Source organism: Talpa occidentalis, unplaced genomic scaffold (genome assembly GCF_014898055.3).
Source record: "Talpa occidentalis isolate TD23 unplaced genomic scaffold, MPIMG_talOcc4v2.1 talOcc4.12, whole genome shotgun sequence".
Taxonomy (NCBI): domain Eukaryota; kingdom Metazoa; phylum Chordata; class Mammalia; order Eulipotyphla; family Talpidae; genus Talpa; species Talpa occidentalis.
Genome location: NW_023601212.1, coordinates 92,890,128 through 92,962,216, shown reverse-complemented (window position 1 = coordinate 92,962,216; position 72,089 = coordinate 92,890,128).

Here is a 72,089-nt window from a genome sequence, read left to right as displayed (position 1 = left end):
TTTTCTTTCCACTGACAGTTATTATCTCTACCTTTATTGAACAAAGGCATCGGAACACAGCTGCCGAGAATCAGTAAAGAAAATCATTCTTTTATTAATAAGACTGTTATTAGCAGGGAAAAAGATCCATGTTTGGGGGTTTGCACTGAAGTTACAGGCCATTTGGAAGAAATATGACTGACTAGTGCCAACATTATTTCTGGCAATTTCATGATCAAATGTCCTATTAGGTTGTTTAAAATTTTTATAGAGATTGTAAATCAGAACTATTTTCTATTTGCCCTAAATATTTAGGTGCTACTGGGAAAGCAGATCAAATTAAAGGGTATTGTGCACATTTTTTACTGGGATCTCCCAGGGATATAAATCCTTCCACTTGTAGCATGGAGTTCTGTAAACACGGAACAGCGACAATTGATGTTCCTCCGATGTTCTCATTAGAGGGATGATTTGGGTCACAGAGCATTGCCAGGTTCTTTCCCTCTTCCCAGGATCCTGTGGGGATCATGTGCCAAGATTCAAAGGATACTACTCAAAAATTTCCTCGGAGGTCCTATAGGATAAGTTTTGAGCTACTTCATTGTTTCAGCCCTCTATAATAGAACAAGATTCAGAAGACAAGAGGAACAGACAAAGATGTGCAGCCATGCTGGAAGGAATCTTCCTTTCTTTTTAAAAATAGAAGGTCAATATCCATCAAACAGTAAGATGCATATCCCTTGAGCTTGCAATTTCTGTTTAGAGATATAACCCACTGACCTCACACATGTGCATAAAGACAGATGTTCTAGGATATTTAGTGCAGCCTTGGTTACAGCACCAAAAGATTGGAAACAATCCAACAGTCTTTCAATATGACTCTGATTAAATAAATCGTGGCATAATGCAGCATTAAACAGAACAAAATGGGTCTAGTTGAACTGAAATGGAACTACCTCTAACATGTTAAAACTGGAGGAAAGTGCAGAGGAAAAAGTGGAATAGGATACCATTTGGAGTTTGAAAAATGTGTGCAAATATTTGGTTGTGCACTCACAGAAAACCCCTGAAAAGAAATCCAATATTTTCCCTGTGGAAGGAAATAGAGGCCCGCCTAATTTTCACCATGAAGTCTTTCAGTACCACTTTCAGACATTTTTAACACATATGAAATTTTTAAGTAAAACTTTAAACCCAAAAAAATATATATATATATGATGCCTTGTAATAAATTGAACAAGAAATATGAAATACTTCTAGAAGAGTAAAGATATTTAGACACCCACCTGAAAGTTCTGGGAGGGGTCGGGGGAGAATAAAGAAAAACCCAATTTCCTTGGATAATGTCACAGACTGAATTATTGTTACAACTCTTCACCCCCTCCCTTAACGGAATTAAATATCCTTGTGCCTTTGTAATCTCCCTGCTCTGGGTGGAATGCTCTTCTTGGTTCACAGATGTCAGTCTTGGCCATGTGACTGGCTATGATCAGCAGTATGGCTGGAAGTTATGTAAGTAAAGGATTTAAATGTGCCTTTAGATTTAGTCTTGTACTTCTGTCATCCACTGTGAAAACATCAGCCCATTAGTCCCAACAGGAGAGGGTGTATACAGCAAACCTGGATCAATCCACACCCTAGAGTCAAGTCACAAATCCATAGCCTAAACACTGGTCTATGAGTGAGAAATATAGCTTTTGTTGTAAGCAAAAAATATTAAGGGATGTATGTTAGGCAGCATTGTTGCACCTCTCTGACTGATAACAGATGGGATGACACAATGATTTACTTTGACTCTCTCCCTCCTCCAGTGGGAGATTGTTCAGTTCAACTAGACTATGATCTCTTCAATGGCAGGAGCTGTGTGGTCTTCATCTCTGTGTCCCTATTCTTCTGCACAATGTCTGCCACAGAATTCAAAACTCCTTTCCTGACCACCCCACCTAAAGTAGCCAACGCTGCCCACAGTTCATTTCTACCATATCTCATGATTTAGCCCCTCAGATTGTAAAGTACAATCTATAATTATCTTACTTTGTTTTCTTGTCTCCCTCACTAGAATATAAACTCCCCAAAGGAAATTAATCAGTGAATGGGAGACAATGAATAAATAAATTTCTTGCTCTGATTTGCATAAATACTGAGAGAGCTGTTTTTCCACACTCTCCAAATTTCTTAGCACATCCTTCAAGGTCTTCCAAAAACTAGCCCCCACCTGTTGCCAGTTCAATTACCCCTGGCTCCCCTTAGGTGCTGCCATGGGGTTTTCCCTGTGTCCCACCACTACCCACACATCTGCTTCACCTGCAACCCTACCCACAATGACCCCTCTGACAGATTCCTGATAACATGGATTTCCTTCTCTACCCTGACCATCCGTATTGGTTTGCACTAGGTTTATCCATCAAATAGCTCAAAACAACAGTAGATTAAATAAGATAAAAGTTTGCTTATCTCTTGTGTTTAATAAATTTAGAGCTAATTGTAGTAAGATTAGAAAGGTAACCCATGGTTTCAGAGGAAATTTATGGTTCCACCATAGGTTCCTTCCATTGCTAAATTCACTTCATGGACCAAGATGGCAGCTGAAGCTCCAGCTATTACATTCTCATTCCAGTCATGACAGAGGGAGGGAGGGACGGAGGAGGGAAGTTGGAAGAAGCATTCTTCTCCCCTGAAAGGAAACCCCCCAAGAATTACATATACCATTTCACTGACATGTTGTCCTTTAACAAAACTTCACCACATGGATACACCTAGCTAAATGGGAAACTGTATTAGTTAGTTTTGCTATATCACAAGCTGCCACCTCACAACATAGTCCCTTAAAACAATTAGCATTTATGTAGCACATGATTCTGTGGGGTGGCAATTTGGCTGGGCTCAGCAGGGCAGTTTTTGTGGTCTTGGCTAAGCCTGCTCACCTGTCTGCAGTTTTGCTGCCTCCTCGGGTGCTGGTCTGTCTAGGGTGATCCGAGCTAGGGCAGTTTGTCTCTGCTCCACGTGGATTCCTGTCCTCCAAAAACTTGGCTCTGACTTGTTCACACAGTGGTCCAAAATTATGGTTGGGCATGATTCCAAGAGGCTGAGTGGAAGCGTGCAAGGCTTGAAATGGCACATTGTCACCACTGCATTGGCCAAAGCAAATCACAAGTCTGGCCTGGAGTCAAGGGTCAGAGAACCCAACTCCACAACTAAATATGAGGGGCTACGAAGTCACATTGCAAAGAGATCTGGGTACAGTGAGGGGAATAATCGCAGCATTGCTATATGCAATATTCCATAAAGCTCTCATCTTTACTCTGGAGGTAGGGGGTGCAAGAATGAAGGACCCAGGCCCAAAATAGGGATTCTATTATTACTATGGAAGCAGAGTAAAATGGATATTGGAGGACAGTTTGCATTCTCTACAATACCAACTTTCAAAACCCAGTTCAAAATGTACTTCTTCCTCCTAGAAGCCTTCTTGAGTCATAAGATGTATGTTTACCTGTACATTTCATTATGGCCATTGCATACTTGTCCATGGAGGGTTACTGGCTCATCAATGATTGTGCAGGTGCTAGCAGGGGGCTCTGAGCCATTCTCTGTAGTCAGTAGGAACTTGGATCCCACCTTTACTGAGATACTAACATTTGTGTTGAAACAAGTGCTTTTATCATTTGAAAGTAATAAAACTCTTGTTTAAGGGGGAGGAGTATGGAATTGTTATTCTTGTTTTCGGCAAACCCACAAGAGGTACAAAGAATCCACGTGATCCAAAGACAATAGGTCAACTGCTAATATCAGGAAGAAGTCCCTTAGCATCCTGGGCATGAATAGAGAGACACACTCCTCATCAGAGAGGATGTTGGAACTAGTCCATGGATACGTAGGCATTTTCTTTCTCCCTTTGTCATTTTTTCCCCTCTCGGTATGACTGGAATATAAATAAGTAGCCTAGAGTCCTTCTGGTTAACAAGGTTCTTATTGGGGAGGTTACAGACTAGAAGACTGTTAAAGAGAGAAAGAAAAGCTTCTTCTATAAACATTTCCTGCCAGCTGCTGAGAGCTGGAGAGGAGGGAGGGCACGGAGCGATCGCACAGAACAGGACCATTAAGGGAAGAAAATGTAGAAAGAGTAAGAATTCTTGGTCCATGTCATTGGCAGATGATCCATGAATAGAAGGCCTGTATGCAAAAAGAAAACCTTCAAGGAGGAAGGACGAGGGGAAGAGAGACTTCCGGGCAGCCAAATGGGCCTCCACTGTCCAACACGTGGCAGGAGGGTGAAGTCCCTGCAGGTGCCTCTCAAATGTTTAAGACTAAACACCTGACCTGTAAGAGCTGGGGGGAGGCTGGAGCGGCCTCATGTCCCAGCACCCTTACGAGAGTAATGCTAAGAGCGTGCATTTATTGGGTTCTCACTGTGCCCTAACAACTTGTTAAACCTCTTATGTGTGTTGATTATCCCAACTAACCACCATAATGCCCTGCTGCAGCTATATTATCCCCGTTTTACCAATGGGCCTGGTGATGCCCAAGCTTATTTGGCTAATAAGTGGAAGACTTTCTTGGCCTGCATTGGCCATCCACTTGACCTCTGTACCATCCTGACCTTTAACATATGACAGAGCAAGACAGGAGGGGTGCCAGACCCTATCATGGAATTATCTAGTTCCAAGGTTGCCTATATTGATGAACACAGTGTTTTTCCTTGAAGAACTCCTAAACTCTGTGGGGGGCGGGGGGAGGTTGAATCATTTAAGAATGTACAAATAAGTTAAACAATAGTAAGAGCTATTATGCCAGGCCCTGTGCCATCATATAGATGATTTCGCCCAATCCTCTTGCATAAGGATTATTGTTCCCAACTTAGAGATAATAAAACAGGCACAGAGAAGTTACATCACACAGCCAGGATCTCACAGTCAAGGAGCAGCGGGGCTGGAATTCAACCCCAGGTCTAAGGCCAAGCAAGCTCCTTCCAACCCTGGATGCCTCGCTAAGATGTGGGTGAGGGAGTCATTCACTGCTTCAAATGCAAATGGTGATTCACTGTGTTTGGAAAACATTTTAGTTTCTGAGATTGGTGCAAGGGAGGGCAAGAAAGAGAACCCTGGTGTTGCTATTTGACTAGAGGAGAATAATTGCTGAGATGAAATGAAGAGGGAGTAAGGAAGGGGAGAGGAAAGGAGAGAGAATATGAGATAGAGATATAGATATGTACCTGGGCCCCACGCAGGAAATCTGCCTGGAGGGTAGGATAGGGTTGGCTGGGGAGAACACAGAGAAGTGTGGAGTCAGCATGATTTGTGAGTGGTTTGGGGGTGCAGGTCTCCAAGGCAGCAGGATGGAGTAATAGTTGAAACCTGGGACAGTGGAGCCAGGCTGCCTGGATTCCATCCCCAGCTCCCTTCCCTGTTGACTTATTTTAAATTCCTTTGCCCTCTAACCTTTGCTTTCCTGGTCAGTGAAAGAGGGACAATTTTTATTCCCTTTCATAGGGTTGCTGTGAGGATTAAATGAGAAAATTAAAGCAAGTTTTGGCGAGGTGCCTGACTCCACGCTCAGCACATGGTGATTATTACCATAATGCATCCCCTGGGATTGAAAACAGAAAGGGGTGAAGTCCATGGTAATGATCGGAATAACAATAACAGCCACTTACTCTTGTACATATTAGTTATCTATCATACATAATAAATGACCCCAAAATGTAGCAACTTAAAACAATAAACAATTATTATCTCCAAGCTCCTGTGCATCAGGGCTTAAGGGGTGGGCTGGACTTAATTCTAATAAACTGAATATGGCAGAATGAGGGACTATCACTTTGGAGAGCAGATTATAAACAATTGTTATTTCTGTTTTGCTCTTTCTCACTCTTTCTTGACTCACTTGTCGATGGGAAGCCAACCACCACATCGTGAATCAGTCCCGTGGAGAGCTCTGTGTGGTGAAGTATCGGGCTGGCCAACAGCCATATAAGTGAGCCTGGTGGGGATCCTTCCAGGTGAAACTTCAGCTAAGATGGCACCATTCCATATCATGAGATTTTGAGCCAGAGGTGCCCAGATAAGCTAATTCCAATAAATATGTGAGATCCCATAGCTGCCCCCTACAGCCCATCAGCTCTACATCCCAGTGGTCACCTCTAATCATTTCCTTGCACCCAGCTCCTCCATAAGGGACCGCGAAGCAAGGCTGGGAAACTCCAGAAATAAAACTGTCTCCTATGTGAGGCTTACTAGGAACCAAAGCAAGAACTGGTATAATAATTATTAGTTCCCACCACCAAGTTCAAGGACTTGCCAAAGACACATAGCTGGTCCCTAGTTCTGTGTGTGTGCTCAGCCTCCTCTCTTAGCAGGGTGGGATGAAAGGATCTCCAGGTGAGACAGAGAACACATTCTGGCACAGCCTTGCTCAGAGAGGCTGGACAAGGACCCCTCTCAAAGACTCCATTGGATCAGATCAGGATTTCTCAGCTGCCTTCCTCCTGGCGTCCAGGGAATGAGTTTTGGAGTCTCCCACCCTTTCCTTTTGATGAAAGAGGCTCCTCCTTATTGATTTACCTACTGGGACTCAGTTCAAACTTTGGCTGAGTTTTTTAAGACAGTGCACTGTGGACCGAATTGTGTCCCCTAAACTGATAATTGGGAAGTTAGATTTTGGTGTCGTTAGTGCCACTACAGGGGCTCTTCCCCCCACTATCTTGCAGCTCCTATTTCTAGGTCATTGACAATCTCCTGTTTTCATTAAATCCTTCATTTGCTTAACCTTGCCACAGCATCCAAGACTGCGTGAAATCTCTTCTTGATTAAAACTCCTTAAATTTCACTGAAAAATCTATTACTATTATTATACTAAAACGTCTTATATAAAATAAAATGAACAAGTACAGAAGCTATAAAGTAAAAAGGAAAACTCTCCTGGAATTCTAAACCTATTCACATAGGTTTGTCTGAATCTTGCGTATCCTTCCAGAAATGGTCCATGTTTTTATGGCAGATGCTATTAGTTTTCCCCTCTTTCTGTTCATGGACAGAAATCCAATTTGTTTATATATTGATAAGCCTCCCCATGTGATGAATCATGATTGATCTGAGCCTATCAAGACAATCCTATTCTCCTTTGCCAGAAATTTGATTTCTCAGACTCCCTTGCAGCTAAGGATGACCATGTGACCAATTCTAGCCAAGAGAAATTGCAGGGTAATTGGTCTGAATGCTTCTGGTGACATTTTGATTTCATGATAAAGGAATAGATCTATTAACATCACAATTACCCAGTCTTCCTGCTTGGCCATGGATGATACTTGGAGATTCTGCAGTCACCTTGAAACCATCAAGCCGGAAGCAATATGAAACACTGCATGCAAAAGATAACTAAGCAGATTGCTACCTACCTACCTAGGCTTCGTGTTACCAGAGGAATTTTTTATCCCTCATTTGTTTAAGTCATTCACTGTTAACATGTTCTATTACTCACAACCCAAATCATTCCTGCATTAAGTGGAATTTACAGGCACACACACAGCAGCTGTGTGATGCAAAAAAATAAAAGCCCTGATTTAAATTGGATTAAACAATAAGGACATTTATTATCTCATCATTTTGATGAGATAAATATAAGTGGAAATCCAAAGGGAAGGCGAGCTTCCAGCAGAACATGATCAGCCATTCCATAATGTCATTAAAAATCTGGTACTTCAAAGAGGAAAAGAAACACAGGGGACTTCAGTGGTGGACACTGGGTGATGTGGGGGCAGATACCCTACAGCAGCCACACTTGATGGGGAGAATTCTAATGTTACCACAAATAAAATAAATTTTCTTTAAAAAGTAGAAATATAAAAAATTCTAGAAAAAAAATTCCAGAGAAGCAAAAATGTAACCCCAAAAATTGAAATTAAAAAATGTTTAAATAATTAAGAAAATAAGTTTGGTTCTTCTCCTCACCCTGCTCTGCTTTCCTTGGTTGTTTTCATCCTAAAGTGAGTTCCTCTTTTGGCTACAAGTCAGCTATAAAAGCCATTGGCCACCTGTTTCCTTACTCATGTTCAACAAGACAGAGCCCTTTCCTGGAATGAAGGACTTTACTGTGTCCCCATGGTCTAATTAGCCTTTGCCCCACCAGGACCCATTGCATCATCAAGGGATTCCAGATACTGATTAGTTTAACGCATCAGGATTCATTCATAAAGCTGGGAGAAGAGTGGCTGGATGAGGCGAATCTAAGCTGGAGGAAGGCGGAAGGAGGACATGGCTCTGAGCATGGTCTGTGCACATGTGAAACCACCAGAACTCAGAGGAACTGCTCCTCTCAATAAAACCAAGTGGCAAAGAGCTCCAAGGGCTGGGGACGGTACCCCAGGATGTGGAGGAGAGAGTGATGGTGTGTGGAGAGAAGAAAGAACGGACTGAGCAGCAGAAAAATGGAGGAATACTACAACAGTGGATGTTAGTAATCGCCATGTATGTAAACCTGGTAGTGAGATAATGACGCAGAGATGTCCCAAGTACAAGAAAACCCAGTGTGTCTGGGAGAATACATGTACAGGTGACAAAACCTCAACATAAAACAAGGGAATGAGGAAACCTAAGATTCAGGATAAAGTTTTACTTCCGGCAGATGACATCGGTACATGTCAATTACTCGTGGTTTCAGTTGGTGGATTTGGTGGTAGGTTCAAAGACGCCCATCCATAATCAGTAAGCAAGGCAGGCTGTGGCCAGATCAGTGAAGTATGTGGGGCCACGGAGTAAGTGTCACCCAATTCAGGGCAACTGCTCTCCAAATAGGGTGGGGGGTTGACAGGCGTCCCTTCACGTGTGCTGTGTGGAGTCCTGGACACACGCCTGGGTCACTGCAGTAAGCGTCTGCCTTATGCCTCAGTTTTAGAGTAAACTGAGACTCTGCAAAGGAGAGCCTGGTTTCCTAGCAAGGCTTGCTTGCTTGCCCTTTCTTTCCTTCTTCTTCTTTCTTCCTTTTTCTCTTCCTTTTTGCTCTCACTCTCTCCCTCCTCTTTTTTTTTAAGATTTATTTATTTATACAAGAGCTGGGGTACAGGCCAGAAGCGTGGGAGGGTGAGAAGATTCATTAGAGACAGAGCGGGGAGCAGAACAGGCAGAAGGACCGAAAGCACTGCTGAGGGGAGCAGCAGGCACGACAGGAGAGGGCTGCTGCGCCATGTGGGAATCTCCCTGGCCGTCCGGGAATCAAACCCGCACTGCAGAGGCTGCGGACAGCTTCACAGCGCAGTGCTCAACCCGCTGCACCACTGGGGAGGCCCTCTCTCTCCTCTTTCTGTCCTTCCCTCCTCTCCACTCTCCCTCCCTCCGTCTCTCTCTCCAAACATCAAATCAGACCCTAGTTACTGCTCTACAACATTTCTCACACTTCTCATCTCTTGACCACCTTCTATATAGACCATCTATTCCTTTCACCGCTGCCTGGCAATCTGTCCTAGAGACATCCTCAAGAGCCATTAATCCACACAGCATCAGAAGGGGCCCCAGTTTTCTTCATGTGACAAAATTTTATTGAGCACTTACTGTGTGCTAATTGATAGAAACTGACATTGCTTCCAGTTCGGGTTTGTTTTTTTTTTTTCCTTCTGAATGGTTTTATTGAGAGGATTATTTGAGACAAGAAGAAATGTCTCCCACTGGCAAAGAGATGCCACTTCCCATTAGAGAAGCCAGCATCTGTCCCAACCCAAGCATCCTCACAATAGCTGGCATCCTGGTCTTGGCCATGCCGTCACCATTAACGCTTCTTCCCCAGGATCCACGAAGAGGGAAGCATCCTCCCTGGCCCTCCCCAAATACCTTCTAACACTCACATAAAACCCCAAGAAGTGAGAAGCAGCAAACATTTGGACATACTCCGATGACTGTAAAAAGATATATTGCACTTGAGCTGTTATTAACACCTGATAACTCATTAAAACCAGACTAATTATCAACAAGCAGCAGGCTACTTTCACACTCTAAATGCACCAGTTCCGTTTGGAAATGATGGTTAAATTAACCCAAAGAGGCAGCCAATAGTCTCCTCCTCTGAACCAACTCATTCTTTGGGCTAATTAGTTCTTTCTTCATCAGTTGCTTTGGATAAAAAATGACTGGGCCACGCATTTCCCTCTACTTGATGTATAAGCCTTCCTGTAGACTATGACGATAATGAGGTTGTAATAATGATGAATATTAAATATTGAACCATTACTATATGCTATGTATTTTACACAGATGATCCCACCAGATGTTAGTAATTTAATATGAAGATAGACACACTGAGCGCGAACTAGCTGCCTGGGGTCGAGCAGCCAGCACAAGTGTCTCGAGAACCTCGTAGCTCAAGACAGGACTAGTGTGAGATGACTAGACCTGACCAGCAGGAGAAGAAGAGAAAGGAGTTCACTCCCAACATGCCCCAGATTATTGATAAAAGTTTCCACTGTGAAGCACAAGGCTTAGCACATAGTAAGTGCTCAATAAAATTTTGTCACATGAAGAAAACTGGGACCCCTTATGATGCTGTGTGGATTACAGAAAATGATCTGTGGACAGAGCACCGTGACTGGGTTTTCCACTGCACGGGCCGTCAGGCGCATGGGTGAACCTTGAGAAGAGCACGTGGGCATAAGTTGACCTAGTTTTCTTCACAGGCCAGTTCTTTCAGGGAGTGACTGAATGGCAGCTCAGGTGCACAGCGAGGACCTAAGGAAAGAGTCTATTCCTTCCCCAGTGTCCCAGAGGAGGGTCTTAGCAAAACATCCTCCCATCAGAAAGGACAAAAATATTGTGTAACTATACAAAATGAAACAGAGACTAGGATAATTCATGACAAAGTCATCATTTTGCCACTGCACAGAGCCATGGCGTTGGAGCTGCACAGGTCAAGGAAAGGTCACTCAGAGCCCAAGTGGGTGGGAGCAATGAGAAGCTGAGAGGGGCTGCACCGGGCAGCAACATGCAGCCCCATCCAAAGGCAGCCTCGTGTTTACTAAAATCAAGAACAAAGGTGGGGAACAAATGTGGGGTAAGCACGTAGGGAGAGTACTTGGGTGTGGGGATTCGAGCTGGGGTGCAGTGACCAGGGGCTATCACCTGGGGGCCTCCATTGTTCCCGCTAGTCAAAGCATATTATCTCTATTCTCTATTCTCACCTAACTTTGTGCTCACCTTTTTTAAAGGATTTATTTATTTATGCATACAAGAGCTGGGGTACAGGCCAGAGGTGTTGGGGTGAGAGGATTCACCAGAGACAGAGTGGGGAACAGAACAGGTAGAGCTACTGAAAGTCACTGCTGAGGGGAGCAGGGGGCAAGACAGGAGAGGTCTGCTGCACCATGTGGGTTGCTCCCTGGCCAGCTGGGGATTGAACTTGTGCTGCAGAGGCTGCAGACGGCTTCATAGGTTGTATCTTAACTCCTGCACCACCAGGGAGGCCCTCTGCTCACCTTTTCAAGTAAGGTATTTTAGCTGATCTGGCTAATCTGGCCATAAATCTGCCTGCTGTTTTCAGCAGATACTGGTTTCCCAGTACTTTCCTTATACCAGGACTTTTGTCCTTGGTGAGAGGCCCCTTGCCTGTGTGCCCAGCTGACCAGCAAGAACTCTGGGCACCGAGACCATAGCCAGGAGAACAAGGAGGGCTGCTGGGGATCCCACATCATGTGATTTATTCTGCAGTCACGTAACCATCACAAACTTTTCAAACTTTTTGGAAACAAAAAGGTTCCCTTGATAATGGAGAAGTTAAACCAATCATGGCAGAACCAGGACATGGAATACTTTTAAAGTTATTCAAAAGAGCAATCAGCATATCTTTAAGGTCACTGAAGGATATTTTAATAGTTAAATGAAAAAGTCAGTAATAAAACAGAAGATGTAGTATAATCCCATTTTTCCATGAAAGTTTAAAATTATAAGAAAAAGAATCTGGAAGGACATAAAATCAAGCAAGATGTGAAGTTTTTATGGATGGTGAGGCTCTAGGTGAATTTTTAATTTTCCTTGGCATGTCTGTTTTTTCATTTTTATATAATAAAAATGTATTGAGTGTTGAATTCAAACCAAATGAAACATGTGCTGGTGGTGTTTGACTAGACCTCATTGCAGACACAGAAGAGGACATCAGAAAGTTAAAACTCAACCAGCCTGTAGCAATTGCTACAGGTTCAGAGAAATTGGCAGTGTTGGGGGCTGGTCAAACTGTTGAAAATGATGCAGGAGCTTTTAAAATTCCACCATACTGTGATTCATAATAATTTCCCCAAAAAACTCGATCATAACATTTTAAATGTGTCAGTGAAACCCATAACCCAGGACATGGACTCATTTCCTCTTGACATTGTGCAGCTGCTTGTGGGATCTCCCTAACACGGTGGGCCTCAACTAGGTGTAATTTCGCTCCACATTTGGCAATGACTTCTGCGGCCCTTTCTGGTTGTCACAGCTTGGGGCGGGGATTACTGGCGCCTGGTGGGTAGATGCCAAAAGTACCCACTTCCTGTGGCTGCTGTAACAAACCACTGCAAACCGAGTGGTCTAGAACAACACAAATGCATTGGTTTGAGGTTCCACTAGCGTGACTCTGCAGGGCTGCTTCCTGGAGTCTCTGGGGCAGAATCTGCGTCCTGTGTGCCCCAGTTTCTCCCTGTGGCCTGCGTTCCCGGGTTCGTGGTCCCTTCCTCCCTCTCTAAGCAGCAGCTACAGTATCTTCTCTTCCCTCTCTGCTTCCACCAGCGTATCACCTTCTCTCTTAGAAGGAAACTGCTGGTTTCATCAGGCCCAGGACACTCTCCCCAGCTCCAGATACTTCATTTAAATCACATCTGCAAAGGTTCAGTTTGATTTGTTGCCTGCCACATAAGGCACCTTATACACAGATTCCTGGAAGTAAGACGTGGACACTTTGGGATGGCTGGGAGACAGCATCCCCACTTCAGGGATGCTGTGAGACATCCTGCAGCTGCCACGAAGAGTCACCTAGTTAAATGTCAACAGTGCCAGGTTGCAAAGCCCACGTGCTGTGAAGCCACTGCGGGTGGGTCTCCACCTGCCTTCACTTAACCCCACTTCAGAACATGACACGGCTAGGCACCCACTCATCCTCAGTCCTGGCAATGCAAGATTCTCCCTATTTTAAAATAGTTACAAAGACTGTCCAGCCCAAGTAAGAAACAGAGACTCTGTTTCCCTAAGCCTCTTAAAAGCAGCAGAGGGAGACAGTCATTTCTTAGCCTTGTCATGTTAATATGATTCAGAGGGGTCTGGCTTTGGACCCCTCTGTTTGGAATGTTTGGAAGTTACAATGTTTGGAAGTTACAGGGTGAAAAGACCAAACACCCCAATCTTTGCAACAGAAAATGAGAAGAAGCAACCAATCAGCTATGACCAGCCCAACCCCCTTCCCTGCCAAATTCCTGTCTGTGCTTACTAGAAGCAAAAGCCTTTGGGGAGGGAAAGCGAACTGGCTGGTTTGACATGCACCAGAAGCTCCCAGCTGCGGCCTTGCACAGGTCAGCCCGCGAGATTATAAAGCAGGGGTCAGCAAGTGTTTTCTGAAAAGGGTCAGTTGGTAAGTATCTTGGCTTGACAGGACACAGTGTCTTTCAGCCTCCACAACTGTGCATCAATTCCTATAACAAATCTCTACTATGTCCTATTGGTTCTTGGCGCTATTTCTCTGGTGAGGCCTAAAGTGATACACCTAAAAAAATCTTTAATGATAAAGACCAAAGGTTTACTGTAATTATTTTTGGGTGGTAGGATTTTAGCAGTTTTTGTTGCCTTCTTTATTAACTTAGGTAGCACCCCTGCCCCCAATTCTACAGTGGCACATACTAGTTACTCAAGAAATGTTTGCTAATGCAAAGAAAAAATATTCCCAGAGTATGCCCAAGCTACAGCATTAGAGGCTTTGTGTGGATATAAAAAAGCATTTCTATCATGATGGGTGGTAAACCAAGGAAATATAATTAAAAAACAGCATCTGGAATCACCTTTTCTGAAGATACTTTTTTAAGAATGGAGTTTTCAGGATTTTCTTCAGAATGTCACAAATCCAGGAGCCATCAAAATGTACACATTTGATTACATAAAACTAAAAAAAAAAAAGTCTACAAAGCCCAAGCCACCAAAATACAAAGTCAAAATAGAAATGATAAACCAAGAAATGATGTTTGTGAAGTCTAGCATAGAAAAGGACTAAATTCCCTCTTGTATAAAATCAATAAGAGAAACAGCAGACCGAAAGAAAAATGGGCAAAAGAAATAGGTAGTTTGTAAGAAAGGAAATAAGTGATTCTCAAACATATGAAAAAATGCTCTGTTACTTGTAAAAAAGAGAAATGCAAATTAGAACTCTACTGAGATATCAATTCTCACCTATCAGATTGGCAAAATTTAAAAGAATGTGATAATCCAATGTGGGTGATGGAACTGTAGGGAAATACACACTCTCAAACAGAGCTAGGGAGGGAGTGTGAATTGATACCGCCTCTCTGGAGAATATTCTGACAATATCTATTACAAAGTACATCATTTGGCCTGACTATTGCAATTTTAGGAATTTATCCCACAGGTACCTTCATGCACGAGCAAATCACACAGGTATCAGGTTATCGGTTAGAGCTTATTTGTAATAGCAGAGGAGTGGCGGACATCTGATCACCCAAAGTAGGAGACTATTTGAATAAACTAGAGTCTACCATGCCGTGCTCTCTGCAGTGCAGAAAATAGAGTAAGAAAGTTCTCTATGTAATGGCCTGGGAGGATCTCTAAGATGTCGACCGAAGAGAAAGAAAAAAAGCAAGTAACAGAAAAATGGGTTTCTCCAGTTAAAAAAAATAATATATATGTATGTGCACACACATTTTGTGTATGTAAACATATTTCTAGAATGGTTTGCCTGTTGCAAGGAGGGAGGGGAGAGTGGAAGAATGATAGCAAGAGACCTTTCACTATTTATCCTTTTTCACGTTTTGACATTGGAACCATGTGAAAGTATCACCTATTCAAAAAATTAATGGAGGCGTCTTCCTACTTCAGAGTTTTGTAAACACTATCCCACAGTCAGAGGGGCTCTGTCCTTAACATACACACATACACACACACAAACACACACACACACACACATGCAGAGTCCTCCTCCTGGAAACAACTTGTTTTTCTTTCAGAACTCTATTCAAATACCACTTCCTCCAGGAAGTCTTCCCTGACCAATCCCACATTCTCCAGAGAAAGTGAACTATCTGTTATATCCATTCAGTGCCCATTGGCATTTGCCACAACTGATGTTGGTTAGTAATTATTGAATATCTGTCTTGCTCCCTGGAGGAGCTACAGGGTCTAGCTCAGGTAGGTCCCAGCAGTGCGCTAAGCAGCTGCCACATAACATGTGCTTATAAGAGGCTTTCTTCCTTTGGAAGGGAGGTTTTGGGGCCTGAATGTGCATGTTCCCCCCAAATTCACATGTTGAATTCTTAACCCATAGGTGATGGTTTTAGGAGGTAGAGTCTTGGGAGATGATTGGATCCTGAGGTTAGAGCCCTCAAGAATGGCATCAGTGGTCTTACAAAAGAGCCCCCACATAGCTACCTAGCCTCCTTTCCAACATGTGGGTTCACCAGGAGAAATTGGCCATTTACAGCCCAAGAGTGGGCTCTCCCCAAACTTGCCTGTGCAGGTGCCCCGATTTTGTGCCTCCAATTTCCAGAACCACCATGAGAAATAAATGGTTGTGGTTTAAGCAAGCTAGGCTGTGGCATTTTTTATAGCAGCCCAAAATGACTAAGACAGGAGAGAAGAAAACAGAAAGGATTATCAATAACACTTACTGAGCACCCACTGTGAGCCAGGAGGGGCCTAAGAGTTCCTTGCATGTTAACACATTCAGTCCTTGAGCCAAGTGGGGGCTGGCATTACCAGTACTTGACAGATGAGGTACCTGAGGCTCAGGGAGACCAAGCAACACCCCCCAAGGCCCAGGAAGAGCAGGTTTCAGACACAGTCTGGCGCCAGAACCCATGTTCTCAGTCCCCAGAGGGAAGGATATAGTGGGGGAAAGAGGGAGAAAGGGAGCAGGAGAAGTTTCCCCAGCAGGTGGAGCATTTCACAGCCACACCAGGCCATCTGGTCCCTGGGAAATTATCAGAACACCATCAAGGAGGATTCTGAAACACACATGTGAAACCCTTACAAACGAACAATATTGGACTTCAACAAAGAGACAGCAGGCTTGAAGCATGACAGCTGTCTTGTCTGGAGGAGCAGGTAACACACATTGTAGATAAATACACTATCTGATGTGGGTTAATAGGCTCCATTGAATTAATGATGACAGAATAATTACCTCGACAAGCAACAGCAGCAGGGAGGCTGGGGATTCTAATTGAGGATAATTCCAGCACCAGGCAAGAATGGAAGTTTTGACTTTAGAACTATGGAAACTTCCCTGAGATTGGAGCTCTATTATTTTTATTATTTTAAGTCAATAGCACCCACCATGATTTGTCTGAGTTCTCTGAAATTCAATAGGAAGTTATCTGCAGGATGGGAACTATTAATAAAAGAAACAGAAGGAAGTGGGAAATAAGAAAAGCTGATGAGCTCCAATTCTGCGGTTTCTTCACTAATAGGATTTGACCCTAATCCAGAAGATTCAGCCTGAATCCTGAAAAGTATAAGATAATGGGGATTACATTTGGGTAATCACAGCGGCAATAATAATAGCTATCACTTGTTGAAACTACCTCTAGCCAGGCTCTGTAATAAGTCCCTGTTTCACCTTAGCCCATAGGTTTCCCAAAATAACTTTTGTGGAGTAGGAAAAAACAGGTTCCCCTCTATAATGAATAAGACAACCGTGCTCAGAGATGCTAAGTGAGTTGTCCAAGACCGCACAGCTAGGAAATTGCAGAATGGGGTTCTAGAGTTCAGAAAGCAAAGTTTTAGCATAACATCCACAGCAGAGTCCCTCCTGAGAGTCACTTCCAGAGGGCTAGACCCAGGTATAATTTGTTGATGAGTGTGAATTCCATTCAGTTCTCTAAGGACCTACTGGTGCCCGCCATGAGCGCGGCACAGGACAAGGGAATTTGTAGGTTGTTTTATTCCAACGATGGCCAGGACAATAGCTCCCATACCATAACTTCTTATAATGTGACCTTGATATTCTTCATGTTGAGTGAGGGAGCCTATGGTCCTACTCCCTTGAATCTTAGCAGCTGCCTCCATGTACAGCAGAAAGATGCAACTTGACTTCTGGGGCTAGAGCATAAAAATTATGTTCACTTCTTCCTTGATCTTTGGATGTTCATTCTTGGATGCCAACCATCATGTTGTGAGGCAGCCAAACTGGCCGTGTAGACAGACCATATGGAAAGGCCGCAAATGGATGTCCTGGCCAAGTAGCCAGCTGAGACCCAGCTAAAAGTTGGCAGGAAAGACAAGTGCCCAAAGTTCCTCTACGTGACTCCAACCCCAGCCGTCAAGTTTTGAGTTTTCTCAGATAAGTTCCCAGAAGCAGAAGCAAACCATCCCTTCTGTACCTGGTCTGAATTCTTGACCCTCGGACTCCATGACAATAAAATGTTTGTTTAGACCATTAGATCTTGATAGGATTTCTTACATAGTGATCCTACCTGGCAGAGCTGTATAGAGCAATACAGACAAGAGTGCACGAAACAAGATCTGGTCTTCTAATTTAAAAAAAAAAAAAAAAAGATTCCTATGACAGAATTTTAACAAAATGATAATGTTCCTCATAATAGCCAAAAGGTAGACATAATATAAATGTCCATCAACCAAATTGATAACCAAAAGGTGGTCTAGCCACACAGTGGAATAGTATTCAGCCATAAAAAGGAGCAAAGCACTGATGCCTGCTACAACATGAATGAACCTGGAAGATATGCTTAATTAAGGAAGTCAGCCACAAAAGGCCACATATTATATGATTCCACTTCAATGAACTATCCGGAATGGCCAAATCCATAGAGATAGGAAGTGGAGCGGTGCTTGCCAGAAGGAGAGTTAGGAGGGACTGTTTAATGAATAAAGGGTTTCTTTTGGGGATGATGAAAATATACTGGAATTAGAGAGTGGTAAGAATTGAACTCTTGTGACTGTATTGAAACCTCTGAATGGCACATTTGTAAATGGTGAATTTTATGGGATGTGAATTATATTTCAATTTTCCAAAAGGCAAGTGCCTTACTAGGGGTTTCTGTGAAAGTATAAACTCCTAAGCTCTGAGGTCCAGGGATGTTGGCTGTTATCCAGGAACCAATTTCTAATTGCATGGCCTTGGGTATAGTCCTTAATCCCTCCGGGGCTTGGCTTACCCTTCTATAAAATGGGAATGAGAAGTGTCACTTTGCAGGACTGCTGTCAGAGTTAATGTTTGTCTTTGTCGGAATTCATAACAGACCCACTCAAGCAGCCTATGAAGCCAAACTCAGGGTGTTACTGAGGAAATCAGGGACGTATCCCAGAATCCCTGGTCACTAAGAATTGAGAAACTTATACCAAGAACTAAAAAGCTATTAAAAATCAGATATTCTTTCTGGTGCATGTGTGATGTGAATAGGGAAATTTCTTTAAAATTATTGATTCATGGAAAATGGTGATTTTGCATCATATTTGAAAGTTAATCCATTAGAGTCACTTAGCTGCTTGCAAAATAACATTTTTGTAAAGAAGAATTAATTTGAATACCAAACAAGAAAAGACTCGATATCTTAGCTGCAGAGTTAGAAAGTAGTTAAGGATTTTTTGAAACACCAAGTCAAGCTCCTGTGGCTAATTTAGTTCATGACCTTAGCAGGGCAAACAGATCTTCCTACAACAATTATTCCAATATAGTTTCCTATCACATTTTTTAAATCTGAAGGTAATAATAAGTTAATCACCCAAGAGACTCTTGAAACAATGTTTTTAATCAAAGCTTAAAGCAAAGCTTTCCTAGTTTATAAACAAAATTAAAAAGAAATTGACCTCTCTGATGGCTTGAGGCAAAATTCCATAAAACTTTACTAAATTCTTTGTGGTAGCTGCCCTAATAATCAATGGTCCCTGATAACCTGACCAGGTGAGCCTCAGCTCTGGCTGCATATTAGAACCATTGAATATCTTTTTGAAAACACCAGTGCTCATGTGTGGAAGTTCCTCAAATTATTAAAAATGGAGCTACCATTTGACCCAGAAATTCCACTTCTAGGAATCTACCCAAAGGACACAAAAACATTAATTCAAAAGGAAACCTGCACTCCTATGTTTACTGCAACACTATTTACAATAGCTAAGCTATGGAAACAACATAAATGCCCAAAAACAGATGACTGAATCAAGAAGATGTGGTCTGTATACACAATGGAATACTACTCAGCAATCAAAAAGGTAAGCTCGTGCCATTTGCAGCTCCATGGATGGAGCTGGCGGGGATGATGCTTGGTGAAATAAGCCAGAAAGAAAATGAAAACTATTGGATGGTTTCACTTATAGAAGGAATATAGAGGAACCAAATAAGGAATCAGAGGGTGGGGGAGACAAAACTAACAGGCAACTATAAATTGGAGAAATTCCACAGGGGAGGAGGAAGGAGAGGGATTAAAACAGGGGCGGGATGAGCACAAGAGATTATGGTGATTGTTCACGGGTGACTTGGTGGTGGGAATTTTAGGGGGACAACATCTGTGAGGAGAGAGCAGGCGGTACAAAAATGAATAAGATGTAAAATAGAGAAATAAATTTTAAAAAAGGAAAGACAGGGCCTCCCCGGTGGCGCAGTGGTTGAACACTGGGTTGCAAAGCTGCCCGCAGCCTCTGGGGCACCCGTTCGATCCCTGGCTGCTCCCCGGCCACCGGAGGAGGGTCCCACATGGCGCACAGACCTCTTCTGCCTCCCGCTGCTCCCCTCAGCAGTGTACTTCAGTCCTTCTGCCTGCTCTGCTCCCCGTTCTGGCTCTGGTGAATTCTCTCACCCTCCTGTGCTTCTGACTGTACCCAGTGCTTGTATACATAAATAAATAAATCTTTAAAAAAAAAAAAAAAAGGAAAGACAATAAGGGTATGTCTGAGGATCAGCAAGGAGACATGCAAGGCTGGCGCAGAGAGCGCTGGTGAGAAGCAGAGGAGATGAAGTCCTTTGAGTGAGGGCACCAGGTTATACACCCAGGTGAGAACTTCAGCTTTGACTCTAAAAGAAATGAGAAGCCTCTGGGCATGAATCGCAGGTAAAGTAAATCCAACTCAGATCAGCCCAAGCAAAACCAGTTAATCACCAGCTCTTCCAAATCTGTGGACAGGGCTAATTTAAGATTCAACGTTCTCGCCCTCTCCTTTGAAGACGACCTTTCTCTGCTTTGCTTTTCTGCTTCTCCCTACAAGACACAAATATCATTTCCTAAAACAGTATTCTAATCTCGGGGCTATACATTAGTAGAACAGAAAATAGCTGTTCCATCTGACTTGCCACGACTTTCCAGCCTCCATGTCCAAGCCTGGTGTCCAACATTCCCAGGAGAAAATCCTGGCTTCGTTCAGAAGTCCTGACCCAAGATCTTGGGGTCCATCTGCAGAACAGGACGATTGATGGACACACACTGCTCTGGGGAGCCACGGGTGAGACAGGAGAGGTCTGCTGTGCCATGTGGATAGCTCCCTGGCCAGGGATTGAACTCCTGCGGTGCTGCAGTGGCTGTGATTAGCCTCATGATGCTGCAACCCAACCCCTTGAGCCACCAGGAAGGCCCCTGGACTACTGGTTTGAGTGCAAAATCCTACACCAGTCCTGCCTGATGTGGGAAATCATTTCTTTTGTTTTGACCTCATTCTACTTTTTCCCAACTTAAACTCTACCTCATTGCCTGTTTCCAGTAGAGTTGCTTTACCTGGCTCTCCCACATTGGGTGTAGAGCCACACTACACCTCTTTCAGAATCAGATTCGTCTTTTCACCACTTTACCCTCTCAAAGGACAGAGATTAAGATTCATGATGAGGAAGCCCATCGCCATGTAACACCCCAAGCAAATGACAACCTCAGGAACTGGGAACACACCACAGGAAGGTGCCTGGTCCCCAGGTTGACCCACTTCAGGAAAGAGCACTCAGCTTGGACAAGCATCAGGCCCATTTCAGAAGAAGGCAGCGTGAGCATGAAGAGCTGTTGCACACTGCACACTTGCCACAATCGGAGCTGTTGTGTGGAGTGCTCTGTGCCACGATCTCAATCTTCTCAGCAATCGTGGGAAGAAGTGATTGTTACCTCCATTTTAGAGATGAGGAGACACCTCGAAAAGGTTGGTAATTTGCCCAGATTCACACAGGAAATAGTAGAGCCAAGAATCCCAGCAAGTATTCCATAATCAACATGAAAATATCACTCAACCAAACTAAGACACTCCTCTCTGTAAAAATGATAAACAATACCTCGTAAAATTGGAGACTCTAGTGTCTACACATTTATGTGATTCCTTAAGCTGAAGGCCCATCAAAGTTTAATAACCGAACAAATCATCAATATTGGCAGCATTTCCCTTCACTAGAAGCTGAGCAGTAGGACAGGGTTTGTGATAAAAAGCTCCTTTGATAATAGCAGGTGGTCATGCTTTCCTTTCTTCTTTGCTATTTCCTCTTCTCCATCCTTGGGGGGATCATCTGTAAGTGTTTGGTTTAACAGTTCAAAAGCAACCATGACTTTGAACAATGGGTTAAGAGAGTCATCTGCCAATGAAATGAACAAAGGCACAAATTAGAGAAAAACATTCAAACAAAAATTCCTTCCAGCGTTTTTCTTGGGAGAAGTCAATGCTGTGACTTAATCTACCCAGCCAAAGCTTCTCTTTGAACATTTCGCATCTGGGTGTGTTTCACACGGCTTTCAAGTTGCTGTCGTATTCAGGATTGCTCAGTGATTCAATGCCTCCCTCTCCTCCATAAAAGGTTATAAAGTGTTGATCCCCATGTCTGGTTCACAGCAAGGGTGACATGTGTGGTTCCTTTATGATAACGTTGTTGTTAATCACAGGGCCGTTCACGATGGCAACACATGTGGGGAGTTGTTCAGTTTTGATGGGTCTCTCACATGTATACAGAAGGTTGACATGCTGCTCATGAAACTTTTGGGGGGCTTTTTATTTTCTTATCAATCTGTCTGGTGTCTCTTGTATTATTTGCTAGTCCAGAAGAACCAAGAGCAGTATTGGGGTGGGGGTGCTCCCTGGTGGCACAAGGGGTTAAGCACAGCACTATGAAGCTATCCACAGCCTCTGCAGCTGTGGAGCTACCCACATGGTGCAGCAGACCTCTCCTGTCTCCCTGCTGCTCCCCTCAGCAGTGTATTTCAGTCAATCTTCCTGTTCTGCTCTCCACTCCATCTCTGGTGAATCCACTAACCCCAAACACCTCTGGGCTGTACCCCAGTTCTTGTATGCATAAATAAATCAATCTTAAAAAAAAAAGCAGTATGTGGTGATTTCCTTTGTGCCTGACACTCCCTAAATACTTGAATGTGTATATCAACAGAACTGAGTTTTATCAGTTTTGTTGTTGCTGTTGTTTTAATGATTTATTTATGCATGCAAGAGCTGGGGTACAGGCCAGTGATGTGGGGGGTGAGAGGATTCATGAGAGACAGAGTAGGGAGCAGAACAGGCAGACTGACTGAAATACACTGCTGAGGAGAGAAGGAGAGGAGAGCGGGCAAGAAAGGAGAGGTCTGCTGTGCCATGTGGGTAGCTCGCTGGCCAGCCGGGGATCAAATTTGTGCTGCAGAGGCTGCAGATTGCTTCATAGTACAGTGCCTAACCCCTTGCACTCTTCGTTGGGAGGCCCTTTGTTGTTTTTTAAGGCTTTATCTTTTAGAGAAGTTTCAGGACACAGCAAAACTGAAGGAAAGGCACAGTGGTTTTCCACATAGCCCCTGGCCTACCATAGGCCTAGCCGTCCCCATGATCAATGTCCTCCCTGAGAATGGTGCCTCTGTTACACTGATGAGAGTCTATCAACACATCATTATCATGCAAAGACTGTCATCTACCTTACTGTCCACTCTCGGTTTTGTACATTCTCGGGACCTGAACAAATGTATAAGGACATGCATCCATTGTCAGTATCACACAGAGTAGTTTCACTGTCCTAAAGATGATCTATACTCTTCATCCCTTCTCCCTGGCAACAGCTGATCTTTTTACTGACTCTATAGCTTTACATTTTCTAGAATGTCATATAGTTGAAATCTAAACAGTATATAGTCTTTGCAGATTGGCTTCTTTCACTTAGTAACATAATAGCTCAAAATAGCTCATTTCTTTTCAGTGCTGAATAATATTCCATTTTCTGAATGTATCATAGTTCATTGACCCCTTCACCTCGGGTTAATGTCCACCAATTCCAACATCTTGGTCGCTACCTAGTTTTGGCAAGAATGAATAAAGCTGTTGCAAACATCCATGTGTGGGTTTTTGCATGGACATGTATTCAACTCCTTTGATAAATACAAAGGAGTTAATTGCTGGGTCATATAGTAAGAATCTTTCAGACTTTTGAGAAAATTCCTAACTGTCTTTCAAAGTGGCTGTACCATTTTGCATTCCCCAGCAATGAAGGAGAGTCCTGTTGCTCCACATGATGGCCAGCATTTGGTGTTGCCGGTGTTCTAGATTTTGGTCTAATGAGTGAACTTTTTCTTCCGATGATATCCTTTAAAAAAGTATATTTAAAAGTAAAGGGGAGGGCCTCCCTGGTGGTGCAAGGGGTTGAGTGCAGCGCTGTGAAGCTGTCTGCAGCCTCTGCAGCATAAGATCGATCCCCTGGCTGGCCAGAGAACTACCCACATGGCTCAGCAGACTTCTCCTCTCTCGCCGGCTACTCTCCTCAGCAGTGTATTTCAGTCAGTCTGCCTGTTCTCCCCGCTGTGTCTCTGGTGAATCCTCTCAACCCCTGCACCTCTGGCCTGTACCCCAGTTCTTGTATGCATAAATAAATCTTTTTTTTTTAAGATTTATTTATTTATTTATTTATTTATGCAAGCACTGGGTACAGTCAGAAGCACAGGAGGGTGAGAGAATTCACTAGAGCCAGAGCAGAGAGCAGAGCAGGCAGACTGATTAAATACACTGCTGAGGGGAGCAGCGGGTGCGGCAGGAGAGTCTGCATGCCATGTGGGACCCTTGCTGGTGGCCGGGGATCAAAGCAGCGCTGCAGAGGCTGCCGGCAGCTTTGCAACCCAGCGCTCAACCGCTGTGCCACCAAGGAGGCCCTAAATCTTTAAAAATAAATATAATAAAAGTAAAGAGGAAATCCATTTCCTGGTCATGTGTTCCAATTCAGACTCATTAAATATCATTAGTATAATTTTTTAATCATATGATCATTCAGTCAACAAACATCTAGGTAGACTATAGCATACTCAAATGCAGTATTCCATCAATCCATGGTTCTAAAGAGATGGTGGTACATCCAGAATTTCTACATATAGGAGCAGCAACCTGGAGGGAACTAGAAGACAGGACTCTTGTCTAGGAGCAGTTATGGGAGGGGCAGCTGCTGGACTCTGGAGGAAAATAAAACCCTCTCCAGCTGTTGCTTCATCCTTTCACAGAATGCAAGTGCTGTTCCCACCATCTGAGAGATGAGAAACTTGGAACTGGCAGAGCTTAAGTGACATCTCAAAACTACAAGACTAAGGTATAGAAAACAGGCCCTTTAGAAGTCGCTGAGCTGCTCAGGGGTGGAGGCTTTGTCCATCTTGGTTAATATCTGTCTCCAGAGTATAGACTCAGGGCCTTGCACACAGGAGTGCTTGTCCTAGACCAGGTTCCCAAGAAATAAAGGCTCAAATGGGGTTCCTTCTGGGCCTCCCCGGTGGCTCAAGGGGTTAAGCACTGCACTATGAAGCAATCTGCAGCCCCTGCAGCACAAGTTCGATCCCCGGCCAGCCAGGGAGCTACCCACATGGCGAGGCAGACCTCTCCTCTCGCCGGCTGCTCCCCTCAGCAGTGTATTTCAGTCAGTTTGCCTGTTCTTCTCCCCACTCTGTCTCTGGTAAATCCTCTCACCACCCCTCAACACCTCTGGCCTGTACCCCAGCTCTTATATGCATACATAAATAAATCTTTTTTTTAAAAAAAAAGGGGGGGTCCTTCTGCCCTGATTCCTTAAGCAGCGCTCTCTGGAGAGAGTAAGAGAAGTGAGATAGAGCAGAAGCAGATGGATGAAGACGTGGCTTTACCACAAGCCCCATTCTGATCACACAAGTGCCCTGGAGCAGGAGTGACATCACTGGCCCACCTTGCTCCACTGGGCCAGCATTCCAGATGCCCTCTCCACTGGCAATGGGGTCCCCAAGAGAGCACGCAACTCCCTGGAGGAGGAGGAGCAGCCGGCACTCCCAGCAGCTGGGGGAGGGCTGCCTTGGCCTCCCAAACAGAATCCAGCAGCAGAGTAGGGAACCAACAGCACCCAGACTAGGTGGAGACTTGTTGCATGAATGACTTCTAACCGAAACCCAATTGTACCCTCCCAACGTGCTTTCTCTACACACAAGACAGGACTTTCATCCTCCCAAAGTTTCAGTCATTGTCTTTAACTCAGAGACCTTCCCCAGCACTGCTCAGCTGGCAGGGGTCACACCTAAATGTTTAATTACCACTTTGGAGGAAAGACATAGCCACTGAGGTTTTAAGCTCCAGAATAATACCTGCACTTAGCAGCCAAGGCCACTACAAATTGAGGGTTGCATTTGGGGCTTTGTCTGACAGTTGGATAAAGCCAATTCATGTCAAAGGACCAGACATCAAATAAATAGTCCACTAGAATTTTACCTCCCAGAGAGGGTACTGGACTTTTCACTCTGACACCACCCCTGGGCTAAGAACTCAAACTGGGGACCAACATAGCTTTCACACCAAATTGGTATTAAAGCAAGGATGTGTGGGATAATCACCGCTGGCAGGGGAGCAAGCCAGGTCTTTCTGCCTTTTCTTTATTATTATTATCATTTCTTTATTATCATCATTCTCCACTGGCTCTCAAACGCCCTGCCTTCCTGGTAGGGCAGCTCCCTGGCCCTCCTACCACACTCTATTCTTCTTTCCTGTCCCACAAATGAAAGTGGCCACAGTTTCAAAGGAAGACGTGGCAGAAGGGAGGGTGGTGATGTAGTCTTTTTCTGAAAAGGTGAGAACTGGTTGATTTATTCTCCTCACTGGTGCCAGCATGAGCATCTGCAAAATTGCCGCTGTCACTCTCCTGCTTCAAACCCCATCTTGGGACAAAAATGTACCATTTTAACAGGGTTCACGATGTCAGGTGGTCTGTACCTGCGCTTCCTCACTCACTGCCTTCCAGTCACACTCAATTTCTTTCGGTTCCTCAAACACGCCACTCTCCACCCTGCCACAGGGCCCTGCGCTGGCCTATGCCGGCCCCCGTGCAGAACTCTGTCACCTGCAGTTACTCTCTCAGATGAGACATTCAATACGTCTAATCCAGATTTGCTCTGGGCTGTCCCCCAACTTTTTTTCACAGCACATCCCAGTTTGTTACTATACATTTATTTGCATTTTCCAATGCAGATGCACCAGAAGAAAGCTCTTATTTTGATAACTATCAATGCCTTGACCTATTTTTCAATTAGCTCTTGGTTTAGAGGGAAAAGGGTCTGTTTTTTCATTTTAGAGATGTTTGTTTTTTAAAGCTGTATCAGCAGGGCCTCCCTGGTGGCCTAGGGGTTAAGTCCCAGCGCTGTCACTGCTACAGCCTGAGTTCAATCCCAAGCCAGGGAGCTACCCACATGGCGCCACAGACCTCTCCTGACTAGCCCACTACTCCCCTCAGCAGTGTATTTCATCAGTCTGCCTGTTCTGCTCCCCACTCTGTCTCTGGTGAATCCTCTCACCCCCCACACTTCTGGACCACACCCCAGTTCTTCTACGCAAAAAAATAAAAAATAAAGCAGAGTTGGAAGTTTTCTTCTGAAATACTCAACAATTTTGCAAACACCCCGTGTCACCCTCCCCTCTGTTGTAAGACTGTTGTCTCCCAGGCTGAGAACTGTCCCGGGAGGAGCAGAACTGAGTGACGAACCACATGGAAACTGGGTAAGGGCCCTGCAGGGCTTGCTGACATCACTGCCAACCGCTTTCACAAATTCCTTCCTTGAACTCATGAAATCACCAAATTTCCTCACTGTCCCCTCAATCAGCTCAAAGCAGATCTTTAAACTCAAACAAGGAAATGGTTGGTCAACAAAATAGTGATCTAGTGTTTATTCGGCACTCACTGCAATGTCCAGCCCAGGGCTGTGCATGTCACACACCTTAACCTCTTGCCACAGCTGGAGGCGGGCAGGGCAGAGCCACCCTTGCCAGGACAGACGCCTCCGCCGAGGTGGCACGGTGGGGAGTCTGGGAGTCCCGCTTCACACACGCGGCTTGTCAGCCTGGCAAGTCCATGGACCCTCCATCACCTCACCGCACACTCCGATGTGACCAGTCCAGGACTGAAACAGAGTCCTGGATCCTTTCATCCACAGGAAGGCTCTAGAAACCCCCCGCCCCACAACAGTCTGCTTTCATCCGAATGGAGCAAGCCTCAAACTGGTAAAAATCCAAAGGAGGCAATGCGCGCTCTGGCAGAAAGCCACGTCCTTGCCCTGTAGCACCAGACAGACACACCTCCATGCAGGAAAGGGGATCCCTCTGAAACCACATGCCAGCTCCATGCTGCCAGCACCCCCTCATCCGAGCATCCCCGTGGTGAGTGGTGCCCATTTATTTTTGGGGTGTTAGAAAACCATTTTAGTTTGGACAGGGTGAACCCTTTCTTTTTTTTTTTAAGATTTATTTGTTTGTTTGTTTGTTTATACAAGCACTGGGTACAGTCAGAAGCGCGGGAGGGTGAGAGAATTCACCAGAGCCAGAGCGGGGAACAGAACAGGCAGAAGGACCGAAGCACACTGCTGAGGGGAGAAGCTGGCGCGGCAGGAGAGGTCTGCGCGCCATGTGGGACCCTCACCTGGCGGCTGGGGATCGAACCGGCGCTGCAGAGCCTGCGGGCAGCTTCGCAACCCAACGCTCAAGCGCTGCACCACCGGGGAGGCCCAACCCTTTCTTGGTGTGTGCAGTCCGTGGGGAAGGACGCGTCATGGAGACACGGAACAGGCCTCTCAGCCTGCAGCACCCCCTTGGGTACCCTCTCCCCCTACCACAGCCCTTTGTTAGGACTGTAGCCAAGTTTCTGAGAACAAAAGGAGATCCTGCGCTCCCTCCCGGAGTCTAGGTCTCAAGCAGAGAGCTGAGAAGGCTGAAGAGAGTTAAAAGACTCATAGCAGGAATCTAGAAAACCTAAATAAGGGACCATGGAAAAGACTGATTGTAATAAAGTAAAAATCAAAATCAACAAGCAACTATAGACCAGAGACACACAGTTGGCGGTGGGGGGCGGAGAAGAGGGATTAGGGTCAGAAAAAGGGGGTGGGAATTGTGTGGGGACTATAACCAAGATGAAATGCATACATTGTGCAAAAATGAAAAATGATGTAAGAATTATATAATTTTAAAAAGAGTTCAAAGAGTTGGGGTCTCTCCTCCCAGCCTCCTGATGAGATAAGCGATGCCCCTCAACACCTGGAGCTCCCCACCCACCTTCCCCACGTTGGGTCTCCACCTTTCATGCTGCGGGGTCATAACAAACAGAACCAACGTCTACTTGAGCTCTGGCCCTGCTTCCGGGCTCTGAGCTTTAAAGCTCTTGGCATTTCCTGAGTGAAGAGCCATAGCATTTGAACTTGCCTGCATGTATGTTAATGGGGGGACACCTGGTGGGATCCCCACAGAGGGATGCCAGTCCCCAGAAGACCACGCAGCTGATGAGGACTTGGACGGCTCGGGCCTACCCCCTGAGCTCCAGGAACGGGGAGGAAATGGAGACAGTGCGATCACACAAGGCCGTGGTCTGAGCGGCCACGCCGAAGGCCCAGGCCCCTTTTTCATTCATTAAAAAAGTAAACAATGAAGACAAAATAAAACTCCTCCTAGAGGTACCCCGCTTAATTTTAAAAAATAAAACACAGAACTCCCACCAAAATAGTAACCCAAAACAAAGGATTTGGGGGGACTTCCAAGTGGGTGAGCCGCCCACAAGCTGGGAGGGTGTTGCACCCCAACCCCATGTGCAGGGGACAGAGGCCCTGCACTCAGGTCCCTGACACCCCATGCTCCACGTGCCCCTTCATCTGATGTTCCTTTGTCTCCTGTAGGATTAGGATAAAGGATCTTCCGTGTCCTCACGATGAATTGTAAAGCAAGCGCCGCCCTTAGTTCCGAGGTCTGAGCGTCATTCTGGCAGAGCGCTGAGCCCGAAGGGGATCCTGGGAACACCCAGAGGGGCAGTCGTCTGGGCAGAGGTGCAGGAGGCCCAAGGGCCCCTCGGGGTCTGGTGGCTGGAGGGGGGCACTGAGCCCTGGGGTCCTGAGTTACTGGGCACCAGTCACAGCACAGAGTCAGGCTGGCGAGACTTGCAGGTGTTGAAGCGCCCACCCGCGCCCACCTGCACCCACTTGGGAGGCATCTCTTAGGGCTGAGGGAAGCACCAGGGCAGAGGGTGAGAATTTCTAAACCCGGTAGAACCAGACTAACTGCTGAAACCCGGGGTTTGTCCCTACAGAAGCGACTGGACGCTCACCGGGACTCGGTTTTCTCGGATAACCTGCGAAGCAGAAGCGCGACGCTGACGCTGCAGCTCGAGGGCTGAAAGGGTGAGCGCAGAGCAGCTCCTGGGGCATCATAAACCCTCATTACAGGAGGTTCTTATTCTCATGTCTCTCGTTTCTTCCAACTCCTCCCGCTTTGCTTCCATTTGCCACAGTGGGTTTCTTCTGCTTGAAGCTGGAGCCCCTCCCTGAGCGCCTGCCTCTGACCTTTGAGCCCAGCAAGCGTGTGTCAGCGGGAGGGACACGCCCGGGAGGGCCTTTCTTCCAACAGAGGGGGGGTCCCGCTGCACTTCAGGGGGGCCACAGAGAAGGAAGGGGTAACCCAGACAAGCAGCAGTTCCCACACAGGGTGGAGAGGCACCCCGGATGCTCTGCTCTCCCCTCTAAACCCCTCGGCGGCGGAGAACATTCTAGAGGCTGCCTCCAGCACCAAAGAGCCTGAATTCCTTGGTTTGGGAGGATGTCCAGGGCAGAGGGATGTTGCAAAACTCCACAAGTGATTTGAAGGTGCTGCCAAGGTCAGTTTCCCCATCAAGGGAATGTCAAGGGCACCTGTGGGAGCTGGCACCCACCTGGTCTCTAGAGGTGGAGACTCAGCCAGCCTATGATTCACCTTGTCCAAATGCAGATCTTGGGGTAGTGGGGGCCTATGACTCTGCATTTCTCAGCCCCAGGTGATGTGGACAAGGTGAGCCCAAAGACCACCCTAGGGAGTGAGAGTCTAAGTGGAGGCTCCAGGGACCCTCGGGTAAATACGGTGCAGCAGGCACCCGCGCAGCGCAGGCCCCACAGGAGGGCAGCAGCTTTGGGTTAGTTTGCGCAGAACGTCTGGGCTTCCCACAGTTGCAAGTCCCCCCACTTCTGCTTGCTCGGGTGACAGCAGGCATCCTACAAAAGTCAGAGGCACTTCTGGGGCTTCCCAGCCCCAAACTGGGTCAGTCTGTAGCCCCCAAGCCCAGTTGTTTGTTCCCACACCCCCTTTTTTGTCCAGAGCCCAACAACTCCGTGCTGGGATCTGCTCCCCAAATAAACGGCCGAGCCCTCCCCTCCCCCTTTTCTTTGCACCTGAGGCAATTATTACTTGTCATAAACAAGAACTGCCAGCTGTGAGGTGCTGGCTGTTCTTAAAATGCCTTATAATCACTTCTCTCCGAGAAGAATTCTCCAGCCCCACTCTGGTTCTGCCCAGCCAATCACAGCGTGGTCTCGGCCCATGTTTTGATAAAATAATCTGTCACTGTCAGTCAGAGAGATGCAGGCCTCTAGCTGCAGGGGCGGGGAGGGGAGGCCAGGGCAGGGGGGAGGAGAGGGAGGCCCTCTCTGGAGGTCTGCATGTGCTCCAGCTATGGATCTCCCAGGAGCGTGTCCCTGAGCGGCCTAGACAAATGCCAACAGACAGGACGCACCCCCACACACGGCTTCCCTCACACCCATTCCTGTTCATCTGTCTCTCGAGCTCCATTCGGAGAGGATGGAGATGACTTCTTGGGCTGAATTGCTGTCAAATCCCAGAGGACAGAGTCAGGGCATTTGTGGGAAAGTGAGGCTGTCTGTGGCAGTTGACCTTGACCTTGGCCCCGGGTCATGTCTCCCGTCCCCATGCCACAGAGGCTGTGTCATCAGTGGGAGAGGGGTGCGTTCTCTCTCAAGGAATCACTCATGCCTGGGGAAGCCAGTTGTCACCCTGTGAAGACAGCCAGCTAGCTGCCTCAGAGCCTGTGTGGGGAGGCGCGGGGCTGCCAACATGCACGAAACTGACCTGGAAGCAGATTCCAAGCACAGCACCCCTGATGGGGCTGCAAGTCTACCAGTGGCTGGACCCCAACCTAGAGGCCCTGGGCCAAGCCCCCAAGATGAGCTGCTCTAGGATTCCTGACACGCAGAGAGACAGTGAGCTGGTCAGTGTGGTTGTTTTAAGCTGCTAAAGTTGGGCCGATGGTGATGAATAACACACCAGCCCTCCCAAAGCAGCCGCGAGCAGAGTGTGGGCTTCTATGGAGCGCCAGTCACTACAAGAGACACAGAGAGGGCAGCGGCAGCAGCAGTAGTAGGGGTGGTGGTGACGGTGATGATGGTAGTAGTAGAGGAAGAAGGAATGGACATGTGTGTAAGCCTGACACGGAGCTAGGCACCATTCCACGCACTTGGCTTGCACTACCAAATCTTACAGCCACATGTTACTATGGGGGCCGCTGTCCAGATCCGCCGGCCAGAACAACCCAGGAGCACTCCTGTCATCAGACAAAGCTGGATTTAGTGACGTGTTGGGACGAGAGAGACCACGCACCCATCAGGTCTCAGTAGGAGAGTCTGAGGGTCTTGCTGAGGCTTCGGGCTCCTCGAGGCTGCGCCGGCAAAGTGATGGTGATTCTCGGACAGTCATTTTCATCTGGAGGCAGGAGGGACTCAAGGCGCCCTTCACAAAGACGAGGCCGCCACTTCTGAGCATCGCGAGGCGGTGTGTGAGCACGTCTGTGGCTTGCCCAGCGCCCTCACGCCTCACACATGAATAAGGAGCGCTCTCATTTCTGTCCTGCTTCAGCCCAGCCTTCCCATGTGGTCCTCCCGTGAGGCTGCTGGCCTGGGACGGGATGCCACTGCCCAGCAGCTCCAGCCAGGCCAATTCTCACTGACACCTGTCAAGCCTGCATTCTCCCCTTCTCACCCCACCCGACCAATGGGAAACCAGAGGTCAATATAAGTTAAATAGTTGACACATCAAATCTGAAGGGACTCCAGAAGTGAGTTTCTCCAACTCTCTGTGGTAAAGAGCCAGTATGGGTTTTTCCCTTTTGTTTGCCTGTCCATTGTGGGCCAATACTTTCACAAGATACAATGTAAACTACTAGGACAAGGAGGGTGCATTTGGATGTTGCCTCAGTAGCAAACTACTGTAAAACTTTCTAAACATTTACTCTCAATTCCTGTGTTATCTGGTCACAGACAAGTGACAAATAGTTCTCAGGCCAGGGCTGCCCAGGGACCTCATTTTGAGCAGCTTTAGAATTCGTCTGCTTGCAAGTTTCCCAGATTTCATGTCTTGGGGCACCTTCATTTCTGCCATACCTGTGTGGCACCTCTACCATGATTTATTATCTTTAAACATCCTCATCCTGGGCCTCCCCTGGTGGCGCAGTGGTTGAGCGCTAGGTTGCGAAGCTGCCTGCAGCCTCTGCAGCACCGGTTCGATCCCCGGCCACCGGCGAGAGTCCCACATGGCGTGCAGACCTCTCCTGCTGCCCGCTGCTCCCCTCAGCAGTGTGTTTCATCACCCTGCCCGTTCTGTTCCCTGCTCTGACTCTGGTGAATCCTCTCACTGTACCCAATGCTTGTATAAATAAATAAATCTTTAAAAATAAAAAATAAAAATAAATAAACATCCTCATCCTATATCAGCTTACACCCATTAAGACGGTCACTCCCAAAAGAACAGAAAATAACAAGAATTGGCGAAGATGCAGAAAAGTTATAAACCTTGTGCCATGTTGTTGGTAATATAAAATGTTTCGGTCATTATGGAGGACACTACAAAAGTTCCTAAAAAAGTCAATCTAGAATTACTATGTGATCCAGCAATTCTACTCCTGAATATACACTCAAAAGAATGCAAAGCAGGGTCTCAAAGAGATATTTGCACACCTGGGCTCATTGCAGCATTATTCACAACAGCCAAGAGAGGTAAATAACCCAAAAGTTCATAACAGATGAGTGGAATATTATGTGGCCTTGAAAAATAAAGAAATTTTGACACATGCAACCACATAGATAAGGCCAATACACCAGTCAATAAAGGTCAAAAACTGTATGGTTCAACTCATGTGAAGTTTTTAAAGTAGTCAAAAGTCACAGAAACAAGGAGTAGAAAGGTGGTTTCCAAGGATTGCATGGGTGGGAAGGGAAAAGGAGAATTAGCGTTTCATGGGTATAGTTTCAGTTTTGCAAGATGAAAATGTTCTGGAGATCTATTGCCTAACAAAGTGTGAATATACTTCTACTGAACACTACACTTAAATATGGTGAAAGTGGTACATTTAATGTTATATGTTGTTATCACAATAAAAAATGAAAAACTACATCTGGAGTCATAACAACTCATATCATGTGATAAGGTGGCTACCTATATTTATATATTAGATACACATATATATTTTACACACACTAAAATAAATCCATAACTGTTAGAAGAAGGAAATCTCCACATACCACCAAAACCCACTTTGTTTACCACAACCAGGGCATAACAGATTTGGGGAAATAATGGTCTTTGAACCTCCTATTTCTTCAATGCCTAGCAAGTGGAGGCTTTGCAAATTAAAAGTCCACAGAACTACTCCCTACTGTCCAAGAGCTTGCAGTCAGATTGAACAGTTAAAATACACACCCACTGGGTTAAAGGAAATTTGTTCCTTGAAGACCAAAGTACCCTCAGCCATCTGTAGGTTCAGTGCAAAACTACATCTCCTCTACCCAACACTCTATCCCAAGTTCTAGCACATGCCATGTCCCTAGTGGAGTGTCAACTGACATCTAAATTAAACAGTGTCTAAACAGCACAAACCATGAGATACTAGGCAAGCTTCATAACCTGGGATTTGTAGACTGACTTCAAACAATCCATGAACTTGAGTAGAAAAATAGCATACCCGCATTTTCTCTAAACTCTAACATTTTAGCATTTCTTTCCATTGAAATAGAAAGCAAACCACAGTAGAATCTGCAGTATCTGTGGCTTTGTCATCAATACAAATCACACATATTTTCATATCTCAGGAAGATCATTGCAGACATTTCAATGTATTGTCTCCAAGCATCACTAGTTGAAAGGTACCTTATTAGACGCCCCCACCCCCCACTAAATCCTATTATTTGCTGCATTAGCAAAGAAACATGAATTACTGTATCATAGATTTGGTGTGTTTAATATTTTCATAGCCAAGTTAGTATCATTGTTTTCCCTTGTAAGCCCATGCACTTTAATTTCTGTGTTCATTTCCTACATTTGTATGGGAGTACACAGACTTCACCAGCCACCGCTGGGTTGACTCACTTTCCCCAGTATAGCTGACAACTGCCTAGGTTTAAAGAGAAACAGCTGGAATGGAGAACAAGCCCCCTTTGGGGAGGCCAACACAGAATCACCATCCCAAAGAACAGTGAACTCACGAGTTAGTGTTTGTGTACAGGAATCTCCCCAAAACCATTGGATTCAATGAGCCTAAAACATAGGCTGTTTAGCAAGATCAAACTCTCCAAGAAAAGCTGGTGTTGAGAAATGCAATTAAAGTGAGCTTACATCTGTGGAGTTCAAAGCATGGACTCGAGCAGGACTCCCTGTGTTTGTGTCCAAGTTCCAACTGTTAGGATCTGTGTGATCTTTGGGAAACTATTTCACTTCAGTATATACCCGTTTCCTCCCATGTGAAACAGAAAACAGACCTTCAGACACCTCATGTCCTAATTCCTGGAGACTCTGAATACATTCGGACGTATGGCAAAAGGGAATTAAATTGACAGATGGGGTCAGGGCTGCTGTCATCTGACCTTATTTAATAGGGACATTATTCTGAATTACCCCAGTTGACATGATATTACCACAAGGTTCTTCAAGTGTAGAAGAGGCAGGAAGAAGAGAATCAGGGAGTGATTTGAAGATGAGACTCTGCTGGCTTTGAAGATAGAAGGGATCGTGAGTCCAGGGAAGGAAGTGGTCTCTAGAATCTGGAAAAGGCAGTATTCCCCCTGGAAGCTCCAGAAAGAATGCAGTCTTGCCAACACTTTGATGTCAGTCCCAAGTGAGACCTCTTTTGGACTTCTGTTCTCCAGAACTGTAAGGTCATAAATTTGTATTGTTTTAAGCCATGAATTCTGTGGCGATTTGTTGCAGCAGCAATAGGGAGCTAATACACTCTTTCTGAGGGTTTTATGAGGATTAATAAATGAATCAATTTACATAAAGTCCATAATACAGTGCCTAGACACAACTGGTGTGACATAATATTAATGTTATAGAAACAGCAAATAAAAGAGTAACCAACCACCTCCAAAACAATCCAGGCCTGACTATTTGTAGTCCTCTGGTAAAGTCACGCATCACAAAGCAAGACAGAACCAGATGTCAGGATTCTCCGGATTGACAAATGATAATCCATGAAGTCATCTTAGCAAAACAGTCAGGCCTGAACCTGATGACACTTACAGATCCAACGACCCGCACAGTGGAAATACGGAAGATGCAAGAACATATTGAAGGACACATACAGATGTCATCAGCAGTGTCTAGAAACTCTACAGGAATGCCCCTCAAACTATAATGTCACATAAATTAAGCCGGGAGGTTGGGGCTGAGCCCTGAGACTCTGCATTTTGAATGAGCTCCCAGGTAATACTGATGGACCATATTTGAGTGTCAAAGCTCCACAGGATAAATAACCTATTTTTTCCAGTAGTAAAAGAACTGAAGAGGAAACCTATAGATTAAAAGATGCATCAACCATTACATAGTTTCACACTTGGACAAATTGGTGGAGGGAAGGGGTCATTATCGCAGATAGGAATGCAGCAGAGGAACAAGTTTTATGGAAGTTAATTATTTTAGTTTTGAACAGGTGCATTTAAAACAGGCAAAAAAAAAAAAACCCAAAATTCTAGAGCTGCCTAAAGCTTCTTTTATTTAAAAAATGAAATCAAATTTATGACCTTACAAATCTGTACTCTTTGTAAGTAAAGGACCGTGTCTTTGACTTTTTACTTTTATTTTTATTTTTCTTCAACTGTTGTTGAGGTGTAATTGACAAATTTAGACTACATGTAAAGCATACGATGTGATTGTTTGATATACACATACATTGTTAAAGGATTTCCTCCATCAAGTTTACTAACACATTATCACCTCACATATTTTTCCCCTTCTGTCGTGAGAACACGTAAGTTCTAATCTCTTAGCAAATTTCAATTATGCGGTAGTGTTTCAACCATAGTCACCATACTGTACATTAGATCCTAAGAACTTATCTTATAACTGAAAATTGATACCCTTTGACAAGCCTCTCCCTATTTCCTCCACCCCTGGCCCTGGGCACTGTTTCAATGAGTCCAACTTTATCAAAAAATTTCACTTAAAAGTGATACTAGGGGCCTCCCTGGTGGCCTAGGGTTTAAGCCTCAGTGCTATCACCCTGAGTTCAATGCCCGGCCAGGGAGCTGACCCACATGGCACAGCGGACCTCTCCTGTCTCCCCACTGCTCCCCTCAGCAGTGTTTTTCAGTAGATCCTCCTGTTCTGCTCCCCACTCTGTCTCTGGTGAAACCTCTCACCCCCCACACCTCTGGACTACACCCCAGCTCTTCTATATAAAAATAAATCTTAAAAAAAAAAAGTGATACCAAACAGTAAAAGAGCATTTTGCCATCAAATGGAATCTACCCTTTAAAATAATACACCAATCACTCAAAGTATAGAAGCGAATTATAGAACTTTGATTGGATTCTGATTCAATGAAACTTTATTGAGGAATGTATTAAAGTTTGAGCAACAACCAGAAATTTAAAGCTCTAAGGGGTTATGGTAAGTCTTCTAGGTGGCCCAACGGTGTGGTGGCATTTTTTTAAGTCTATCTTTCAAAGATGCACCAGGTATTAATTAACAAATGAAGAGAGTGACTGGGATTGGCTTCAAAATAATGTGAATGAGGGAAGGTATAAGTTTAAGAGTATAAGGTTCACGGCAGAGCCTACGTGGTGGGGGCCTGGGAATTCATGATTATATCCTCTGCATTTCACGTACATTTGGAATTTCCACAAATAAAATATTGTAACACACATATTTTTTTTTTTTTAAATCTTCCCTGTTAGGTAATCCTTCTCTTGGACCTTCTCTTTCAGAAAAGACGGTCAGGACAGAGCCTCAGGACACCGCATACAAGTTACAACGAGCCGACCACTTCTGTGCTCACAGACTTCAAATTTCATGTCTTTTCGCACGTGAGTTCTCCTTTGCTTCATGTTTCCAAGTCTCAATAAAATGCTGTGTTGCTCCATCATTACAGCCTACGTCAGACCACGTGAGAAGCTCCATGCCATTTTTGGGCATTACTGAGTTTCCCCACTTGAAATGCTCTTCCACGGGACTTCCCAGGATCCTGTCCACAGGACCCCTGTTCTGGGGGCTTCCGCTCCCACCTCATGTAAGTACGCGGTCCAGTCTCTCTCCAGACCGGGGCCCGTGTCTCCTCGGGGTACTCCCACTGTTTGGGATTATTTTGTTCCTCTATCATTTGCTCCTTTTGTTTCTCTTTACATGCTCCTTCACCCCCTCCTCCCTTCTGGAATTTATTCTCCATGATGACAGGAACCTTGTCCGCCTGTCCATGACCAGGCAGAGTGGAGAGTGAGTGAGTGAGTGAGTGAATGTTATCAGGACACTGTGTGATAGCTCTGTAACTTAGCAGATCAACTGCATTCTTGTGAAGCAACTTGCACATGTTCACGTAACTGTATCACATTTGTAGTCCCTCAACAAATCTGGAGATTAACTTTGAAGTTTTGATGAAATCATTTTTCAAGCCCTGGAGCTGCAGATTCTATTACTTTCAGGAAGTTTATCGGCTTTTATCGGACACCCAGGCTCTTGGCTCACAACACTTAGTTACAGGGAGTCTCTATGAGATCAGGGATGTTAGCAGAGGTGATGGTTGTGGTCACAAATTCCCCCATTACAATAGACATCTAGGGCGCCCTCAATACCCTTCTTAATGGCCTCAGACAAAAGGGCCACTCAAAGACCACCCTCTGCAATGCAAGTCAGGGGTAGGCCTGGCCTGTTCGAAAGAGAGGATTTCAGGCCAAGACTTTCCTCCTCAACTACGAGCAGGAAAGTGCCATAGTGTTGGGATCTGGCGAACTTGCATTTGATTCTCAGCTTCTCACTTATGACCTTGGCTGAGTTGCATAACTCTCTGCCCTTCAGTAACCTATATAAAGTGGAAGGATGATAATGATATCTATCCTGTAGATTAGTTGTGAGGGTAAATGAAATGATATAAATAAAACATTTAATCCAGTTCCTGACACAGAGCAGACACAGTCTGTTTTATGTGTTATGACTAATGTCTTCTGGCCTTGGGAGAGCCACTTAACTCCTCAAACCCTCAGTGGCTTCTTCTCTAAGAAGGAATTACAATGTCCTATAGCCACAAGGAACTGGTGTCTCCCTCCCTTACTTCCTTCAATTTCCTGCTCAAACACCCCCTTTCAAAGAAACTTTCCAAACGGATCTCCTCTGCCATACAAAATGGCTGTCTCCATTGTTCAGCTTCAACTCCTCCTACGATCTGTCCTCCTGATTTGCACGTATTTGTCTGTCTGTCTTGATAGAAGGGCATATTCAAGAGAGTTAGGGACTTTGTCATGGCCACTGCCTCACCCCAGGGCCCAGAAAATTGTCAGGCATGTAAAAGCACTCAATAAGTATTTCTTACAAAAATCGATGAATGAGAGAAATTCTACTGAAAAACTAGCCAGCCCTGAGGTGCTGCTTAATAGGTATTAGTTTACTTCCGTCCCAGACCAGAAAAATGAATGGCCCTAGATATCCATTTTGGGGATGAGTACTAAGAGAAGAATGTCTACAGACCCACCTCCATACCCCTTCTCCAACCATCATTCAAACCATCCAAACAAGAACGCAGCTGCAGGTGCCAAGAAGGGCAGGGCATCCCTCATCCCCAGTTAAGTCCTTCCTGGCTCTGAAATGTGAGCAGAAGCAAGGAGTCCCTGGGGCTCACTCCTTGTAGAAAAGAATTTGGGCAGAATCTAGACAGCTGCTCCATTGCCTGTAACCCCAATAAACGGTGCCTGGCCAACTTCATGTGTGGCCACTGAGAGTTAGGGTTGTGCTGCTTCTGGGGTCTCCAAAGTAAAAGTCAACAGGTTTGATGGATGGCCCTATTTATGGCACCTGAAACAGGACATCCGTTACCAGGTTGGCTGCTGTCAAATCCACCTTAATATAACAACACAAGCAGCCACTGAGTCTTGAAAACCGCTTTACAGAGTCTGGGGCCAAATAGCAGAACCATCTTTTCCAATTGCAACCATTTCGGACCACACTGTCACTCCCCTAGGGAGACCCTCTGCTGGCTTCCTGGCACCCTCGGGACAAAGCTCAAGCACCTCACCCGGGCAGGGTGGGTGGGGCAAGGTGTGGCCCCTCCTGTCTGTCCAGCACCACCTCCGTCCACTCCAGCCTCACTCACCCGAGTGTCCCTAGGACACATGGGCTGCCGCTCTGGCCTCAGCACATCCTGTCTCTTCCACCTGCACTGGCCTCTTCGCCACACTCAGGGTAGAGTCGACGCCAACTCACAGAGCACGCAACCCACCACCCTCACCACAGCACCCTGTTCAAATGCCACTGAGCACCTGGGCACCTGAACAATTGGCAAGGATTTTATTACTTTATGTGTTTATTTCTTGCTCCCCTTGCCTGCCCTCCTCTTGACCAGGCGGAGCTTGCACTTTCCTGTCTGACTCACAGCTGTCCTCCTACAAGCATCCCTGGCACACAGAAGCAGCTCAAGAAATATTTGTTCAAGGGATGAGTGAGTCTGGAGTCGGCATTCCAGGCCAGGCATCAGCCACCTTTTTATGTTAAGATCCAAAGGAGCAGTAGGGCTGGGCAGGGAAATAAGAACCACAGAGTCAGAGCCTGATAAGACACTTGCATTTTATCCTTAGGGTAGTGAGGAGCCTATCAAGGTTTCTCAGCAAAGGAGCTGGAAAACAAGACATGCCTTTTGGAAAGATGATTCTCAGCGCGTCCAGATAATGGGCTGGTGATGGCACATACGTGGAGCTGGAACACGCCTTCTTGTGGAAAAGAAAAGCTGGTCTATCAGAGGCTTGGCAGATCAGACAGTTTCTTCTTTCAAACCTGAACCAGAAGCTTCTTTATTTTTCCCAAAATGTCCAGCAAGGGCTCTCACGAGAGTCTAGCAGTCACGTTTAGAATGAGTTGAGCAAGTTAAAAATGGTGGGGAAATGAGAATCTATTTCCCACTTTTCACTGGGGCCAAAAGATAAATAGGAGCTTGCAATTTTCCATGGAGAACAACTAAAACAGGAATGAGGCTAATTATTATTATAAGTATTTATGTTAATAATTACATTCAATTGGACTGCTTAAATAGAGGATGCTTTGGAGGGAGGGGAAAGACAGTCTAAGGAATTCCATTATCAAAACTGCATTTGCAGTTCATAGTCTTCTTAGCATCACTAATTAATATTCTCTCCCTAAACAAATAAGGATTGAGGAGGTTGGCGAACTCAGCTTATCAAGGAAATGATGGTAAATAAACAGAATGAAAAGACTGGGGTCACACTTGTGATTATGATCTTAATAAAATACTTCTGAGGAACAATGTGGTAAAATGCACCTGCCTGGTATTACCTGGCAGATTAACAACTTCAAGAAAATTTCAAAATTAAAACCTACCTCAGGCTCAATTATTGCATTTAAACATTGGGAAAATGTTCATTTTGCTCCAGCCATCAATTCACAGCAGGTTTTTGGTCTGGGTTGTGGGTTTTTGCCTTGCATGCTAGCATTTGCTTCTACAACATGTTTCCTTGATGTCTCACAATCTGATTCCAATATACACCTGAGGGCACTGGGTACCTGGTGCTGCTGAGGTAGTGGCTCATAGAAACAATGGCTTTGGAGTCTGAAAGACAAGGGGTCAAGTCTTCATTTTGCCATTAACTACTTACTTGGCCTTCAGCAAGTCAATCACTGCTGCCTCAGTTTCCTTATCTGTGAAATAGGAATGACAACCCTATCTAACTGAATTTCAAAGGGTAATAGTTCAAGGCAATGCCAAGCACAAGGCCTACATTTCAGGAAGGTAATGGTGGGGTGCTTATTAGACTCATCCCTTTGCCTGCTCATGGGAAACAGAAGAAACAATTCACTCTGGGCTAGTCCTGCACCTGGCCCACTGGCTTTCAGTAAACACGTGTTGCTAGAATGTGATTGAACATGTGATCCTAGTAAGTGGCCACTGTGAATTCTTACCCAGCTTCCAGAACCTTCTTACTTTCACTTGTGTAAATGACAACTGATCTCCTTGAGTGTCAATTATAGCAAACCTTATTTTACAGAAAAAGATTAAGTCCCTGAAAGGGGACAGAGACAGCAAAGAGCCCCAGACAATTAACCCCAAGAGAAGAGATCAAAAAGGGGGGGAGTTTCAGCCCTTGCTTAAGTGTGGCCCAAGGAAAACTTCTAAAATTCTAAGTAGCAGGGGTCTCTCGGACTCAGTAAATGTTGCCAGTTACTGCTAAGAATAACTACCTCTCATCCAGTGCTTACTGTGTCCTGGATATTTCTTGGCTGAGTCCTTTAAATACATCACCTCTTGTAATCCTCCTACCAGCCCTATCTGCTCTACATCACTATTATTTCCCATTTTATTTCAAAGAAACTGGAAGCCTAGTGATGTAAGTAACTTCTCCAGATTACCAGGGGAAATTCAAACTCAAGGCATCAGGTTCAAAATCCCAAGTACTTAACTACCATACTTTATTGCTATACAGTATCTATTTTTATATAGTATACTATCATCTATCACTCAGAGCAATTAGAGATCCTCAGGTGAGCATCAGAACCACATCACCTGCTTTTTCCCTGTGGCTGCTCTAACAAAAATCCAAACATTGGGGAATTTCATCAATGGAAGTTAATTGTCTCCCAGTTCTAGAACTATTACCCTTTGAAATTGGAAGTCAAGACCAAGGTATGAGTGGTATTGGTTCCCCCTGAGGGCCGTAAGAAGGCCCCACTCTGTGCCTCTGTCTGGCTTGTGATGTTTGATGGCAAGTTTTGGCATCCCTTAACTCAGAGATCATTGCCTTCCTCTTCATGGGAGGTCTAGCTCCAAAATTCCCCCTTAATAAGAACACCAGTTATATTGGACTCAGTTATATCCCACTCCAGCCTGAACTTAATACCACATCTGTGGGCCTCCTATGTGGCACAGCAGGTTGAGTTGTGAAGCTGTCTGCAGCCTCCGCGGCACCGGTTCGATTCCCACCTAGCCAGGGAGATTCCTACATTGTGCAGCAGACCTCTCCTGTCTCTCCTGCTGCTCCCCTCAGTAGTGTATTTTGGTCCTTCTGCCTGTTCTGCTCCCTGCTCTGTCTCTGGTGGATCCTCTCACCCTCCTGCCTCTGGCCTGTACCCTGGTTCTTGCATAAATAAATAAATCTTCAAAGAAAACTACATCTGCAATAGCCCTGATTCCAAATAAGGCCACATTCTGAACTACTGGGAGGTGGATATGAATTCAATACATGAATTTTAGGAGACATGGATCAACCCGTAACACCACCCAAACCCATTTCTCTTGACTGGTTGTTTCCCCATCTTCTGACACAAGGGCATAGGGGAGTGAGACAGGGTTTCCACACACTCACAAACATGCTGCAAGATGTAACTCTTCATTCCCAACCCCACACAGCCATTTATCCTATGTTAGAAAGGAGAATTGAAAAGGGATACAGTGCAGAAGATGTCAAAGCAAAGACAAATGCTTCCTCAGGGGCAACGACTTTCCAAGATTTGAGTAGTACGTTTTTGAAAAATGGACACATGAGAAACAAAGGTTGAGTTTTGTGGAATCATTGATAACCCCAAGACAACGCCCAGCTTTCCCCCCCATGATTATAAATGGGGGGATTTGAAATGGAACTTCTATTGTGTGGCTTTCAAAACCCTCAGTGGCCCAGGAGTAATGAATCATTTCTAAGGTAAAGCACTTCTTTGAACCCAGGGGAAACAGAAGTAGGCAGATAAAAAATGATAATGCAGGAAGCAAATTTATGAGCAATCTGAAATCTGAGCACTGTTTTTTGTTTTTTGGGGTTTTTTTTTTTTTTTTTTTTTTTTTTTGGTATTCCTTAAGCTGGTCCAGTCCGGTGGCCCTTGTGGGAATAAGAGATTCATATTGAACACCCAATTAAAAAAAAAAAAGTTCAGCATACAGGAAATCTCACACAAATCCCTCCCCAACAAAGAAAAGGCATGAAGCAAAATGCAGATTCCTTTGTCTAGCAACGGACATAAGTAGATGAACGTATTCTTTCAAGTTACGCCCTAAGTGACTGACTACATGTGCTGGGCACTGTCCCTGGTTCTGAAAATTAACACCCAGAAGAGAGTTTACAGATTAGGTGAATCCCAAACTGAGTCATTAAATTAGATCTATAAAAAAGGAACTCTCCTGCACTGCTGGTGGGAGCGCAAACTGGTCCAGCCACTATGGAGAGCTGTGTGGAGATTTCTGGACCTACTAAACATAGAGTTTCCATAGGATCCAGCAATTGCACCCAAAGGACACAGAAACATCAATTCCAAAGAGCACCTGCACATCTACATTTATAGCAGCACTGTTTACAATAGCTAAGCTCTGGAAACAACCCAAATGTCCAAAATAGATGACTGGATCAAGAAGATGTGGTCCATATACACCATGGAATATTACTCAGCATTCAAAAAAGATAAACACATGCAATTTGCAGCAACATGGATGGTGCTGGAAGGGATCATGCTCAGCGAAATAAGCCAGAAAGAAAAAGAAAAATACAGGATGGTCTCACTCATAGCAGGAATCTAGAAAACTTAAATAAGAAAAAGGAAAAAGAATAACTATAAGAAAGTAAAAATCAAAATCAACAAACAACTATGAACCAGAGACACTCTATGGGGGTGGGGGGGGTGGGGAAAGGAAGGCTTGGGGTCAAAATAAGGGGGTTGTAATTGTTTGGGGAATATAAAAAATAAAATTTAAATAAAATGTGAAAAAAAATAGATCTATAGGGAATTTCAGAAATCGTTTATGCAGAAGGATGGTAAAGGAGATACAGGAGAAATGTGTTTTGTATTTCCATTGTGTATCTTCTAGCAAAGTCTTCACAGTCACTTTTCAAAATGGTGTCTTTCCTGTGCGCCAGTATTATTAACTGTGATCCTATCCTTTGTGGGAATCCGCAGTGACTGGACTTCTCTCCTCTGGTCCCACAGAGTTCTTATCTATCCTGCTAGAAACCACCGTTTTGCTTTTTAGCCTCCTATTTTGTTGAGGCCAAAGCTAATTCAAGGAAAAAGATAATTTCCCTAACCTGGAGACACTAACAACACCGAGGGACATGCAGACACATGAAAAGGTTACTTCCATGCCAAAGGTAATACGACAAAAAATATTGTCGTAGGGAAAAGACTGAAAACTAGCAACCCCTATAGCTCAGCTCTGGCCTGCAGACATTTTGGTTGGGTTTACACTCCCCTTTCGTCTTCCACACCCCACTCAACTTCTTATTTTGAAAATTCTCAAGTCTGTGCAAGCAAACTACAGATCTGAGGCACACAGCAGGGGAGGAAATAGGGGAGGCACCAAAATAGGGCAAGGAAGACCACGAAGGACTGTGGTGCTGGTTCATGGAGACTCGGTGGTGGGAAAATTATAGGGACTACACCTGAGGGGAGAAATCAAATATTGTACAAAAATTAACAATGATGTAAGAAAATAAACATAATTTTAAAAGAAAATTTTCAAGTCTACAGAAAGTGCAGGGCCTCCCTGGTGGCACAGCAGGTTGAGCGCAGCGCTGCGAAGCTGTCCACAGCCTCTGCAGTGCAGTTCAATTCCTGGCCGGCCAGGGAGCTACCCACATGGCGCAGCAGACCTCTCCTGTCTCGCCTGCTGCTCCCCTCAGAAGTGTATTTCGATAGAGCTGCCTGTTCTGTTCCCCACTCTGTCTCTATGAATCCTTTCACCCCCTGCGCCTCAGGCCTGTACCCCAGCTCATGTATAAAAAAATTTTTTTAAATAAGTACAGATAATTATATAATATTCATTTATCCCTAACATACACACATTTTTTTTTTCTCAACTACTTGAAAATAAGGTGCAGATAACAAAATACTTCACTCTGGAATATTTCATTGTTAATTTCTTAATTATAAGAATATTCTCCATTAGGGCCTCCCCGGTGGTGCAGCGGTTGAGCGCTGGGTTGCAAAGCTGCCTGCAGCCTCTGCGGCGCCAGTTCTATCCCCAGCTGCTCCCCGGCCACCAGAGGAGGGTCCCACATGGCACGCAGACCTCTCCTGCCGCCCGCTGCTCCCCTCAGCAGTGTACTTCGGTCCCTCTGCCTGCTCTGCTCCCCGCTCTGGCTCTGGTGAATTCTCTCACCCTCCCGCGCGTCTGACTGTACCCAGTGCTTGCATAAATAAATAAATAAATCTTTAAAAAAAATTTAAAAAAAAAATCACTTTAAAAAAAAAAATATTCTCCATTATGTCCATAATGCTATAATCAGATCTAAGAAAATAAACAATATTCCATAATAATGTTAATATATAGTTCATGTCTGAATTTCCCAAACTCACAAAAACAATGTCTTAAATAGTTGTTAACTAGGTTTTTTTTTTTAATATTTTGGAGACTTCACATAAGAATGCAGACTTTCGGGCCTCCCTGTTGACGCAAGGGGTTAAGCACTGCACTATGAAGCAATCCACAGCCTCTGCAGCATGAGTTCAATTCCGAGCTGGCCAGAGAGCATCCCACATGGCGCAGCAGACCTCTCCTGACTTGCCCGCTGCCCCCCTCAACAGTGTGTTTCGGTCGGTCTGCATGTTCTGTTCCCCACCCTGTCTCTGGTGAATCTTGTCACCCCCCTCATCTCTGGCCTATACTCCAGCTCTTGTATGCATAAATAAATAAATCTTTTTTTAAAAAAAGAATGCAGACTTTCAAATTTCCTTGAAAATCTGGAGATCTAATGACACTAAACCTGGATTCTCACATGGAAAAATTGGCTGAAACTGAGTCCCTCTACTCAGAAGCTGTTTCCTCCACCTCCACCACTCCTTATTCTCACCAGGAGTAACTGGCTCCTATAGAAATTGCTTTGTGACCCTTGAAAAGGGGCTTTCCTGGAAATCACAGTGGAGAGAGCTCCTACCTCTGTCTAGGAGGTAAAAGCCCAGCCATCCCAACCCTTCTTTCTCTGTTCTTTCCTCCAAGACTAGAGGATGATGGACATCTAGTGGTGATGAAGCATCTCAAGCACAACATATCCAAAAATGATCTCCCCCCCCAATCCCATTCTATCCACAATCTGTCCCAGACCGCATGATGTCAATTCCTTTGTTTCCATCGTTGATGCCAAATCCTCGACTCCTGTCTTTCTCACACAAAATCCTCACCTAATTAATAAAGAACTCCCATTGGTTCTATCTTCAAACTATATTCATAATCTGGCCAGTTCACTCTACTTTCACTGCTTTCACTCTGATATGATCCACTGTCATCTTTCACCTGAATTATTGCAGTTGCATCCTTTCAAAACATTGATCATATGGTCAAAACTCTCCATGGCTTCCCACTTCACAGAGGTCAACAGCAGAATCCTTAAAATGTCCTAAAGGCTCCAAATGACCTTGCCAGCCATTAACCTTCCAATCTTGTCTCCTCTCTCTGCCCAGCCACTCACTACTCACTCTGCTCTAGTCACATTGACCTCCTTGTTGCTCCTCAAAAGTGTCAGGTACCCCAGGGCCTTTGTATTTGCTGTTGCCTCTGCCTGTGGCACCCTTCCCCTAGGATAACCACTTGACTCACTTCTTCACCTCTTTCAAGTCTTTGTTTCAATCTCTCCTTCTCAATGAATGAACTCTGTAGTGACCATCTTATTTAAAATTACAACTCACTGTCCACTACCTCAAAACATTCCCAGTTCCCTTTCACCTGCTCTACTTTTTCTGTTTTGCCTAAAATAAGTCACCTTCTAGACTGTGCCTATTTGTTTATTTATTCATTCATGTTTACACTTTGGTGTCTACCTCCCAGCTAAAATTTAAGGGCCAGTTTTATTCACTGATGTATCCAAGTCTATAAAAGAGTACTTGAAATGAGAATGCAAAATGGTACAAGTCTATGGAAAGCTTGCTCGTGATCTCAACAGCTAAGCACAGAATTACCCCATAACCCAGCAAGCCCACTCCTCAATGAATTGAAAATAAATGATACTTACATGTCCATGGCAGCACCATTCACAACAGCCCAAAAGGGGGGATCAAGTCAGATGTCCATCAAGATGAGTGGGTAAGCAAATTTTATATACACAAGATGGACTATTATTCATCCACAAAAAAGAATGTAGTACTAATGCACTTTAAAAGGTGGATGAAAACTTTATGCTAAGAAACCAGATACAAAAGGCCCCATATTGTATGATTTCATTTACATAAAATACCCAGGTATATTCCTAGAGAGACAGAAAGCAGTTTGGTGATTGCCAGGGGCTAGGGAAAGTGAGAATTAGAGAGTATCATGAGGATGGGTTTTAACTTTGGAGTGATTAAATATTTTGGAAATAGAAGTGGTGGCTGTGCAACATGATAAATGCACTAAATGCCACTAAGTTGTTCACTTTATTATGGTTCATTTTGTGCTAAGTGAATTTAACCTCTATAAAAAAGAGCACCTCCCAAAAAAAGACCCTCAATAAATATTTGTTGAATGACTGAGTGAATGAATGAACAACAAATGGGTTAATGTGCACAGCCCTGAAGACTGCTCACACTAAAAGGTAGCCTATGGGAAAGCATTGTTGGAAAATCTGGGGCCTTTTACCCACCACATTTATATTTTTTAAAGATTTATTTATTCATATAAGAGCTGGGGTACAGGCCAGAGGTGTGGGAGGGTGAGAGGATTCACCAGAGACAGAGTGGGGAGCAGAACAGGCAGACTGACGAAATACACTGCAGAGGGGAGCAGCGGGGAGACAGGGGAGGTCTGCTACACAATGTGCGTAGCTCCCTGGCTGGTCAGGGATCAACCTCATGCTGCAGTGGCTGCGGACAGCTTCATAGGTTGCGTCTTAACTCTTGCACCACCAGGGAGGCCCCCCCCACCACATTTAAATCACCATGTGGGGGGCAAGTAAGTCTCGGAGCAGGTGTTGACCTGGGGGTCCCCGATCATTCTTGATGGCCTCAGCTAAGGTTTATTACTCTGCTCGTGGAGAACGGGAGACCAGCCTGGGGGACTATCAAGCAACAAAAAAAACCTTCCTGTCTTGGAATTTTCAGAACCTAACTGTCTTTATACATCGCAAGAGACATTCTGACTGCCAGGAGGGAATACAGCCAGCGGGAGTTAGTCCCATCTGCCTGCAGAGAGGCAGGAACATTATCTGTCTAAATACTTCTCCATCAGAAAGTCTTCCGGCTGGAGGCCTTTCCTCGCTCTCGCTGTGACCTCAGCCCTAGGACCACATTAACGAGCATCACCACGCTGCGGAGAGGGGGTGGGAGGGAGGAGACGAGCTGCCAGACTGAAACTAAATTAAAAATAAAGCTCCCCTTATTAAATTCATAATTATTGTGAAGCTGTGAAATCTTATTTTAAACCTCCGGCTCCTTTCTTTTGTCCGGGGTACAGGCTGCCTGCTTCAGAATCCTTATTTTGCTTTATGGACAATTTCTTTTTAGCATTCTGAGCATTTAACCTTGAAAAATAGTGTTGTTTTGCTGCTGTATTTTCTGATTGTTAGTCTCCAGGCATCTCCGTGGCATCTTTATAAATCTGCAGGAGCTGGTAAATATTTCTTGCCGACCAGCAGCTGAAATCTGAAAATACCAGCTCACTTTTTAGCTGTCAGGCAATTAATGTAATTCAAAGGAAATGAAAGGTATGGGCTACTGGGACTGCTTTTAATAACAGGAGGGTTCCTGGCTCAGACTTAGAAAGGGAGGAGAGAAGAATCAATAAAAGGCAAAGTAGAAAGGGTAGAAGAGGGCATGGAGTTCTCCAGAAACATTTTGTCAGCATCCTGGCAACACCATTCATCTGTGCCAGGAGAAGTTGATAATGTGGCCGCTGATGACCATGACTTAGACATGGGCCAGCCTCAAGGCCTAGAGAAGGGCATCCACTAGCCAATAAGGAGCTTTTGTGTAAAATAGGTAAAGGAGCCCCATGTGGGCAGGTGAATTAGGAGAACTGCCCCCTGAGGCTGGGTGCAGCGCCAGGCCAGGCAGAACCCCAAAGCTTGAAGATCTCCCTTCCTGACACATCCCTAGCAGCCAGGGACGGCTGTGCAGTGCGCCAGCTGCACACAGTGGGCAGTGGCCCTGTCCAGATCCCTTCCTGCTGAGCCAGCCCTGGTAATATCAGTTTCCCACTCTACCCCCGTAAGTCAAGAATCAATTCTGTTAGCTTTGGCTCCAGAGGTAAAAGCAGCACAACTGGATATAAAGCTTCATGTGTGGAGTTAGACTATGGGGAAAAGGAAGGGGGAATTCACTCAGAGGGCAAGGTTGTTTCTCCGATGACCTTCAACAGTGTGAAGGAGAGGAAATTCTTCTTTCTTTCCGTGAGGGATAGACTCATTATCAAAGAGGTATTTTCTGATCCCAAGAAGGTTAGTTCTACCAATGTCTGCACCTTTCATGAGCCTCTGAGGGTAATCAAGGTTGCACAATGAATAGGCACCCATCAGGGCTGTGCCATGTAAACACTGCCTTCATCCACTGCAAAGTTGGGGCTGCCCCCTGGAGTTGCGCAATAGGGTCACCTCCTATCTTTTGTCTACTGCACCTGGGAGAGGTACTCACCCTCCATCTCAAGGAAAAAGCCAGCTTTCCAAACCCAGTTCATCAAGATCAATATAAAATCATGAAATGGATTTTTGTATATCAGCAAACATTTAGATAACCAGAAAAATCTAATAATATTAAAAATGAAATACAAAATAAGCATAAGGCTGGTACATGGAAAACTCTAAAATATATTTGATAAAAATTTTGAAAGCCCTAAATAAATGGAGGGGTGAACGCTGAGAGCAGACTGAAGAACTCCACAAGTTCTTGACTCTGCAAGTTGTTCTAGAGATTTAACACAGGCTCAATTCGTTAAATTCATAGTTGGTATTTTTATGGAAACTGAGAAGCTGATTTCAAAATTTATATGTAAATGTAAAGGGTGCAGACCAGCCAGGACAACTTTAAAGAAGAATGACCAAGTAGAAAGGCATATTCTCCTGGGTTTTAAGACTTCTGGCCATGACAGAAATTAAGAGAGTAATGCTGACACTAAAATAGACAAACAAATTGAAAAGAGTCGAGTCCAGAAATAGACCCATGCATCACAAATACTTGATTTATAATAAAATTGTAGAAGATTGAGGAAATGAGTTTTTTCAAAAAACGATGCCTGGCCCATCAGACACCTATGTAGAAAAATAAAATTTGACCCCTGTTTAACATCATACAAAAAATGGTCCCAAATAAATGGGTAGCCATTTGCCAAAAGGAAAAAATTAAACCCCAAAACCTACTTTATACAAAAATGAACACAAAATGGATCATAGACTTAAATGTAAGATCAAAAGCTATAAAACTTCTAGAAGAATACATAGGACATGTTTGTGATCGTGACTTAAGCAAAGATTTCTTAGACTTGACACCAACGCGGATTCTGATCCATAAGATAAAGAATTGATAAATTGGACTTCATTTACATGTTAAAACTTCAAAAGATTCTGTTAAGACAATGAAAGTGCAAGTCACACTGGGATGAAGTATTTGCAAAACATATTTGATAAAGGATTTGCATCCCAGAACTATGAAGAATTCTGAGAATTCAGCAATAATAAGGCAATGCAAATTTATATGCTGCTATTATGCTACTGCTTTTGGAATTCTGCGTTCTTTTACTCATTTTCGATTTTTGTAAATAGGCCCCATATATTTTGTTTCTATCCATTCAAACTTGATCTGTGAGAATTATATCCAAGAATGGTGTTTATCAAAAAAAAAAAAATAGGTAACTGTACATTTTTTAAAAGGGCAAAAGGTATTAACAGAAACTTCACCGAAGAAGTGATACACAGGGCAAATAAGTACATCGGAAGATGATCAACATCACCAGTTATTAGGAAAATGCACACTGATTAGAATGGCTAAAATTCAAAATGATGACAGCAAGTATTGGTGAGGATAGAGAGTAATCGGGCATCTCGTTCATTGCTGATAACAATTCAAAATGGTCCAGCCATTTTGGAAAATAGTCTGTGGGTTTCTGATGAAGTTTAACAAATTTCACTAGTAGTTATTAACCAGAGAAATGAAAACCTACATTCACAAAAAAGCCCATACCCATATGTTTATAGTAGTTTTATTCTTAGCCACCCCCAAAATGGTAACCACCCCAATTTCCTTCAGTTTGGTTAATGGGAGAACAAATTGTTGGACGTGGGCGCAATGGACCACCCCTTAGTGAGAAAATGGAATGATCTACAGATGCCCGCAATGGCAAAAGTCAGAGGCATTATTCTGAGTGAAAGAATCCAGACTCAAAAGATGACATATTGGATGATTCCACTTAAAAGATATTCTGCAAAAGGCAAAACTATATGTACTGAAAAGAAATTAGTGGTTGCCAGGGACTGACCAAGGCAGGGACTGCACAAGGCAGGGACAAGAGGAAATTTGGAGCAGTGATACAAACGCTCTGTATACAGATTGTATAAATTCACTGATTTATACACTTTAAAGAGGAGATTTTTCTACATGCAATTATACCTCAATATCCCTAATCCCAAATATTAAGTTAAATAAAGCATATTGCTCAGTCCCGAACTGAGATGGACTCTTGGATGTTTCGGTTCAGTAAGTGAATGAATTCTCTCTTAAGTCACCTGAGCTGGATCTTCTGTTGCTCACCACGGAGAGAATCCAAGCCGTGACAAGGGCCCTGCCTTATCCAACACTGATGCTCAGTGAGACCGAATGGTCTCCCCACCAATTTTCCCAGAATACAGAGTTTTGAGTTAAAATGGAAAACATGCGTTGTGTGCTCACATCCGCCTCCCCCCACCCACCGCTGCTGCTCCTCCTTCACAGGAAATATGCCTCAGAGGCCTTCCCAACAAGGAAGGGCTTGCCCTTATCGTAGACTGACATCACTGCTACACCTTCCCTGCAGCTGGTGAAGCAAAAGCATCCCCACCATCTTCATCTCCTGGTTTTCGTGTTCTGGTATGATCCCCTGCCTTTTGGTGACTGGCCTCTAATCAACAGACCGTGGCAAAGGCGTTGGGATGGCACCTAATTTTCCATGATTAGCTTGCCCGACTTGGGGACCTCCTTCTTGCCATGAGGCTCTGTGGCCTTCTTGGCTTGCATGCTTTGATGAAGCAAGCTGCCACACTGGAGATTCCCAGGTGACAAGGAAGAGAGCTGGCCTCCGGTCAACACAGCTAAGAAGTGACACTGTCCAATAAATCCCAGAAACTGGACTCTGCCAACAGCCACAGGAGTTTGGAAGCAGATCCTTCCCCAGATACACCTTCGATGAGGCTCCAGCCTGGCTGCAGCTTGTGGGAGACCCCTGAACAGAGGAATTCTGATCCATACCTGAATTCGGGACTTGGAAACTGAGATTATAGTATGTGCTGTTTTAAGCTGCAAAATCTATTGCTGTGCAGCAACAGAGAGTTAGTAAGTATACACATTTCTCCATCGCAAACAGCTTTAAAGGATGCAGGTAGCTATGTACCTCTCAGAAAGAACACTTCTAGGCACTCACTTAACTGTACATTCATCCGATAGAAACTAGACCCCACTCTGCTAACCTGCCTATAGTCTCTAGGTCTTGCCCTTATTTACTGAGAACTAATCATCACAGTAATGCAAAGCATCTCCAAACACACCTTCTTTCACCTTGTTTTTTGATATCCTTATAAAGCAGACTAATCTCTAGGAGTGGATCATTCTCAGTGTAGATTAAAATTAATTGACTCACATGGACTGATAAAATCTTGCCCTTTTATTAGCAGTTTCTGGCAAGTTGGACCAAGAACACCATGGTAACCAACACCCTTTTACTGAATTTCTCCCTTAACTCATTGGTTCATATAAAAAAAAAATTGCCATCTCTATTTTCCTACTTTAAAAAATGTAGAAACTAAAAGAAACAGCAGAAGCTGTGGTGGAAAAGTAAAACTAATTTCTGCCTAATTATATTACTTAATACATCAAACAGTTCTTTTCTCTGCCCATTTCTCCACATTTAGCACTTAACTAACAGCTTATTTCATGTAGACAAGCGCTGTGTCCCGCTCTAATACTCCAACTGGAGATGCCACAGAGCAGGATCTGAAAATCACGGCCCATAGATTAATTCCAGCTTTTTTTTATAAATAAAGTTTTATTGAAACACTGTTACATCTATTCATATGTCTACTGTCTACAGCTGCTTTCAGGCAGCCATGGCAGCGTTGACTAATTCTGACAAAGACATGTGGCAATCAAAGCCTTAAATAGTTACTGTTGATCTCTGTACAGAAAATATCTGCTAATTGTTGTCATAGAAGAAGTTAGGGGAGCTTTAAATGGCTGTATTTCTCCCCTGGGTGGTGGGTCACTGCAAGGAACAAGAACTGAGATCGGGGGACATATGCCCCAGCTCCAGCCCTCTGCCAGTGACTGTGTTAACCCACCCCGTCCCCTGGGCCTCAGCCTATCCGTCATAACTTCAGTGAACGCGCTAGGCTGGGCCCCTTTTGATGTGGGGTAAACCCCAACTCCAACCAGGTGTCCACCCTTGTGAACAGTCCTACTGTATAAACAGGAGATGGAAGGTTTTGCTTTTCCTGCCTTTGTTTAACTGCACTAGACACCTCAAACTTGGGTTATAAAGTCTATGCTCGCCTTGTTGCTAAGGAAAAGAACAATTAGTCCATTTGGTAGGGCTTTATAACTAAGTGGGCCATTAACATTTAATACAAAAAAACACCACCAGAGCACAGCACATAGAGGTGCTTACTAAATATTCTAGGAGTGCATTCTGGTATTTACGTCAGCTCCTACAATGTGCTGTGCTCTGAACCAATTATAGGGGTGCAGAGATGACTCAGACTTTTGATGTTCCCCAAAGAGCAATGCTCTCTTACCCCCAGACCTCTGCATAGTCTGATCGCTCACCTGCTTCCCAGCCCCACACCTTGCCAAATCCTTCTCATAGCCTGGATGTCAGTGGGCACTGCCTTTTTCAGGGGTGTCCTGACCCTCACCCTGACAACCTTCTATGGACCCTCGCTAGCCCTGTGTTCTTCTGCAAGTTCTATTTCCTGTCTGGTTCAGGTTTTTCAATGGAAAAATGGGAATAACAGCAGATGCCCCAAAGGTCATTTAAAGGATCCAACGCAAGATGGTGTGTTCCGTGTTGAGCTCAGAGCTGAGCTCTTAGACTGCTCTACTCGCCGTGTGGGTTGTTCCCTCCAAACCAGGGCTTGTGCTGATTTCATTTCTGTATCCACAGACTCTGTCCGAGGGCCTGACACTCAATTCATGTTTGACAAACTTGGACAGAAGAGAAGGGGAGAGGGAGGCAATCCTTAATCTAAGGTGTCCTGGTATTGGGGGGCGGGGGGAAGCACGAGAGGCACACAAAGAACTAGGGTCTGACATGAAAAATGCTGCCAAGGAACAGAAAAGACAGCTCCACACTGTCGAAGAAAGGGCATGATGGCAGGTGATACTGCAAAATTCAGAATCCACCAAAAAGTGGTGGTTGGTTGGAGAAGAGTCTGCTGAGCACCTGAGGTCATTCTGGGCGAGGGGTGCAGGTCAGGGTCCCCAAGCACAAGAATTAAGCTCTTAAAGAGAGGAGTGGGTTGAAAAATATAAGTAAAAGCATGTGTTAATGTTTCCAAAGTGCTGGGCCTCCCTGGTGGCGCAAGGGGTTAAGACACAACCTATGAAGCTATCGGCAGCCACTGCAGCATGAGTTCGATCCCCAGCAAGGAAGCTACCCACATGGCGCAGCAGACCTCTCCTGGCTCACCCGCTGCTCCCCTCAAGAGTGTATTTCAGTCAATCTGCCTGTTCTGCTCCCCACTCTGACTCTGGTGAATCTCTCACACCTCTGGCCTGTACCCCAGATCTTGTACGCATAAATAAATCTTTAAAAAAATAAATGTTTCCAAAGTGTTTACCGAATGGAAGTCCTTCGCATGGAAATGAGATAACGGGATAAAGAGAATGTAGGTAAGAGGAGGGCTATTTTACCTTTAGTAAATAACATAAAAAAGCAGCGATCACTAAAGAGATTACCAGCGATTTCTATGTCTTAAATTAGCAGCAATCAGTCCTATACAACTCATTTTCCATTTGCTGCCTCGAGACGGCAGGAAATTTTTCAGAATCTCCCTCCCCTGCATCTGCAATAAGAGGTTTACAAATTCGTTTTTGCTTTGTTGCAAATAGCACGCATGCTAAGAGGCACTTTTTCCTCCTGATTAATGTACATCCATCCAAATGGGCCTTTTCTGATGTTATGACTTGGATCTGTTCATCTACGCCCCCTCGGGGTCCCTCTTGTGTCCTAGAGAGGCAAAGCTGCTACCATCCTATTCTTCTGATGTCCTGGAAAGTTGCTGACATTATCAAGCGCTCATTACGTGCCAGGCACAGGGCCACGCACCCTAGAACGATTCTCGGGCCATGCTCACAGCCTCCCTGTGAATGACCAAGCAGCCCGGGCTGCCTGCCCCGCGGGGTGTGTCCTCTGATGAGAAGCGGGGAAGGGAGAGTGGAGGGAGGATCAGAATGAGTGTACCCAGGGGCACCCAACTCGCCAGCAATGGAGCTGGGATTTGAACCCAGGCTGTCTGACTCCAGAGAGTCTCCAACTAGAAAGTTCTGCTACCGGCCCCTCCCCCGTGCTCAGCACTGTGGAGCCATCCTGGTGATAACTTCAGGCCTGACAATGTCTGGGCACTTGGCACCTGTTGCACCCTGTTCAGAACCTCCTCCTGGAGACGGGTCTTGTGCAGATGCCCGGTGAGCACAGGTCTCCCTCCTGGCAGCATCTCTGTCCCTGCTCCCCACCATCCTCATCTTCCCTCCTCCACTCTCATCGTGCTCTTTCCTTTTCTCCAGTTACACCACCAGAGGAGGCTCGTGTTTATCTAGACCCAAGATTCTTCTTCACCCCAGAAAATGTTCAGCACCTACGAGGCCTCAGGACACACAGGTTAACTCACTCTCTGGCCCAAGAGAGGCAGGGGTGGAACAGCGGCTAGGTGACGGTACTTCTTGACCCATTTCGTGGCAGATGGCATTTTCTAGCACCTACAAAGGGGCCTGTGCTTTGAGTACATTGGCTCATCAGACTCTCTCAACTACCACAGGCTGGAGGGACTCTTCCTGCCCCATTTGAAAGATGGGGAAGCTAAGGCACAAGTGTTTAATATGTTGGCTACAAGAGGCCGGGAGTGAAAAGTCACAGAGTAATGGACATTGGAGTGAGATAGTGCTGGTCTCTCCTCCAGATTGATGCTCACTGTCTTCCCTCAAGGAGTCCTTCAAAACATGAACCAGCCTTGGGCCTCCCTGGTGGCGCAGGGGTTAAAGTCTCAGCACTATCAAGCTAACACCAGCCACTGCAGCATGCAGCAGACCTCTCCTGTCTCGCCCGCTGCTCCCCTCAGCAGTGTATTTCAGTCAACCTGCCTGTATTTCAGTCAGCCACCTCCGGCTTGCACCCCAGCTCTTGTATGCATAAATAAACAAGATATATCTTCAAAAAGAAAAGAAACATGAACCAGCCTTGGGGAGACAGGCACCCAACCCCAGCTAGTAGGAGCACAAATGGCTGCAACCCCCATGGAGGACAGTTTGACAATATCCAGCAGAATCACAAATGTGTGCCCCATTAACCCTGCAATTCCACTTGTGGCAATTTTCCTAGATATATGCAAACTCATGCATGAACAGGCTGGTCCAAGCTGCGTGTCTGCCCTAAAAAATAGCCCGAAAGAACTCACTGTCCCCCTAGAGCAGACTGGTTAAACCCAGAACATGCAGCTCAAGGCTTCAAGAGCTTCAAGAGCGGGGATGCTGGGGGTGGAAATAAAGAACGAGGATGTTTGCTCTGTGAGAGGGAATGCTCTCCAGGGCATACCAGTAAATAAAAAACAAAAACAAAAGTCAAGGTGCAGAACTGTGTGAAATAAGAGCTGAAATGAGCATTTGCTGGTAAAATGAGAGGCACTTCGGACAAATGCATAAAAATAAATATACAAGTATATAAAATAAATAAAAATAATGACAGTGGTTACTTGTGTGAGGGAGGACATTGTTGGTAGCGACAGGAAGTTTTCACTGTACTTTTTTTTAAGTATGGGAATATCAGTGTATAATCTATTTTCCAGAAAATAAGTTAAAGAAAATGTGTCCACAAGAAGCAGCTGCCCTGAGTTCAGCCAATAAAGAAAATCATCTGAAACCTACATAAAAGGTAAATTGGGTTTTGCAAGAGCCCTAAGTTCTCAAAAACGCTTTTTCTGGCATTTTGATCAGAAATTTTTACATCAGACTAGATTTGACACCTCCCTCTCGCCTAATCACAACACCCACTCCTAAATGGAAAATTTAGAGATAGAAAAAAATTTAGCAAAGGGAACATGGTTGTAGTTTTTAATTGCACATCAGATGCTTTTAACTAGCTTTACATCCCCCTCTAAATGTTGGCATTACTGAAATGTAAAGGATTACATTAATAGCAGCTACGTTTTAATAATTGATGATCTGTTTGCTTAACGTGCAGTTATTACTTGATCTAAAAAGTCTCTAGTGCAAAATATTCTCTGCTAATAGCTCAAATAAAATTGATCAAGTGAAGTTGGATGGTTTGTTGTTGACTTTTTTTTTTAATCCAAACACCATAGCATTCACCTGGTTCTTTTCCAGAACGCTCGAGAATATGTCTCTGTGACAGTGCTTCTGTGCCACAATGCCAACCATTATTAGGAAAGCAATACTTGTATCCTTTAAAAAAATGGAAATGCCAACCAGTCTCTGACCCATGGAAGTCTGAGCTCTGAGCTCATTCACAGCACAGTCCCGTCAGAATTGAGGAAATCTCACCCAGAGAAGTTTCCATGAGCATCAAAAGAAGATGGTTTGTGCGTTCAGGATGCTGTGCAGGTGTTTAGAACCTGGCGCTCCTCAAACTCCTCTTCACCTGCGCACAGCTCAGTACCACCCTGTCCTGGGCTCCTGCACCCCTCGCTGTCAGAGCAGGAGCCATGCCCCAAACATCCCACTGGTGAGAAACGCCATACCCGCTCCAGAGACGCTCCTCCCAGACCCTGACTCCTGTCCTCAAAACAGAAGGCAGGGCCCCCCCTGGTGGGGCAAAGGGTAACAGCACCATGAAGCTATCTACAGCCTCTGCGGCAGGAATTCGATCCCCAACCAGGGAGCTACCCACATGGTATGGCAGACCTCGCCTGCCGCACCCACTGCTCCCCTCAGCAGTGTATTTCAGTCAGTCTGCCTGTTCTGCTCCCCACTCTGTCTCTGGAGAATCCTCTCACCCTCGCACCTCTGGCCTGTACCCCAGTTCTTGTATGCATAAATAAAATCTAAAAAAAAAAAAAAAACAGAAGGCAACTGTGTCCAAACACTTTGTGGGGTGTGAAGGCCAAAAGCAATGCTGGGCACTGCTGCCAGCCGAGGCCATCTGGGTGGCAGGAGTGCATAGGTAAGAGAAAGGACAAGAGAAGGAAGCTGCCAGACTTGTATCTCAGGTAGAGCCTCACAGTGGGTTCCTGAAGAGCTCAGGAGATATCCCCCGGGTACTGACCATCTTTTCTTACCTCTCTTTGTGTTCCGACTTGTGGCTCTGCCCCTTTGCAGGACTCAGGATGGCCTGAGTTAAACAATTCAGATTACTCTTTAATGTGGAGAGACTAAAGTGTGGGCATCACATAGACCCAAGATACCAATTCCTAACTTTTGCAACTGAATAGACATGCATAGCTAAAATTATAAACAGTTTTCACATAAATAGATGTAATAAGATGGTATTAAAATTTCCAAAATTAATTTTCAACTTTATTTAGATTTTATTGTTTTAATAAAAATTTGGGGTGAGGTGAAATTGTAGATAAGATGTATAGTTAAGCTGTTCCCACATGGATAAGATGACCTTGGAGTAAAAACCAGAAGTGAGAAAGGGAGCTATGAGGATATCTGGAGGACTTGGGGTTCCAAGGCAGAGGAGACAGCAAGTGCAAAGGTCCTGAGGTGCAAAAGTGCTTGATATATTTGCAGAACAGCAAGGAGGAAGCGTGTGACTGAAGCAGTGTGCATGAGGGGAACATAGATGAGACCATAAAGGAAAGTTAGGAGTGAGGAAAAGGCATATTCCACAGGGTCTATAGAGCACAGAAGGGCTTTGGATCACTGTGAGTGAGGGGAAAATGCTGGGGGGGCAGGGGTTGGACACAGCATGACGTGATCTGCTTTAAAGTTGTAAACACATCTCTTTCTAGCTAATGTCTGTGAAACACAGACTGTAGGGGCCCCAAGGGCATAGGCAAGCCAACCAGCTAGGAAGCCACTGCACTGAACCAGACAAAGCTGATGGTTATAGGAACAAGGCTGGCAGCAGTGGAAGTGGTTGGGAGGGTCAGATTCCATATCTCTTTTAAAGGTAGATCCTATAACATTTTGGAGTGGAAAAGAGTCAAGAGTGGTTTGGACCTGAACAACTGGCTGCTGACATTGTCATTTACAGAGAGAGCCACAAAGACTGAAGCATCACTTTCAACAGATAGTGCTGGAACAAATGGCAGTCTGTATGCAGAAGACTGAATGTGGATCCCTACCTCACGCCAAGCACAAAAATTAATTCAAAAAAGGATCATAGGACTATGTGAGCTAAGTTATTAAAACTCTTAGAAGAAAACATAAGAGTAAATCTTTAATAAACAAAATCTTACTAGCTCTGAACGGAAAAGCATAAGTGGCAAAAGAAAAAGTAAATATAGTTCATCAAAATTAAAAACTTTCGTGCTTCTGATGATACTATCAAGAAAGTGAAAAGAGGGTCTCCCAGGTGGCTCAGCGGCTTGAGCACAGCGCTGTGAAGCTGTCTGCAGCCTCTGCCGCATGGGTTCGATCCCTGGCCAGCCAGGAAGATACCCACATGGCACGACAGACCTCTCCTGTCTCGCCAGCTGCTCCCCTCAGCAATGTATTCTGGTCAGTCTGCCTGTTCTGTTCCCCACTCTGTCTCTGGTGAATCCTCTCACCCTCCCACACTTCTGACCTGAACCCCAGTTCTTGTATAAATAAATAAATCTTTAAAAAAATAAAATAACAAGACAGGTAACCTAATTACAAAATGATTAAGAATCTGAAGATATCTCTTCCTAGAAGTTATACAATAACCTATAGGCATAGGAAAAGATGTTTAACATCATAGACATATCAAGAGAAATGCAAGTCAAAAGCACAATTACGATCCACCTCCCACCCACTAGGCTGGCTATAATCAAGAGAAGAGGTCATAAAAATGTTGGTGAGGATGAAGAGAAATACAGTGCTGGCAGGAACGTAGAATGGAAAAGTGCATTTTCCATTCTTTGGAATTTTTCCACACTTTGGAAAACCATCTGGAAGTTCCTCAAAATGTTAACCATTGAGATACCATCTGACCCAGCAATTCCACTCCCGTGGATACACTCAAGAGATGTCAAAACACAGATCAACACAAAAACTTATGCTCTAATATCCATAATAACCAAAAAAATGGAAACAATCTAAATGTCCAGCAACAAATGAATGGGTCAATAAAATGTGGTACATCTATATAGTGGAATATTATTTGGCAATAAAATGAAGTACAGGCACATGCTCCTATATGGAGAAACCTTCAAAATATTATGCTGAGGGAAAGAAACCAGTCACAAAAGACCATCTATTGTATGATTTCATTTACAGATAATGTCCAGAACAGGCGATTCTATAGACAAGACAGTAGATTAAAGGTTGCCTCGGGTGCAGAGGTCGGTGAGAGGAGGGACTGTTAATGGTTGCAAAACTCTGACTACACTAAAAACCATTGGATTGTACACTTCAAATGGGTAAATTGCATGCTATGTAAATTACATCTCAACACTGGAAAAGGAAATAAAAGACAAACACCAGGAGGAGAAGCAAGAGCAATCAGATGTTTTTGTCTTTTTATAGCCTGGTGCTGCACTTTGCCCTTGGCCTGTCCTGTCAGCTGGTTCTCTGCCTGTGTCAGGCCCGCCCCCCGTCACCCTAGGAAGAGTGGCAAAATTCCATGCCAAGCCCACCCCATGCACAGAATTAGCCTGAAATATGCGTGAGCATTTAGCCAAGCCCAGCACATCATCCCCTGCAGATTAGAAAAAACCAGCAAAATGAAATATTGTTCGCTAAGCTAATATGTAATCTTCATAGACACCATCTTATTAAAGTTTGAGACGCCAGGCCTTTCCGACAAGCCCACCTATGGATTTACGGGCCTGGCTGGAGTCCCTGTTATTAGTTCCCTCATATTTGTTTTGCTCAGGGTTGTGATGCCAGTTCTGTCTGCCTCCCAACCCACCCCCAAAGCTGGTCACCTCTAATTCCCTAAAATCCCCCTGCGTGCATGGGGGAGGGCACCAATCTCCCCGCCAGCTCGAGACCTCTGTGTATTAAAGGGGCCGCGTGCTCAGATTTGATGGAAGTGGCGGCTTAGCCACGTAAGCGCCTCACATACGGATGAATAACCACAGATAAAAACTACTTTCAAATATGATTAAGTTCTGACGGAGGCAGACGGAGGCCGGGGGAGCACAGCTCGCAGGGAGCAAGGAGCTAGGCTTCCACGCCTGGGACTGGGGCGATTATAACCTCCTGAGAACCCCTGGGACTTTCCCAGGGAAAATAGGACAGCGCCCCCGGGACCTCCTCCCCTGCACCCCTTTCCCCAGGCCTCCGGCTCTGCCTCCCTGAGCTCCCAGCCCCTTCCCTTCTCTCTGCACGCTGGCGTTTTCCTCTGGGAACAGGCCGCTCTTCCTGCTGCAACATCTCCCATCTTTAATTCAGGCCGCCGGCCACCAACGAGCAGGTGGAAGTCCCGTGGGGGTTTTATTCATCATGTTTTCTCCCAGCTGATACTGACTTGTCACTAGACCGAGGGCTGTGTGGCTCCCTGTGTCCCCACCGTAGAGGAGAGCCGCAATAACAGCTAATACCAAGCAAGCACCTGGACCAGCCCCTTTGAGTGCTTTGCACCAATCAGCTTGTTGAAATCTCATGATGCCAGATGAGCTAGGAACTCTTATTATCCCATTCCGCAGATGGGGGACCTAAGTGAGAGTGGGGGAGCAACTTGATCTCATAGCTAGGAAGCAGCAGAGCTGGGATTTGATGCAGACATCCTGGTTCGAGATATGTGGTCCTAACCACTAGGCAAGACTGTCTCTCCGTCATAGTGGCCAACAGGCACCGCACGTTCAGGCCCTGTTCTAAGTGATTTGTGTGCACCAGTGGAAGCCGTCCTCTCAAAAAGCTCATGAGATAAATGCATTTATTACCCCCCATACAGATGAGGATATTGTTTTTCAAACAAGCCAACATCCCACAAGAGAAGGGATTCTGCATCATCACCTCTGTTGCGCATCTGGACCAATGCGCAGCAGGTGCTCCGTACATATTTGCTAAGTACAGGAATGAACTTGTCCCCATCCTACCACCACCTCCTTCCCAGGAATTCCTTTAACCCTTTATGTGTAGTTCATCTATTTTCAAGAAAGATTTTAGGCCTGTAGATGTGAGTCCTAATTCTGACTCTACTACTTACTAGCTGTGTGACCTCGGGCAAGTCACTGAAGCTCTCTGAACCTCATTTGCCCATTTGTAAAATAGGGTTCAAATTTTTTGGAATGAGCAGGATTCAAGGAATTATGGCAGGAAAGGGGCTGGCCCAGCAGGCTGCACGGTGGGGAGCAATGTTCAAGGAACAATGGCTGGTATTGGCCTGGGGGGGGCGGGGCATTATTCAAACACTACTGCAAGGCAAAGGAGCATTAAACAGGTGAAAAACTAGGCTCCAGGTAAACAAGGGAACTAAGGTCTTGAAACTCCTATGTGGCTTCCGGGCCCCCCAATCTCCCAGCTTTCCTTCCTCCCCAGCTGCCTCTTTCCCGCCTCCTTTGCTATTTCCTGCCCTGCTCCCACCCTCAGGTCTTCTCCATCGAAGGGATCTTATCCCCTCTTCTGGTTTAAATTTTATCGACAGGCCAAGGACTCCCACCTGTGCATCTCCAGACTCGTTCCTGCCCCCAGTGCCACTCCAAAAAATCACGGGCACCCCACACTGAGCGTGTCCCGGGTACCACAGGTGGCGTGTCCCCCTGAACCACATCCACCAAAGCGCTTCCTCATCTCAGCAGCCCTGGACACCTAAGACACAGGCCTGACACCTGGGAGCCATCCCGGCTCCTCCTGTCCCCTCCACCCACCTACACCACAAATCCCGCGGGCAGCGATTTCAAAATATGCGCAGCATCTTGCACGGACACCACATCTTCTCCAGCATCAGTTCACTTCAAAAGCCTCCTGGCTGGTCTCCCTGCTGCTGGTCCCGCCGCCCCCACCCCAGCAAGATTCCCTCCATGGCCGCCGGCATGACCATGTTACAGGAGGTAGCAGGTAACTTCTCTCCTCTGTGTCAAAGACGCCAGCGGCTTCCCGCCACCTGTCTGGCCCCATCTCCTGCTCTGTCAAGTCACAGGGACCTCCTGGCTATCTTTCAAGCAAGGCAACCTCATTCTCACCTCCCGGGACTTTGCACAGGCTGTTCCCTCTGCCCGCCACACCCTTCCACACACTTTCCTCCTGGCAACTTTGTGTCATCATCCTGACCACCGCTCCGTTTTAACTTTCTCTGGGAAGATGATTCTTGCATGAATCACTATTACTTCAGGGTTAAAAACTTATGATAGTTCTATCATTCCTTTTAACATTCCTCCTTATAAAAGAGCTTTCCCTTTTCACTTCCCTTTTTAGAAACTTTATGAACTCATGAATTTTTAATTACCCAACATGCTATGCTCAATTACATCCTTTTTATAAATGCTCCAATTGCCCTTAATTTGGCCCAACCACCCCATTTAAAAGAGCATCCCCAGTGTCTTCAACCCAGCCATTCTCCACCCACCCCAGTACCCAACTCATTCTTCTACAAGGGACTCATCATGGTTTCTGAAACAACATTATTAATTTGTCTCTTTATTGTCTGTCTCTAGTCAAATAGAATGTAAGCTTTAGGACAAATATCTTCTCGGTCTTAATTCGCTGCTATATTCCCAGAATCCAGAATAAGGCCTGTGACAGAGCAGGGATTCAAAAAATACGAAGAAAATTAAAATGAAACCAGGAATCATACCCCTGTTTGGGGGCTGGCAAACCACATCCCACAGGCCAAATCTGGTCCACCATTTGTCTCTGTAAATAAAGTTTTATTGGAACACAACTACATCTCTTCCCCGGTGCATTGTCCTCGGCTGCTTTCTGTAACAGCAGGCTTGAGAAGCTGCAACAGAGAACAGCCACCCCACGAGCTAAAAATATTTACTCTGGCTCTTTCCAGAAAAGTTTGCCGACCTCCAATCTAGCAACTCCCCGGTACTAAATAGGAATGGGATCCTTCTGGATGTCACTTAGTTCCCCTGGAGCCATTCACATAGTGACCGTGAAGTCTCTCACTCAACACCACCTGACATGTGCCAGGGACTGTGCTAGACATTTTGGTTTGCAAGAATGAACAAAACGGAGCAGGTGTGTGGAGCAGCCTGTGTGGAGCTTGGCTTCTGGGGTGGGGAGACAGAAGTTAGTACGATTATCACATAGATAAGATGGAAAATTCCAGGACTGATAGACCACAAAGGAGACTTACCTGATGTCCTGGGAACACTCAGTGGTGGATTTCACCTGGGCTGGAGCCAGGCAGGCGGTCCAGGAAGACGCCCCTTAGGAAGTGACTCTTGCTCCCCCTGCCCCCGAAGGAGGAGAAGGGGCTTACTGGGTGAGGACAGCGTGGTGTTCCATGAAGAAATTTCACAGGCAGGAGCATGGGTGCTCCAGGCACCAGAAGATGGTCCCTGCAGCCGGGCTGCAGCTGGGGACGGGAGTGTCCAGAGCACACGGGCGTCCACAGGTATTGTGCAACCACCCCAGGCCAGCTAGGTCCATTGTTGATTCCGGCAGACGAAATGAGAACTTGGGAGCCTTTGGTATTGCTAACATGGCTTTGATGCTGAATCAGGGGCCCGGACACACGGGCAGACCGGCAGGCAGGCAGCCACTGAGCCTCTATCCGCCGAGAATCTCCTTTATCCCTCAGTTCTTGACCCAGGTGTTCCCAATCATAGGTGCGCATGCCCAGTGCTCGCGCTCCGCAGCGCTTTTCGCATGAACAAGACATCACATGCGAGTAACGCAACCTGGGCCGAAAACAAGGCCAGGTGGCGGCTGTAGAGGCGGGCAGCAGGAGGCAAGAAAGAGCCCAGTGTCCCATGTTGCTTACAAGAGGTCATCTTGGAGCAGGAGTCTAATGTCTAGTCAGAGAAGTGAACTCGAGCAGGGGCCAGAGGATGAGGCTGAGCAAGCTGGGGAAGGCAGTGGGGGAAGCAGTGCAGAGAGTGGAGGGATGTTGTGGCAAGCCCACGGGCTGGCAAGACAGCAGGCTGGGGGGCGGGGAGGCTGGCAGGCTGCCCTCACATCCCCAGCCTCTAGGCTCAGGTGTGCACACTTGCACATGCGTCCACAATCAGGCACGTGTGCCCTGCACCCACGCTCCCAAGCGACTTGTGCACTAACACAATCAAGACCTCAAGGGATAGCCACAGAGGCTAGTGGAGTAAAAAGTCTGATTAATTCACTTATACGAGGGAGCACCCCACATATTATGTACTTATTGGGGGCTCCCTTTACAATGGAGAGATCTGGCGTTACCTCTCTAACCCAGGGCTCAAGCTGGGCATCACCAAGAGGGGGACAGAGAGCCATGCGCGTGCATCCTGGACAATGCGGTGTAAATCCATGGTACCCCCTTGAAGGACTCTTGCCAAAAATGCTTCACCTCAATCTAACCAGACCTCTGAAGCGAACTTCCAGTTTCCAGGAAGTTAAGGAAGGGAGAAACGCGTGAACATCACCAGGAGGAATCTTTAGACACAGCCTGATGTGGGGCCTTCTACCAGACATCCAGCCAAGGTTTTTCAAAAAGTCGATGCCCTTGTACTTCAATCTAAAAAGAAAAGGGTTAAGTCAGTGTAGGGTAAGGGAAAATGTCAGGCTTTCCTGCCCTCCCGCCATCAGGAAAGATGATGGATCCTTGCAGTCCTGAATGCAGGCCTGAGGGCGGGCACCTGGAGTAGGGTGTGGGCATAGGGAGATGGGATTCACCTGGGCTGAGACTGGGCTTTTAAGGGCGGCGTCACGGGGACGCCAGCAGAAGCCAAGAAGCCAAGAAGGAGCAGAAGCTGAGAGAAGATCAGAGAACCCAGATAGAGTGAAGACAGCCTCCCAGCCCCCCATCCAGCACCCCTGCCTGCATTATGCCTGGTGAACCCCAATAAAAGACCTGCAAAACCACTGAGGACTCTGATTCCTCCTTTACCCGGTCTGCATGGGATCAGAAAACCTGCACTGTGGCCAGTCCTGCCTCTACAGTCAGTATCATTGTGTAAGGAGGGAACTGTGATTTTCAACAGGAAGGTACCCACAGATCAGGAAAAGCACCCAGATCATGTCCTCCATTTTCCCTTCAGAAAAGAAGATCTCAGCAGCTCTCCTGCCCACCTGTGACTGCGCGGGAGCCTCTCTTTCTCTCTCCTTTTCCTAATCAACCTGTCCTTTCAAAACGTACAAAAAAGAAAGGAAATCTCTGCACGCATAGATGTCCATCCACGCCCTCTGCCGCCGGCAGCCGAGACTCCAGGGGGAACCGGAGCATCGATGTGGACGTGGCGATCAGACCCCCCCAGAAAATGGAGCCCCAGGGAATGAGGCTCGGGTGGATGCCGCGGTCTCCTTCTGACCCTTGGATGAGGCTGGAAACTGAGCTCGCTACCTCCCCATGCTCAGCTCTTTGAAATTCGTTTTCTCTTCCGTTTTTCACTAACGCAAACTTTTGAAGAGCTGTTGCTTTGGGGAAGTTTATAACAGCTGTAACCATCTCTATTAGCCATCCTTTATCAGTGAGATAAAAACCAGCTGTTTCACTAATTGCCCTTAACTGCTTGGGCTTGATTATTAATGAATGCCCTTGCCTTGAGTTCAAACAGCTTAATTAGCTAAAGTTAAGTGTTCCCAATAAATTTACTAACCTATGATAAGCTTTTCTTTAATAGGAAATGTGCAGTTCTTAATTAAATAGAGTAATTTACAACCCCACGTCTATTCTAAGGAATGGTTGCCCAGTTACCATGTTACCTAATTAGGTGATACTGAAATTCCTCCAAAGGGGAACTGAGGGTTCGGCCCAACATGCCCTTGGACAAAGCAATTTGTTAGCGCCCGTCAGCAATGTGCATCCCGGAGTCGCTGACAGTCCTGGCGTCAGCATTTGGGTTGGACCCTCCTCTCTGCTGCCTCACCTATCAAATGGGGACCCAACTCCTGCAGAGTTTACAGGGGGGGGGGTAGATTAACTGGCATTAGCAGTCACTTAAGAAGCAAAGGACGGCTTAGTGTCTTCTTTAAGCTTCTACAGAGTTACTGCTTCAAAGGTGAAATTTTTCCCCATGGAAACCTGTCCAGATAACACACACACACAAAAAAAACCAAACCACTCCAGCGTAATCGTGAGAAACGCAGGGACACGCCAGTGTTGGGGAACTTTCTACAGGATGCCAGGAGAAACAACCTCAACAATTAGAGGGCTGGAATTTTCAGTCCCACCCACTCTTTCAAGGGGAGCTGAGAGAGGCTAGAGACCGGATCTACCACCAGTGGCCAAGGAGTTCGCCACTCGTGCCTAGAAGCAGAGCCTTCAGAAACCCCAAAGGACAGGGTTCGGGTTGGTGGACTCGCAAAGACTTGGAGGAGGGGCGCCCCTGGAGAGGGCACGGGAGCTCCACATCCCTCCCCCATAGAGCTTGCCTTCTGCATCTCCTCCACGGGGTGGTTCCTGAATTACATCCTTTTATAATAAACTGGTCATCTAGTAAGTAAGATGCTCCTCTGAGTTCTGTGAGCTGCTCTAGCAAATTAATTGAACCTAGCGAGGGGGTTATTGCAACCTCAAGTCTACAGCCTGATGGTCAGAAACACAGGTGACCACCTAGACAGGGGGTGAGGAGACATCTTGTTAACCTGTAGAAGGTGATGCTGTCTCCAGGTAGATGTGTCTGAACTGAGTTGACTTGTAGGACACCCAGGTGGTGTCCAGGGAATTGTTTTATGTGTAGGGAATCTCCTCTCCATGTTGGAAATTGAGTCCAAATAGAATGGATATCCATGCAATGGAATATTATTCAGCCATGAAAAGGAATGAAGCCCTGATACCTGGTACAAGGATGAACCTTGAAAACATGATGCTGATGAAAGCAGCCAGACACAAAAGGCCACACCTCGTACAATGACTTGAAATCTCCCAAATAGACCAGGACAGACTAGTGAGTGCCAGCAGCAGTGAGGGAGTGACTGCTTACTGGGCACAGGGTCTTCATTGGGGTGATGGGAACATTGTGGGACTGAGTAGAGGTGATGGCTGCAGCACGTTGTGAATTACTGAATGTCCCTGAATTATACACTTTGAAATGGTAAAGTTTATGTATGCCCATTTTACCATAATAAAAATATTTTTAAATAGGTCTCTCATAATTATTAACATAATTAGCCCCATGTCAGAGACCTTTCTTTGACCTTTTCATTGTGAAACCTGTTTGTTACGGGGGAGCTTCAAGCACATCTCAGCTGCTCCTGTGGGTAACAGCCCTCCATCTATTGGAAGGAATACAGCCCAACAGAGGCTGCCCTTGGCCGGTCCATGTGGGGAACCGAGACCCTCCCAGAGGGCCTCCCTGGTGGCCAGGGTTAGAGTCAGCGCTGTCAAGCTATCGCCAGCTGCTGCAGCATGAGTTCCATCCCCAGCCAGGGAGCTACCCACATGGCGCAGCAGACCGCTCCCGTCTCATCCGCTGAGGATTTCGGTAGATCCACCTGTTCTGCTCCCCACTCTGTCTCTGGTGGATCCTCTCACTGCCCCCCCACATCTCTGGCCTACAGCCCACTTCTTATATGCATAAATAAATAAATTTTTAAGGGGAAAAAACAGCAGACAGACTGATCTGCAGTGAGCAAGGCGGGTGCTCCGATGGGAGGTCCTTGGCTGAAAATGAGAACTTGCTTAATAACCAAGCTGGGCCTCAAGGGTCTTTGCCCCCAGCATCTCTCTTAATTTTATAATCCATGCTTGCATGTTTTTCATGTTTCTGCAAAACTTAACTCATCGGGGCCCCAAATAAGGTCAAGAAAAATGGTGCTTGGATGTTGCCCTAGCTCCATAATTTCTGCTCCAAGTGAAACAGCGAATGTTCCCAGCACATTCCACCGACCCCATACCCCTCTTCATAGCGTTCAGCCAGGAAGCGTTGATCAAGCCCCCTGAGATCGTCTCGGAGGAGGTAATGCCAACTCGTGGCCTCATGCAAACCTCACCTTCCAGGGAAGACAGGAAGCAAGGAATAAAGAGAGAGTGGAGCCCCCTCTTGTGTCTCTATCAGGGTGAATAGCATCCCCCAAAATTCGTATCCACTCAGAACCTCAGAACGTGAGCCTCTTTGGAACTAGGGTGTTTGCAGAGGGAATTAGTCAAGTCAAAATGTGGCCACAGTGGAATAGGGAGGGACTAAATCTGGGGGAGTAGTTACAGGAGAGACCAGACAGGGTTGAGGGAGATGTGACGTGGGGTGAGACATCCAGGCCAAAGGACATAGGGGGTGGCTGGCAACACCTGGAAGCTAAGAGGCAAGGCAGGATCCTCCCCTAAATCCTTCAGGGGGAGCATGTCCCTGCCAACACCCTAATTTCACATTTCTGGCTTCTAGAAGCCTGGCAAGAATAGATTTCTGTCAAGTCCCCAGTCTGGGATGATGTGCCAAAGCAGCAGCCCTGAGAGTCTACCCCAGGCCACCTGGCCTGGCCCCCACGCAAAAGAAAAAGGGACGTGTTGAGCCTCCCTGGTGGCGCAAGGGGTTTAGTCTCAGCACTATCAAGCTATCGGCAGCCACTGCAGCAGGAGTTCAATCCCTGTCCAGGGAGCTACCCACATGGAGCAGCAGACCTCTCCTGTCTCGCCCACTGCTCCCTTCAGCAGTGTATTTCAGTAGATCTACCTGTTCTGCTCCCCACTATCTCTGGTGAATTGTCTCACCCGCCCCCCCACATCCCGCACACACACCCCTCTGGCATACACCCCAGCTCTTGTATGCATAAATAAATAAAATGAATCTAAAAAATGGGGGGGGGTGGCCCTGAGGGTCTATTCTTCTCCAATCTCAGCAGACCTGACAGTGTTTTAACATGTGTGGATGAAACACAAAAGAGGGGAAGGAGTCAGCAATCAGGCCTAACCAGACCATGGACAGAGGGCTGAATTCAGTAACACACAGACCAAAGGCCCCAGGCCCCAGGTTTTGAACAGTCCATCCGGAAGGACGCCAGCCGTTAATCAACCCGCTGGCTGGCAGAGCAAACCTTCCTGCACAGGGAAGCTGTTTTTCTTCCCATCTTGCTCACCTCCTCAGGCCTCTCTCCCTTCATATCACTTCACCCTCCCTCTCTCTGGTCATCCATTTTAACAACCTAGATATAGTGCAAATTGGACTCCATATTCATATAATCACACACAAATATGTGTGTTTACACACAGTATACAGTCTCTGTCATTGTCATTTTGTACACGCTCTCCTGACGCCTGCCTTCTCATCTGCAGCACGCCATGGAAACCCCCCAAGGCATCGGGTATTACAATAACTCATCATTTTTTAATGGCTGCCCAAAATTCCATGGTGTGGATGTCCTGTCATTTATTCAATCGTAAATGAGCATTCACGTGTCCCCTCTTTTCTGACTACAAACAACAGGGCAATAAACATTCTTCCTATAAATGTCATGTCCCATGCCTCATGCCTTTTCTTTCTGTAAGATGGGGCCCCACGTGTAAGATCACTGGATCAAAAAGTATATGTATTTCTTGTTAATTTTTGTTTGCACAGAAGAATTAGGGTATAGGCCAGCGGTGCAGGGTGGGGGGTAGAGGGTTGAGAGGATTCACCAGAGACAGAGTGAGGAGCAGAACAGGCAGATCTACTGAAATACACTGCTGAGGGGAGCAGCAGGTGGGGCAGGAGAGGTCTGCTGTGCCTTGTGGGTAGCTCCCTGGCCAGGGATCAAACTCAGGCCATAGGAGTGATAGCTCTGAGACTTACCCTTAGACCACCAGGGAGG